The sequence below is a fragment of the Pleurodeles waltl genome, chromosome 3_1 (genome assembly GCF_031143425.1).
Source record: "Pleurodeles waltl isolate 20211129_DDA chromosome 3_1, aPleWal1.hap1.20221129, whole genome shotgun sequence".
NCBI classification, from domain to species: Eukaryota; Metazoa; Chordata; class Amphibia; order Caudata; family Salamandridae; genus Pleurodeles; species Pleurodeles waltl.
Genome location: NC_090440.1, coordinates 378,408,461 through 378,480,549, shown reverse-complemented (window position 1 = coordinate 378,480,549; position 72,089 = coordinate 378,408,461).

The window sequence follows — 72,089 nt, the reverse complement described above, 5'->3', positions numbered from 1 at the left end:
CACCTCCTCTCCGGTGGGGATGTAAATGCAGTGTTATTGTTTCTGTGTGTGTCACCTTGTGCATGGGTGTATTGCCTCTATGGTTGTTATTGCCCCGCCAGCTTTGCCTTGTGTGAGTAGTTATTGTGTGGGCTAGGTGATCCTCTCTGATGTGCATGCTTTAAGGATGGGTGTCTATGCAGATCTGGGATGGGGGTCCGTGCATTGGTGTTACATGCAAGGCTTGGTATTGGGAGGGGTGGGTTGGAATGGTGGGGTGTGTGGGAGGTGGTGAAGTGATGGGAGTGTGGGTAAGGGTGGGGATATGTGTTGGCATGCAGGTAAGGGGGTGATTGTAATAGAGATTTGACTTACCAGAGTCCAGTGCTCCTACTCCTGCCAGGCCCTCAGGATGCATGATTGCCAAGACTTGCTCCTCCCATGTTGTTAGTTGTGGGGGAGGAGGTGGGGGTCCACTGACAGTCTTCTGTACAACAAGTTGGTGTCTTGCTGCTGTGGAACACACCTTCCCCCATCGGTCATTCCACCTCTTCCTGATGTCACCCCTTTTTCTGGGGTGCTGTCCCCCGTCGTTGACCCTGTCCACGATTCTCCGCCATAGCTCCATCTTCCTTGCAATGGATGTCTGCTGGACCTGTGATCCGAATAGCTGTGGCTCTACCCGGATGATTTCCTCCACCATGACCCTTAGCTCCTACTCTGAGAACCTGGGTGTTGTTGTGGTGCCATGGGTGTAGTGTGAGTTGGGTGGGTGAGAGTGTGTGGGGTGATGTGTTGGGGTGTGTGATGTAAGGTGCATGGATGGTGTATAGGTGATGGTGGTGTGTGGCTGTGGTCGTGTCTGTGGTCTTGCTATCTCTCTTGTGGCAATTGCTTTTAAAGGGTTGTGGGTAGTGTGGGTAATGTGGTTGTGTGCTTTATAGTGGTGTGGGTGTGGTGTGTGTATGTGTGTCAGGTGTGTGTAGTTTGAATTGTCCATTGTGGTGTTGTTGTGTTAGGTTGTGTGTATTTTGAGAGAAGCGGTATGTACCACCAATGGTTCAGCACCATTAAATGTCCGCCGTGGTGATTCGTGGGTCATAATGCTGTGGGCGTTGTTCTGTTGGCGTAACGGTGTGGGTTTTGCTACCACCAGTGTATCACTGACCTTTGGGCTGGCGGGCTTGTGTGTGTGGCTGTATACTAACGGATTGCTATGTGTGGGTCATTATATGGTTGGCAGTAATCCGCTACGCCGGTGGTATGTTGGCGGCTGTCAGCACGGCGGTAAGCGGTACTTACTGCCAATGTCATAATAAGGGCCTCAGTAATGTGTTTTATATGTCCTGACAGTGAAATATGGCTAACTTCATTTTTCTCTGTTGCAAGGCCTGTCCCTCTCATAGGTTAACATGGGGGCTACCTTTAAATATGATTAAAGAATAGATTCCCTTTGGGAGGGGATAGACATGTGGAGTTTGGGGTCTCTGAGCTCACAATTTAAAAATACATCTTTTAGTAAAGTTGATTTTAAGATTGTGTGTTTGAAAATGCCACTTTTAGAAAGTGAGCATTTTCTTGCTTAAACCATTTCTGTGACTCTGCCTGTTTGTGGATTCCCTGTCTGGGTCAGTTTGACAGTTGGGCTGGTTGCACCTCTCTCTAGAAAGTGACACAAAGGGAGCTGCGGTGTAGTCTTCATTTCCTGATGAGCCATCTGTGCTAGGAGAGAGGGGAGGAGTGGTCACTCACACCTGAAAGGGCTATGCCTGCCCTCACACAATGCAGTCTCCAATCCCTTGGTGTGTGTCTGGGGCCTGGCCTGGGCAAGGCAGGATTTCACAAACAAGAGAGTCTCTGCTTTGAAGTAGCCCTACTTCAAAGGGCAAAATGGGTATAAGAAGGGCACCCAAAACCACAGACTTTAGAACACTTCTGGAAACCAAGAGGAACCTCTGCCTGGATAAGAGCTGAAGAGCTGAAGAGCTGAGGAAGAAGAGCCGCCCTGCCTGTGACTGTGCTTTGTGGAGCTATCCTACAGTTGCTGCTTCTGTCTGTGCTAGAGGACAAAGACTGGACTTTGTGTTGCCTTCCTTCTTGTGGAGATCTCCAATGGCTCAGAGACAGCAAAGACTTCCCTCTGCCAGCACCTGGAGTCTCTGGAGAGACTCCTACTCTGCCCTGTGGTGCCCATCCAGATCCTGGAACCCTGAAAGGAGAAGCTGGCAGCCCAAGAGTAGGAAATCCACACAGAAAGCCGTTCAGGGAAAAGATTGATGCAACCCCGATCTGCGGCTGAAAAATCGACGCGCCAACGGCTTCGTGGCTGAAAATCGACGCTCGCCTGCAACGCAACCCAAAGATCGATGCTCGGGGTTGGATAAACGATGCACATCATCGCTGATGGGGGCTGGTGAGTTCGCAACCCACGCTGCGTGGTATTCGGATCATTGTGCGGCTGAATTTCTGATGCAAACACCATTGGGCGTGTAAAAACAATACAAGGCCTGCCGGATCCGAGAGTGCTGACCGGATCAACGCATCGCTCTCCTGCAGAGAGAAGAAACAACGCACGCCGACCCGACTAAAGGAGAAATGACGCAAGGTCTTGCTCGTGACTGAAAACGATGCATCGCAAGCCCTTTTTGATGCACACTCACCCTTGCGGGGTTATTTTTAACGCATCCAAGGTGCATTTTCACAGCGTTAACGTTGTGTTTAAAATTACATGAAGACTCTTTTTGGATTTTAGTGATAACTTGACTTGTGTATTGAGGATTTTTGTCATTTAGGCCTTGTTTTGTTTAGATAAATATTTTCTATTTTTTTAAACCTGTGTTGTGTCAATTTGTAGTGTTTTCATTAAGTTACTTAGTGTGTTGGTACAAATACTTTATACCTAGCACTCTGAGGTTAAGCCTACTGCTCGTGCCAAGCTGCCAAGGGGGCAAGCTGAGGTTAGCTGAGGGTGATTCTCTTTTACCCTGACTAGAGTGAGGGTCCTTGCTTGGACAGGGGGTAACCTGACTGCCAAACAAAGACCCCATTTCTAACAGTGGACAGGATATCCGTCACAGTTGTGATGGAGAAACCCGTCATGGGAGTTCTAAATCAGGCCCTAAGTGTTTAGCACAGTTCTGTCACTGGGCTATACATGGGCTATATTTGGGTGATGTTTGTACTACATTTGGGCTGTTTTTCTCTAATGGCCATCCTGGGTGATTTCCTTGTTATGAAGCGCCCTAATCTCCTCAATTACTGCAGTATTCTCAATAGAAAATTATTTCAGTTTTCCACTTCGATTCCATCAAGATGACAGTCAGATGGGCCCCACTTTTGGCATAAATTCAGAATTCCCGTATTTCAGTCTACATGTCAGAATGTTTTAATGAAATAAAAGAGGAAGATATTTGAGAACTCACTCAAAATGTGTCCTAATTTTTCTTTCTACAGCACTAACCATCATTTCTATGACAACATGCAACCCCTCATTTTGTTGGTGTCTAAATTAAATGTTTTAAGTTTTACCAGTTTAATTAAATCAAAATGGCTTCAGGTACACACGTTTGTCATAAATAAGACTGTTAGCCCTCTAGTTGGTCTTTAGAACACTCTGGTGGGTTGCAGTAGAACACAAGGGAATCAACTTACAGTCTGCTGCTGTTGGAAGTACATGTTTTACAAAGAATGCCAAACTTCATTCTCATGTGGTTGAGAAAGTTAGTGTGAATTTACAGAAAATATGCTCTCATTTTAGCTTCTGGAGAACCTTCCATAACCTCAATGGGAAAATCATGAGAAAACAATTTTCTCTCAAACATGATTCAGGAAATCCCAGCAGGGTAAAATCACCATACCACAGTTCCTAAAATTAGTATGGTACCTTCAACAGATGATTTGTATTGTAACAAAAATTTGGTATCACTGTTTAAACGTTCTCCTTTTTGTGACCCTCAAAACCTGCCATTCACTACAATGCATTTCAATGGGTGCTATCATGTATTTTGGTCTCAAGATGGCTGCCAGCACTTCCTGGTTGAAGTGCTGACAGCCAAATAAATCTCACCATGAGATGTGTGCTTAGGCTCCAACCAAACCAACCAAATTTGGATTTCCTTTAATAGCTCAGAAACTACTGAATGCATTTACACCAAATAACAAAAAGCAAGCTTTCTTGATCAAGAGCTACCTTTCTGCCAAATTTGGTGTGATTCCCTCCAGCTGCTGGGGCTGTAGTCATGTTCAAAATGCCCACATTTGATGAATCACCCCAAAATTTTCCATGTACAACAAGACCCATGGACACACTTTTTTTGGAAAATTTCATAAAGATTAATCAAACAGCGCCAAAGATAGAGCCAAGTCAAAAAATGCTTTTTCTATGGAAACTAGCTCTTAACTATAACTACCTACCGGCAATCGCTAGTAGGTAATATATATATATATATATATATATATATACAGTATATACATATATATATATATATATGTATATATATATATATATATATATATTCTGAAAAAAAGAAAGGTTCCAGGGACGTTATAGTTAGGAAATAGAATTAAAAATAACTTGCACACTACGCTAACTATAACTCGCACCCCCACCATGCACAGTTGCTCCTTCGAAAATGTGACTGCTAATGTTTAATTGATATTTTTAATAATATTATAAAAGTTGTCATGAGTGCTGAAATATCTGGGATAATTAGGAGTGCATGGTGGTGATGCGAGTTAAAGTTACTTTAGGCTGCGAATCATAGTGAACTGAAATCTCTCTAACTATAACTGGTGAACTTCTATGGTTTTCTACGAGTAAATTTAGAACCTAACTATTACGTCCCTGTAACCTTTGTTTTTTTCAGTGAATTTCTATGTTTTTTAAAATTATTTTTCCTAACTATAATGTCCCTGTAACCTTTGTTTTTTTCAGTGAATTTCTAAGGTTTTTTAATGTAAAGTAATTTTCATCACTATACATTAATCCAAACAGCTCCTGCTTGCAGACAACAGAATTTTTATCTGTTTCATTGCACACAAATATGTGTAGGGAAACAGATGAAAACATTGCTCCTGCAAGCGGGGAGCTGCTATTTAAAGCAACTCCTTGCTTGAGGGAGCAATGCCGGCTCCCGCAGGACGTGTGGAGCCAGCTAGAACAGTAGGGTCCTTCAGGCTCCCACCATGGTCCTGTCACACTCTCTCTCTGTTTCATCCCATAAAGGGATAGAAGAGAGTGATTGTTACTTCAATGGTCTCGCCATGCAATGACTCCATAGAGTCAGACTAGCAAGATGTTTGGTACAAATGTTATTGTACGTTTGGATGCAGAGCAGAACAGTCACTTTTGGCCTAATGGTCAAGGTCTTGTGCTGTTATTCAGTAGGCTGAACGTTCAAATCCTAGTATCACTTGGCAGTGTGTTTGTTTATATACTAGTATTTTGACTGTTAAACCTTCCTAGTGATGGAACATGCATTTTTCTTTCCAATCACATTCATGGATTGACTGGCATAAGTATGTCTGGAAGCATCTCAGTGAGGAATAACCTATGGCCTAAAAGTTAAGGTCACAGACCCTCACCCTGAAAGTTAAAGGTTTCTACTCCAGGTGTGCCCTTGGTCATTTTAATTCTTTAATTTCTTTTAAACTTCAAGTGTTTAAGGTTCATACTGAAAGGTGATCTCACTCTTTTTACTTGACAAATACATTATTCTTTTCAGTTTGCACAGAAATATCTCATTCTAAGTATATCATTCATCAAAGCCCAAAAAACTCTCTATCTCTCTCCCTCTCACTCTATTTCTCTCAATTGTTCTCTTTCAATCTCTTTCTCCCACTCACACACTTACTCATACCCTTAAGCACCCACTCAAATACCCACTCAAACACTGACACGCTCACTCACAGACCCACTCAAACTCTGACACACCCACTTACAGACCCACTCAGACACTGATGCACCTACTCACAGACCAACTCAGACCCTCTAGCACCCACTCACAGATCCACTCAGACACTGACACAAATGCCACGCACAGACCTACTGAGACAGTCACTCATCTGCTCAGAAAGACTCAAACCCTCACACACCCATTCTCATACTACCAACAGACATCGTCACACATATTCTCACACCCAGAGAGACAGACCCTTTGGCTGTGAGCAGCACAGAGTTGGGTGGTTATAGGGGGTTGACCCTGTAGCCAACCCCACCACGCACGGCTGAAGTCCATGCGCTGCATTTTTATGGATATATGGATATATGTGAAGTAATTAAAATTACTTTACGCAAAAAAAGAAAAAGGCACTGGAAAAAAACAATGGTTACAGGGACGATATAGTTAGGAAATAGAATTAGAAAAAACGTAGGTATTCACTTAAAAAAGCCAAAGGTAACACGGACGTTATGGTTAAGCTCCGAATTTACACGTGCAAAACCTTAGAAATTCACCACTTATAGGCAAACATATTTCAAGTAACTATAACTCGTGCTACTAGATAACAAAAAATTACGCCCTCGCCATGCACTGCTAATTAACCCAGATATTACAGCACTCATGGTATCTTTTATAACATCTTTGATAAAATCAGTATTACGTGAGTTGTAAAATTATTCATTAAAAAACTGCATGGCGAGAGCAAGAGTTACAGCTACCTAATGCCTCGAGTTATAGTTTCCTGAAATAACTCTAACTATAACTGTTGAATTTCTATGGTTTTGTACGCTCATACGACACTCAAAATACAGTTTTCTTCACCCTTTATTCCATACTCTTACTACTGGTGTAGGACACATTTCAGCTGCCTTGATCCCTTGCTCAACAAACAAAGCGCCATTTTGAACACAGCATTTTATATAGAAACGTCATCAATAACATGGAAAACATACTTTGACCATTTCTTTTAAAACATTTGTAGACTTATTTTAAAGATAAAGATATTGCCTTTCTCACCATGGAGATGGCATCAACTTTCCTATTAAAACTCAATAGAACTCTTTCATTTTAGATACAACTTTTGTTTGCCTTTGTTCCTCCCAATGTAGCCCAAAAGAGCATACAACTCTTCTCATAAAAGCATTTTCTAAATTACCTCTAAATTTGTATTAATTCAATGAAATAAAAGCCCAATAAAATACTATTATTTCATTCATATTTCACTGTGTTATACCCATGGTGGGAGAGCAAATCCTTGCAGTGTTATTTAGATGCTGGATGAGTTCTAAGGTGATTGAGAATACTAATTGCTCCTACCTACGAAAACCCAGACCTGGAAATGCTTCATGAGTGGGCAGACAACAATAATGAATCTTCAAAGCAACCGTTAGCAATTTAAATAAAATATGCTAAAAAAGATAATGAAAAAACGCTAGAAGAAATTGATAAAACATATAACAATTTCAAGCAAGAGGTGAACACAGAAATGGTGACTAATTTTCTGGATGAAATGAAGGAAATATTTAAACAATTGGAAGAATAGATAAAATAACGACAAGCACAAAAATATAGATGCAACAAGATAGATTATGATAAAGGGCAAATTTACACCTTTGAAAAGAAGTTTGATAATCTAAGGAACAAGATGATGTCTGACATTAACAAAGCAAGACAAGAATCCCCATAAGTTACATACAGCGAATAGGACACTGTTCTGAAAGACGGAGCAAATAGTAATTTGATTTTTTACAGGTAGACAGGCGTATCAATCTACGTCCGAGAAACAGACAACAATTTCAAAGACCTGCAAGAGGAAGAGGTTGAGGTGAAAAAGATGGGGCGGGCGTAGAAAAGAAAGGGCAACCTGGATGCAGACAATTGAAATGGAAGAACAACTAGAGGTTGAACATAAAAATACAATCATTAATTCTACCAATATATCACTGTCTAAAGAGGAAGAAAGGATTTTAGGGTTAGGTCTCTCCTACTGTACAGAGCAAGAAACGGATTATGCACAAAGAAGGGTAGATCTGTTCAAATGTATCAGAACAATGAAACTGAATTTTTTTTATACAACCAGAAATGCCAGCGAGAATAAGGAAAAAAGAATACTAATGCATTGAAGTTTCAGCAACATTTATAAGTGACCGACCAGGAATTGATGAAAGAACTGCAGATATAGAGAACAAAACCCTTTGAATTCATACGTTGGTAACAGAGGAAGACGTAATAGTACAGGAGGGTCTTGATGTATGGGGAGAGTGTCTAACTACTTTCAAAGATAAATTGAAATTTACACCAGCTATACCAAGGGATTCACTTGATATGTTTCAAGAATTAGTAACACAGGATTTGGAGTATTTGGTCAGCAACTGCAAACAGATAAATAATGGGATGAGCCAGCAACAAAGGCAGTATTATGATTTGAGGAATATGCTGACCAAACAAAATGACTGTCATCAGAAACTCAGAAAAAGGGGGGAACTTGGTTCTGTAGCAGATGGAAAAATATCTGGCTGAAGCGTACAAACAGCCTAATAATCATCAATGCTATGTGAGAGTTACTAGCATGAAGTTGAAAGATATGAAAATGCAATATAGTGCAGAGTTGTGTGAATTGTATGACTCAGGCTTAATTAGCTATGAGGAAAGACGATTCCTGAGGATTGGGCATGCCAGAACAACAGTTTGTTACTTTATAGCAAAGATTCATAAAAATAGGTTGAATCCTCCTGGTCACCCAATAATTTCATTGTTAGGAAGTACTCCAGATAACACATCTAAGTTTATAGAGTACTTTTTGAGAGACTTTGTGAGAAACTTGTTCTCTTATATAAAAGATACGGGGGAAGCACAGACAGGCTTTGATTACATTTGGCACCCTTGGTGGAGTTCCTCTCCAGAGGGCTTCCGCATCTATCCTGTCACCCCCACTTATGGGTACTTCACCTCTTCCAGACATAAGATCCCTTGGCCTTACCCTCAATTGCTGTAGATTGTAAGATCTTGTGAGACTATCCCCACCTTGTGTTAGATCCCATTTTTGGGACCCTTCCTTTTGAAATTCACTGACTCCTCCATGCCAGTTAGATTGGTTGATGTTTAGTTTATGTGTTTGTCCTGTCATTTCTTGACAGGATTTTATGCTTAAAAAGGTATGGTATTCTGTCTATTTTAGTTTCCCACACTGAACAATAGACATTTTATTTAATTTGCTATGTTTCTACTTCATGAGGTCAGCCAATTATTTTGATATGCTGGAACTGTCAGTAGCTCTCCACCACTGTTGGCTTGTAGTACTATCGACACTGTAATGATGTTTCTTTGTACTATTTAAAATCAAATAAAGAAAGTTTGACAAAAAGATACAGGGGAGTTCCTAAAAAAAAGTATTTGATATCCCCTGGGAGGAAGATTTTGTACTGCTAACAATCGATGTAACAACACTGTAGGCTAGCATAAGACATGACGATGGATTAAGGGCAATGGAGTATTATCTGAGCTGGAGACCCTTGAATTTGAGGAATCATACCAGGATGCTGCTCACCATGACACGCAGATGTATATAACCTTTGTCTATTTGACGAAGAATTGTTTCAATAAATTAGAGGAATTGCGATGAGCACCTGGTTTGCCCCTATCTATGCCAATTTGCATATGGGCCGGTGGGAGGAGCAGGTGCTCCAAGCAGATTTCCAGATTGAGTGGACAAGTAATAGTGTATTCTGTTGTAGATTCCTTCGCTATGTGTTTGCTATATTGAAAGGTTTAGTGGAAGATGCAGAAACGTTTGTGGAAAGTATTAACCAGGACACTTTGAACCTACATATTAGGGGATCAATAAGCGAACTAGAAGTAAATTTTGTGGATTTAACAGTGTATGTAAACAAAGGAAAGCAGGAAAATAAGCTCTATAGGAATACAAAAGTGGTAATACCTTGCTGCATGCAATGAGCTTCGACCCGCCGTAATCAAGTTAAAAGCATTCAGCATGGAGAGAGCTTAAGAATTAGAAGAAATTGTTGTGAGAGACAGGAAGAGTAGAAAGCTCTTGGGGAGATGACACACAGATTTCGGGAGAGAAGATATGAGAGGCAAAACGTAGAAGAAGCAAAAAGGAAATCAAGATTGAAAACTAGAGAACAGCTCATTTTTTAAAGAAAGAAAGAGGAATATCAGAGATGGGGTCTACTCAATATTGGATTTATGGATTAAACATCCAGTGAAAGGAATGGAGGCTCCAAAAAGACCAGGCTTAACTTTTAAAAGAGCTAGGGCAATGAGAGACCAGCCTGTGAAGAGTTCAACAGAGTACAAACAATCAGGAAATCGGTTTGTTAAGATCTCAGGTTTCAGAAGCTGTTGACTATGTAAGGCATGTCAGTATGGTGTCAATGAAAAAGTAAATAAGGAGCCTTTCACCGGAAGATCAAAAAAGGTTAAAAGGTATTTCAATTGCAAAACAGAATATGCTATTTATTTTTTGAGTTGCCCATGCACATTGAAATTTGTTCATCGCACAAAGTTACCAGGGCAAAGGAGAGCATTACAGTATTTAATGGCAAGTAAAAAACAAGGACAGAGCATATCCAGTAGCTCACCACTTCAAGGAGAGGCATCACAGTGAAACTAAATGTTTGACATATGTTGTTGTTGATTCTACAGTGAAAAGCATCAGGGGTGGTGGTAAAGAGAACAACTGTTGCAGTTTGCAATTAGAATCCCACTACATAATCCAACTAAATACAAAAGTAATGGAAAGTCTAAACATGGAGGAGGATTTGCATACCTGCCTGTAGTTGAAAAAGAGTTAATGACAGTATACAGTCCCATCTTTGAACCAGAAGTCAAATGAGTACAATGGTTATTTTAAGCATTAGTTTAAGTATTAATTCAAAGAGAGAAATATGGTTTTAATGGAAGGGACACACATGCACTTTAATTAGATTGTTGACATAAGCATTAGGCACTTTAGAAACTAATGTAAAAAATGTATTGAGATGGGTGCACTTAAAATAATTATATGGAGATGGTAAAGTAAATATTATTCAGGAGAAAGAAAATTATTGAATGAAAAAGTTAAATAGCTTTGCATAAAAACTGCTCATAACATGTTTCAAAAAGAATTATAGGTTATATAAAGGAAATGAATAGGCTTGAACTATGCTCGCTTGGGCTTCATGGGTATAACATAGTGAAATATGAATGAAATAATCATATTTTATTGGACTTTAATTTTGTTGAATTAATATAAATGTAGGGGTAATTTTGAAAATATTTTTAGGAGAAGCATGAGTTGGATGCCTACTTGGGGTATATTGGGAAGAATGGAGACATACAACAGTTGTATGCAAAATGAAAGAGTACTGTTGAATTTTGATGCGAGAATAGATATCATCTACACAAAAGTGATGCAGAATATTTTGTATGAGAAAGACAGTATCTTTAAAATAAGTTTGCAACTGTTTTAACTCCATGGGTGCCCGGGACGTAACCGTTCCATCCTTGGCAGCACCGCTCCCCCCGAGGGCCTCCCACACCCCTCTCTTGGACAGGGATGGAAGGGGAATCGATTTGGTTTGTGCCAATTTCACTCAAGGGGAGCGACCCCTTAGGGAAGGCTCACTCCCCTGGGGGACAAATTTATTTTAGGTCATTTCTGCTCCCCTTTGGGGCAGATCAGCCTATTTTATTTAGGTTGATATGCCCCCAAGGGGGGCAGAAACCACTAGGCACCAGGGAGTTTTTATGTTTTTTATTTTTTTACAGATGGGGAGCGACCCCATAGGCAAGGGTCGCTCCCCTGGGGGGCAAATTGTATTTAGACCATTTCTGCTCCCTTTGGGGGCAGATCGGACGATTTTTGTAAGGGCCATGTGCCCCCAAGGGGGCAGAAAGCAGGCTAGACACCAGGGAAGAATTATTTTAAAATAAGAGGGTTGGGTTATGGCCAGATCCCCACCCCAATTAAATGGTGACAAAGTTGTTCTGCACACCGGAGGGCAGATGGGGCAATTACTCCCAATCCACTCCCCAGGAGGGCAGAAAGCCTCCTAGATGCCAGGGAATTAAAAAAAGATTAAAAAAAGAGGGGTGGTGGCTACCAACCAGTATGGGCATGGTTATGCCCCGACCCCAACGGAAGGGGGTAACAGTTTTCAGCTCTCCCCCCGCACACTAAAAGATTTTATCCCAATGGCAAGCAAGAGGACATTTGATTATTCTGGGTTTTGGTTTTATATTTGGGCCATGAGAGCTTGTCTAACTCCCCAAATCATCCCACTTGCAATGGTGAGGACTGCACTTTTTGGACTTTGGGACGCTGCCATGTAGAAAAATCTATGAGACCTAGACACATCTGAAAACCATACATCTAGGGGAGTCCAGGGTGGTGTGCTTCACATGCACCCCGCACCATTGTCTTACCCACAATGCCCTGCAAACCTCCAACTTTGCTTGAAATCACACATTTTTGTGATGGAACCTTCCAGAATCTGCAGGAATTAACAAAATTCCTACCACCCAGTTGCTTTATATTGACAAAAATTATGTCCCACTTGTCAGCTTAAAAATGTTTTTTTTTCAAACTGTCCTTTTGGACCCGCTTTGGTTTCCCGTCAATTTTGACATGTTTTTGGCTCTTCCCTGTCACGGGCACTTGGCACACCTACACAAATGAGCTATCATTTTTATAGGGAGACTGAGGGGAACCTTGGGTGGTAGAACATTTCTTCCAGTGCGGTGCTCCCACACAGAAATGTGGGGAAAATGTGACTTTTTTAGCTAACTTAGAGGTTTGCTGAGGATTCTGAGTAAGAAAACAATGGGGGATATACGCAAGTCACACCTCCCTGGACTCCCTTGGGTGTCTAGTTTTCAGAAATATCTGGGTTTAGTAGGTTTCCCTAGATGGCTGCTTAGCCCAGGACCAAAAACTCAGGTGCCCCCTCCAAAAAACAGGTAGTTTTGTATTTGTTAATTTTGATGTGTCCACGTAGTGTTTTGGGGCATTTCCTGTCGCGGGCACTAGGCCTACCCACACAAGTGAGGTACCATTTTTATCGAGAGACAGGGGGAATGGTAGGTGGAAGGAACTTTCTATCATCGAACTGTGAGGAAAAAAAAGTTTTTTTGCCAAATGTTGAGGTTTGCAAAGGATTCTGGATAACAGAACCTGGTGAAAGCCCCACAAGTTATCCCATCCTGGGTTCCCCTAGGTGTCTAGTTTTAAAAAATGCACAGGTGTGGTAGGTTTTCCTAGGTGTCGGCTGAGCTAGAGGCCAAAATCTAGAGCTAGGCACTTTCCAAAAAACAGTTGTCAATGTAAAAATGTCAGGTGTCCATATTGTGTTTTGGGGTGTTTCCTGTTGCGAGCACTAGGCCTACTCACACAAGTGAGGTACCATTTTTATTGGGAGACTGGGGATAATGCTGGGTAGAAGGACATTTGTGGCTCCTCTCAGATTCCAGAACTTTCTATTACCAAAATGTGAGGAAAAAGTACTTTTCAAAAAATGTATAGGTTTGCTAGGTTTCCCTAGGTGCCGGCTGAGCTAGATGCCAAAATCCACAGCTAGGCACTTTGCAAAAAACAGGTCAGGTTTCTTTGGGAAAACATGATGTGTCTATGTTGTGTTTTGGGGCATTTCCTGTCACGGGCTCTAGGCCTACCCACGCAAATGAGGTACCATTTTAAATTGGGAGACTTGGAGGAATGCTAGGTGGAAGGAAATTTGTGGCTCCTCTCAGATTTGAGAACTTTCTATCACCGAAATGTGAGGAAAAAGTGAGGTCTTTGGCCAAATTTTGAGGTTTGCAAAGGATTCTGGGTAACAGAACCTGGTGAGAGCCCGGCAAGTCACCCCATCCTGGATTCCCCTAGGTGTCTAGTTTTAAAAAATGCTCAGGTTTGGTAGGTTTTCCTAGGTGCCGGCTGAGCTAGAGGCCAAAATACACAGGTAGGCCCTTTACAAAAACATGTCAGATTTCAATGTAAAAATATGATGTGTCCATGTTGTGTTTCCTGTTGCGGGCATTAGGCCTACCCACACAAGTAAGGTACCATTTTTATCGGGAGACTTGGGGGAACACAGAATAGAAGAACAAGTCTTTCTCTACATTTATTCCTTTGAAATGTAAGACCGTGTGTAAAAAAGACGTCTATTTGAGAGATGTCCTCTAATTCACATGCTAGTATAGGGACCCCGGAATTCAGAGATATGCAAATAACCACTGCTTCTCAACACCTTATCTTGTGCCCATTTGGAAATACAAAGGTTTTCTTGATACCTATTTTTCTCTCTTTATATTTCACCAAATGAATTGCTGTATACCGGCTATACAATGAAACCCACTGCAAGGTGCAGCTCATTTATTGGCTCTGGGTACAAGCCCTAAATATCCCCGCAACCAGAAGAGGCCAGCAGACATAACGGTATATTGCTTTAAAAAAATCTGCCATAGCTGGAAAAAGTTATAGAAGAATATGTGGAGGGAAATGGCTCTTTTTTACACCTCAGTTTCAATGTATTTTTATTTTAGCTGTTACTTTCTGTAGGAAAACCTTGAAAGATCTACACAAATGACCCCTTGCTAAATTCAGAACTTTGTCTACTTTTCAGATATATTTAGCTGTCTAGGATCCAGCATTGGTTCCACACCCATTTCTGGCACTAACTGGATGGAGGTTGAAAGCACACACATTTGTAAAAATGGGACATGTCCCAGTAAAATGCCAAAATTGTGTTGAAAAATTTGGTTTTCTGATTCAAGTCTGCCCTGTTCCTGAAAGCTGAGAAGATGGTGATTTTAGCACCGGCAAACCCTTTGTTGATGTCATTTTCAGGGGGAAAAACCATAAGCTTTCTTCTTCAGCTCTTTTTCCCAATTTATTTATTTCTTTAGCTGTATTTTGCCTAATTTCTTGGCCTCCTCCAGGGGAACCCACAAACTCTGGGTACCTCTAGAATCCCTAGGATGCTGGAAAAAAGGACGCAAATTTGGAGTGGGTAGCTTATGCAGACAAAAAGTTATGAGGGCCTAAGCGTGAACTGCCCCCAAATAGACAAAAAAAGGCTTGCCATCTGAGGAGAAAAGGCCTGGCAGCGAAGGGGTTACAAGAAATGGTGAAAGTATGTTTTCCATGTTATCAATGGTGTTTCTATATAAAATGTTGTATTTATAATGGCACTTTTGTTTGGTGAGCAAGTCTGCATGGCAACCGAAAGAAGTCCTACACCAAAAGTACGAGCATTGAATAAAGGGTGAAGAAAACGGCATTCCGAGTGTCAGTGGTTTTGAATGAAAAGGTGTTCAGAAGTGTGATTGTACTTACAGCAGAGAAGGCTGACTCTATGTTTCACTGACATACCCCTCGGTCTGCTGCTCGGAGGTGGTCATCGGTTTCAAAAGAAGTGGGAGGTAAATATATGTATATGCATATATATATACACACACACACACATATATATATATATATACACACACATACATATAAAATTAAGATTCCTACTAATACTCATATGAACGAAAAAATGAAACACAGGTTATAAAACGTTGGGAGCTGAGCACTTGTAGAACACAAACTGAGAGTTCAAATATTGTGAGATGTCATCATGGCAGATCGACGTGCTTTATGGGAGAAAGCGGCAGCAGATGTGTTTGAGATGGACATTGGTAAACAAGATAAAAGAAAATTGACCAATGTCAGTCCTAGAACAGCGTCAACAATCATTAAAGAATTGGGGAAAGCATGCATCGCAGAGCTTACAAAATGGTGGGAAATGACTTCACTAACCAAGTATATGGAATGTGGTAGGGTGCCACAAGGTCTACGAATTTTGATATTACTAAACTTTGGGGATATGGACCCTGACCTATTTGAAGAGTAGAGATCTCACACGGTTGAATGCTCAGTAAAGCCCATGGGTACTTTAAGTACACATGTCCAACGTTGCATGGAACATCAACCCAAGATCATTAATAAAAGAAACGGAATTGCTGCCCAATCAAGAAGAAGTGAACGGAATGTTAGCTAAGATGGAAGAACATATATCTAAGCAGGAAGAGGAAACAAGAGCATGTAATGCGCACAAATGTAATAGAGACAAACATGATTATGAGTATGGCATCTATATATTTGCCAAAAATATGATACATTGAGAGCTAAAGAGAGGCTGAACACTATAGGGCAATCCAATGTAACACCTAGTGATAATGAAGTCAACTAAGATTTGGCATCCTCAGCAGATGAAGCCTCAAGAGACAAATTGGATTTTCAAGGAGAGATGAATTCATGAGAATGGCTACATCACAATCAACCAGAGGAAGAGGGTGAGGCCACAGCGGCACAAAATGAGGAGGAGAAAAAGAAAAGGGTGTCAAAGGATAGACGTATGTTCTAGATTGAAAACAGACTCTGACTTAAATACCAGGGCTGTGAATATTTCAAAAGTGACATTGACAAGCAATCAAGAGAGAATTCTCAATTATGGCCTCTGTTTTTGCACTACCACCATTGTGGATTTTGTCAAGATCCATATTGAAACATATAAATTTGCGAGAAAACTTTGACTATTTAAATATTATGCTGTGAAACCTCCTCACCATAAGAAGATGTGTGGAGCAATTGACATCAGACATTCTGTTTTTTCTGTTAGGGATACACCTGGATTATTGGCTATTAATGAATTAGATACAGTGGAGACACAAAACACGCCGTCCCAAATTAAGAAGGAAGATGTAACTATCAGGCAACCTAATTTATGGGTTTTGCCACTGATATATATAGTATCAGCCATATTAAGCCTTCTAGCAGGTTTAATTCTCAGTTGCCAAGTGGCAACGTGGTTGATATTTTCCATGAACTAGTGGTGGGAGACATCAACAAAGTTCGCACCACATATATGTCAGAGTCACCAGATCCTCGGGGTCTGTGCACGTTCCCAACACGTCCACCACTGAACAGCTCCAATTCTCTGATAGATAAATCACAGAGACTGAGAGAGTTCAAGAGGGGAAGAGGGGATTAGGAAGGGAACAGCTGGGAAGGAGACCTGTAGTAAGAAAAAGGTTAGAACACACAATATGAAAATTATATCTCCTGAAATCAATACTAGACTATGATTCTAAGCCTAATCACTCTGAAAACATGAACAATCTAAGAGTTAAGTTTAAAATGACTAAGTTTCAAGATGGCCGGATACCTGTAGGGGAATCAAGATGAATTAAATGAAAACTTTCTTATTCAAGTACTTTCCTTTACATGAGAATCAGAAAAAACATTCTGACTAAATTTTAAACCAGTCATATAAATCCTGTTTTGAGAATGTATACTAGGACCATACAATATTGCATCTAGAAACTCTGGCCTTCTGTGTACTCTTAAAATGTTTCAACACAAATTGCACATATTGCAGATATATATATATATATATATATATATATATATATATATATATATATATATTAAACACCATAAAAGGATTGTTCACCATGAATAACACAATATGGATTCAGGAAACAAATCACATAACTTGTCAACTCGAATACTACATATTAAATATCTTAGAATAGTGGCATACAATAAACAACATGAAATAAACTCGAGGAGAGAATCGTGCGTCTTGCCGATTCGAGTGTCACCATGTAAAATACCAAGAAATGGCAGCACGCAATGAATATCAAAGTCAAATCATCATTAATCGAATCGCGCGTCTTGCCGATTCGTAAAACACGATGTAAATGTCAAGAAATAACAGCTCACAATAAATAACAAGATCAAAGTACAATGAAACAAATCGCGATTCTTTTGCCGATTCTTAAGCCACCATGTAAATGTCAAGAAATGGTAGCGCGCAATGAACAACAAAGTTAAATCCTCATGAAACGAGTTGCGCGTCTTGCCAATTCATAAAACATAATGTAAATGTCAAGAAATAGTAGCGCGCAATGGACAACAAAGTTTAAACACCATAAAACGAATTGCACGTTTTGCTGATTCTTAAGCCACCATGCCAATGTCAAGAAATGGTAGCACGCAATGAATAACGAAGTCAAACCTTTATGAAACAAATTGCGCATCTTGCCTATTTGTAAACTACCATATAAATGTCAAGAAATGGTAGCGCGCAAGTAATCTGTTACTCATTTAAGAATTAAACCAAGAATATGAAAATTCTCAATAACGGTGTCGGAACAATCCAACCACCGTCTTACCGCCTGGAACAATGATCACCAATGAAGGATGAAGGGCAGAAGACTGGAAGATCCAAATAGACCACCGGGACAGGAGCTCAGGAAGAAGCTGCTGCTCTGCACCGGGACCTCTGAATAGTGAGCACTGGGAGTTGGGCTGGCTCTCTTTTATAGAGTCTTGGCCCAGCCCAGAACCACGCCCCAGCATGTTGCAGGGAAAGTCTCTGGAAGGCCCTGGAAAGGGACCACACCCTAACACACTCTGAAAACCTGCAGCAATACATTGCAAAGGAACAGTATTTGTAAGCATATTAAAAATACGTTTTCAGGATTGAACTCTGCAATGCAAAAGGTTAAACCACAACATATCAGCACAATGCATAAATTACGTTGTTTTGAGAGTGCTGGGTTTTTGCATTTTTGTCGCCAATAGAGCGCGTACTGCTCTGGTGTTGACAGTACTCCCCTCTCCCAGATGCACTCTAGGGCCTGGTTTGCTTGGATTAAGACAATGAAAGCATCTCACAAGTACTGGAGCATGAACATCAGATGCGGAAACCCATGAGTTACTTTCAGGACCATAACCTTTCCATGAGATTAAGTACCATAGATTACGCCCTCTCAGTTTAAAATCCAACACTTTCTTGACTTCGTATTCGTCTTCCCCTTGTACTAGAACAGGAGCTGGATGATGGTGGACCTTTTGGACTGCCTTTTTCAAGAGGGAAGTGTGGAACACTGGATGAATCCGTAAGGATCTGGGCAATTGTAGTTTATAGGTCACCGGATTGATTTGCTGAAGGACAGTATAAGGACCTATGAATTTGGGGTTAAACATGTGCTTCTTCTTGAAGTCTATGGTGGTCATTACAACCCTGGCGGACGTTGTTAAAGCTGCGATAATACCGCAAACAGGCCGGCGGAAAAAAAAGGGAATTATGACCGTGGCGGAAACCGCCAACAAAGACAGCCACTTTAACACTCCGACCGCCACGGTGGTACAGACAAGCAGCACGGCGGTCACCGCCAACAGACAGGCGGAAGACAAAGTACCGCCCACAGTATTACAACACGCCAATCTGCCACCTTTTCCGGGGCGGATTCACCGTGGATAAAAACACGGCAGAAACAGCTTTTGCAATGGGAAAACGCTCACCTTAACACACTCCACGAGGAAGGAGGACACCAAGGAGCCCGAACTACAAATACTCCCTGCCCTTGTCTTCCTGCTCGTCTACGAACACCAGCAACGGCGGCGGCGCCGAAGACAACAGTGAGTACTGCACCTACGACATAGGGTAGGGGGGAGGCAAAAGTCAGGGGGACAAACACGCAAAATCCCCACCCCCATCCTCGCATATTACAACACACACACCAATGCATTTCCAAACATCACAGTAACAACCCACAACCCCCCCGGAAGAATGCAAAGACAAAAGGAAATCAGTTCAAACATTGTAATGTATCAAAATACAGTTACCAAATATATACAGATATATATACACAATCAAAATATTATACATGACGAGAAGTAGTGCAGGTATGCACATATCAATGTCCGTGCACCACTGGGCCCAAAATGCATGGGCGAGGCCCACACTAGATACCTGTCCACAAACGGAGAGAACACTGCAGGGGCATCAGATAGAAATACAACAGGCACCTCAGGGGGAAGGGAAAGGGGGGCACCTCAGCCGGATGAGTGCACCACGCCAGATCCACGACGGGGCTCCATGCCCATTGATGTATCCTGGGGAGTGCAAAGCCACAGTCTCACAAGTCTCTACAGTGGGTGGTTTGCCCACTGCTGTATCCTGGGGAGTGCAAAGCCACAGTCTCTCAAATCTCTACAGTGGGTGCTTTGCCCACTGTACCATCCTGGGGAGTGCAAAGCCACAGTCTCACAAGTCTCTACAGTGGGGTGTTTGCCCACTGTACCATCCTGGGGAGTGCAAAGCCACAGTCTCTCAAGTCTCTACAGTGGGTGGTTTGCCCACTGTACCATCCTGGGGAGTGCAAAACCACAGTCTCACAAGTCTCTACAGTGGGTGGTTTGCCCACTGCTGTATCCTGGGGAGTACAAAGACACAGTGTCTCAAGTGGATAACAGTCTCCACTGGTTCTGGAGGGGGACTTGTGCCCAGAGTGCTTCATCCTGTTAAGGACAGACGGAGTGGATGCATGTCTCCACTGGTTCTGGAGGGGGAATGGTGCCCAGACTGCATCAGGCTACCCATGACGGTTCCTGTTCCGTCACTGTCCCAGCTGCACATGGGATAACGATGCTTGATGTGGCGTTTTTTTCCCTGTCCAGCGGTTCTTTGGCATGTCGGTCTTTGCCCTTTTGAGCGGTGCTTTGCCCTGTTCAGCGGTCTTCACCATGGCGGTCTTTTCCCTGTTCAGCGGTGCTTTGCCATGGCGGTCTCTGACCTGTTCAGCGGTGCTTTGCCCTGTTCAGCGGTGCTTTGCCCTGTTCAGCGGTCTTCACCATGGCGGTCTTTTCCCTGTTCAGCGGTGCTTTGCCATGGCGGTCTCTGACCTGTTCAGCGGTGCTTTGCCCTGTTCAGCGGTCTTCACCATGGCGGTCTTTTCCCTGTTCAGAGGTGCTTTGCCATGGCGGTCTCTGACCTGTTCAGAGGTGTTTTGCCATGGCGGTCTCTGACCTGTTCAGCGATGCTTTGCCCTGTTCAGCGGTGCTTTGCCCTGTTCACCGGTCTTCTCCATGGCGGTCTTTTCCCTGTTCAGCGGTGCTTTGCCATGGCGGTCTCTGACCTGTGCATTGGTGTGTGGCATGACGGTCCCTCATTGCCCAGCGGGGCTGTGGCTGCCGGGGCCCTCCTGGGCACTGACTCCGGCGGTGGTCTCCTGACCAGTGACGATACTGCTGCCCTCCTGGGCACTGACTCCGGCGGTGGTCTCCTGACCAGTGACGATACTGCTGCCCTCCTGGGCACTGACTCCGGCGGGGGTCTCCTGACCAGTGACGATACTGCTGCCCTCCTGGGCAATGACTCTGGCGGTGGTCTCAGGACCAGTGATGACAGTGCTGGCGGTGGCGTCCCGGCCGCCGGGGAGGATGGCACCCTTCTCCGCCGTGCTGCTCTTCCCAGACTGTGCAGACTTCCTCTGGCCCTTCACCACCTTTGGAGGAATCACAGCTGACTCGGCACTCCCCCTGGGACCATTGTGAGCAGGTTTTCCGTCAGGAGTCTTCACCCTGTCCCGTCGGCCACTTTCCAACTTGAGGTGCTTTACAGGGGGTGGACTGGCAGTGCTTTGGCTACGTGTCACACTGGCTGCCCTGGTGGCCGGTGCACTCCACACACCTTTGACACGCACCACTGGTACTGGACTTTTTTTGGCTGAGGTGCTACTACAGGACCTATCAATTGGAGGTGTGGGGGTGGGGGCAAAGAGGTCAACGTTGCTGAGGAAGAGTTGCTGACGAAGACTGGGATGGGTAGCTGGAGGGGGTCTGGGAGTGGAGGAAGAGGAGGTGGTTGTAGGAGGTGTAACTTTAGGTGATTTGGGTGCAGGTGCAGGTACTGGAGGCTGTCGTGAGGTGGATGGATGTTGGGTGTGTGAGTGGCCGCGTTTGTATACTTTGGGAGGGGGCGTCACAGACACACTGGGAGTGGACACAGGGGACGTGTAAATGGTAGTGGGGGTGGTGAGTGCAAGTGAGCGGGGTGTGGTTCTGGGTGTTCTGGTGCGAGTCCTAGTGCCTGTAGATGTAGTGCATGCAGGTGAGAGTGTAGACAACACTGGGAGGGAGGAGGGAGACGACGAGGAGGGGGACATAGTGGAGGCAGTGGATGTTGCTGTGTCTGTATGTGGGTGATGCTTGTGTGAGTGCCTGTGGGTTGTGTGGTGCTTATGTTTGCCTGAGCTACTTGTGTGTGTTGAGGTGTATGCATGCTTGTATGATGGTGTGCTTGAGATAGGCTGGGGTGCAGGGGATTGGGTCTGGGTGGAGGAAGTTGGAGCGGGGAGGCTAGACACAGGGACAATGGCTGCCATCAGTGCTGAGGCCAGAGATTGCAGGGTTCGATGAAGGGCAGCCTGACCAGAATGAATGCCCTCCAGGAATGCATTACCGTGTTGTAACTCCCTTTCTACACCCTGGATGGCATTCACAATGGTAGACTGCCCAACAGTGAGTGGCCTGAGGAGGTCAATGGCCTCCTCACTGAGGGCAGCAGGGGTGACTGGGGCAGGGCCTGAGGTGCCTGGGGCGAAGGTGATGCCCACCCTCCTGGGTGAGCAGGCACGGGGCGACCGCTGAGGGGCTGCTGGGAGGGCGGTGCTGGTAGGGGAGGTGGCAGCTGTACCTGTAGCAGTGGGGGCACAGATGGTGCCGCCACCACAATGGAGCTCCCATCGGCAGACGAGTCCGTGTCGCTGTTTCGTGATCCTGTGACCGACGTGAAGCTCCCCTCGCCCTCCGTCCCACTGGTGTATTCGGAGTCTGTGGTGTGGGCCTCCATGGCCATGTGGGATGCAGCTCCCTTGTGCTCCGGTGCCACTGTACCTCCGCCTGATGATGCTGATGCACAAAAAAACAGGGAGAGCAGAAAAAGGGGGGGGGGAACGACAGAAGAAAGACAGGTTGAGTGCATGGCTTACCGCTACCGTTGGTGGACAATACAGACACAGCAGCCCCCTGCACTACGCTGTGCTCTTGGCCTCTACAGATGCAATTCCTGGGATATGGCCTACATGGCTATGGTGGACATCTGCACACATAGATGCCACAGGGGCATGTATACCTATACTTGGCACTCTACTGAGGTGGGGTGGAGTGACACATGGCCTGCATTACGGAGGGGCCTACCCTACGTAACTCGCCCTGGCCTAGGGAAACCCACAGCCCTCGTCCCCCACCCAGAGCCCTCCACTGCGCGCAAAGTCCCCAGAATGAGAATGTACTCACCCTCTTGTGTCTGCTGTGATGCCCTCAAGCGCCCATCCAACTCCGGGTAGGCCACCACCAGGATCTGGAACATCAGGGGGGTCATGGTGCGACGGGCACCCCTCCCACGTTGGGAGGCCATCCCCAGCTGAGCCTCCGCCGTCTTCTTGCTCCAGCAGCGAATGTCCTCACATCTTTTCTGGCAGTGGGTGCCCCGTCTCTGGTGGACCCCCAGGGTCCGGACGTCCTTGGCGATGGCACGCCAAATGTCCTTCTTCTGGTGGGCGCTGACCTACATGATATGCACAGGGGAAGAAGAGATATCATTACCAATTGCACCGTCGATGTGAGTGGCCCCCATCCCTACCCTTGCCATGTGGCACATGCATTCACACTCCTTGATGTTCCCTGAACTCTGCCCCCTTCCAACTCACATCCAGCCCTCTCCACCCAGGCATCGCCCATACAACATGCTCCCTGTGTACTTACCTGTTGGTCTGGAGGACCGTAGAGTAGCGTGTACTGGGGGAGGACCCCTTCGACCAGGTTTTCCAACTCCTGAGCAGTGAAGGCAGGGGCCCTTTCCCCAGACGCAGCAGCCATTGTCTCTTCCAGACCGAGGTCACAGCAGCACTTGCAGTGTAGGTCCTCTCCTGTCGAAGATCAGGTATTGAGTGATTGAACAGATAGAAAATGGCGGTCATGACCGCGGCGGTGACGTCCGCGGCTGTGCGTGTCATCACCGCTGGCGCACTTCATCATTGGCTACTGGGACCCATAGGGTCCAATGTTAACCAATGCAGCATTGCGCCGCGGTCTACGACCGCCTACCGCTACGGTAGGCTACAGCCAGCGCAGATACCTCACAGTTTAGAGGTCAGGCAGCCGCCATTTCAGGGGCCCACATGGCTTCATTTACTACTGCGTCACACATACCTATGCCTACACTCAACACACATACAGGAACAGTTTTGTGTAGTGTTCTGTGTATCTGTGGGTACATACCTGGGAATTTGTTTACTCTGTGGTCTCTGTTGTCCATCCTAGGCACCGTCAACTGGGACATTTGAGAAGATGGCAGAATCCTCCGGTGTACCGACCGCTGGTGGACCTGTTGACAATGGAGGAGCGACATTTGATCATCACCTACAGGTTTGACCATGCCACTATCCAGGAACTATGTACCCAGTTGGAGCCAGACCTGATGTTACCAATCCGCCATCCCACTGGAATCCCCCGTGACATGCAGGTGCAGTCAGTGCTCCATTTCCTTGCAAGTGGGTCTTTTCAGACAACAGTGGCCATGGCATCTGGGATGTCCCAGCCTATGTTTTCCAACGTGTTGTCCAGAGTGTTGTCTGCCCTGCTGAAACACGCAAGGAGCTACATCATTTTCCCTCAGGTGGAGGATTTGGCTACAGTCAAAGGTGACTTCTATGCCCTTGGACATATCCCCAATGTCATAGGTGCTATTGATGGGACCCATGTAGCTCTGGTCCCCCCCACAGGAGTGAACAGGTGTACAGGAACCGGAAGAGTTATCATTCCATGAATGTACAGATGGTATGTTTGGCAGACCAGTACATCTCCCAGGTAAATGCTATGTTCCCTGGCTCTGTGCATGATGCCTACATCCTGCGGAATAGCAGTATCCTGTATGTGATGGGTCAACTCCAGAGGCACCGTGTGTGGCTATTAGGGAATTCTGGTTACCCTAACCTGTCCTGGCTATTGACCCCAGTGAGGAATCCCAGGACCAGGGCAGAGGAACGCTACAATGAGGCCCATGGGCGGACTAGGAGGGTGATGAAACGGCCCTTCGGCCTCCTGAAGGCCAGGTTCAGGTGCCTCCATATGACAGGTGGTTCCCTATTCTACTCACCAAGGAAGGTGTGCCAGATCATCATCGCCTGCTCGAAGCTTCACAATCTTGCTTTGCGACGCCAGGTGCCTTTTCTGCAGGAGGATGGTCCAGATGGCGGTGTTGTGGCAGCTGTGGAGCCTGTGGAGCCTGTGGACAGTGATGAGGAGGAAGTTGAGGAAGAAGACATAGACAACAGGGAGTCAGTCATACAGCAATATTTCCAGTGACACACAGGTGAGAACATTTTATTTTACTATCACATTCACTTTCACACTTCTACCTCTATCCTGTCTGTCATTTAGTAGCAGTATTTGGTAACTGAGTTGTACCTTTCCATTACGGTTTCACAGGTGTGGTTACCAACGTGTGTCGTCTGCTTCCATCCTTCATGGACTTGTGATGTGTGATATAGGTATGTTGGCTTTACAATTGAGAACGAATTTTGACACTGTCATTGATAATACAAATTTACCAAATCACAGACTGACTCCAGATTGTTTTGTGCTTCAAGGGTGTTTATTTAAGTGCTCAAAAATGGAGGGGGGTTGTAAAATGGTGATGGGGGACGGTGGAGGAATGTCCATGGCAGAGTCCAGTCTATTGGTCACACAGGTGCACTGCCCATATGGGCACAGGAAGTGGAGCTGGGGCAGTTTTAGTATGGACAGGGTAACAAAGTGGGACAGTGGGATGACAATCAGGGTGGTCTCATTTCCTGGCGGGGGTCGTGCCATCTTGCTCTGTCCTGTTCCTGGATCTCAGGGACCGCTTGCGGGGTGGTTCTCCATCTGCAGGGGGTGGGGTGCTGGTGTGGTGGTCCTGTGGCGGGGCGTCCTGTCCACTAGCGCCGGCGGAGGTGGTGGGCAGTTCATCATCCAGGCTAGTGTCAGGTGCCCCTTGGAGTGCCATGGTGTCCCTCATGGTCTTTTGTATGTCCTTCAGCACCCCTACGATGGTGCCCAGGGCGGAGTTGATGGTTCTGAGCTCCTCCCTGAAGCCCAAATACTGTTCGTCCTGCAGGCGCTGGGTCTCTTGAAACTTGGCCAGGACCGTAGCCATCGTCTCCTGGGAGTGGTGGTATGCTCCCATGATGGAGGTGAGGGCCTCGTGGAGGGTGGGTTCCCTTGGCCTGTCCGCCCCCTGTCGCACAGCAGCCCTCCCAGTTCCCCTGTGTTCCTGTGCCTCCGTCCCCTGGACCGTGTGCCCACTACCACTGCCCCCAGGTCCCTGTTGTTGTGAGGGTGGTGGGTTATCCTGGGTTCCCTCTAGTGGTGGACACACAGCTGATTGACGTGTCCTGGGTACGGAGGTATGTGCCCGCTGGGTGGGTGCTGTGCTGGTGTTACCAGAGGGTGGAAGGTCAGTGTTGGGCTGTGCCTGTGCAAGAGGAACCGACTGTCCCGAGGCCCACGATGGTCCGGGCTGGTCATCAGGATCCAGTAGGGCAGAGCTGCTGTCGTCACTGTGGGCCTCTTCTGTGGGTGGAGTGGAGATGTCTGGACCCTCCTTTGTGGTGACGTTGGGTAGTGGTCCTGCAGGGGTATAAGAGCATGATTACTGCATGTTTGTGTGTAATGGTGTGCAGTGGGTGGGTGTGCGTGTACCCCAGTGCAAGCATTCCTGTGTGTGGGTTTGTGTGATGATGGTTAGGGGGTTGTTATGGGTATGTACAGTGAGCATGCTTTAGTGATGGGTGTCCATGCTTAGTTGTGTCATGCAGGGCTTGGTGTTGGGTTGGGTGGTTTGTGTTATTAGTACATTAGTGAGGAGTTGTAGTGATAGGGGAGGGGGTGAGGGTGGGGGTGTGTGATAGTATGCAGGTAGGGTGGGGGATATGATAGTTAAGATTTGACTTACCAGTGTCCATTCCTCCACCGACTCCTCCGAGGCCCTCAGGATGCATGATGGTCAAGACCTGCTCCTCCCATGTTGTTAGTTGTGGGGGAGAAGGTGGGCGTCCGCCGCCAGTCCGCTGTACCGCGATGTTGTGCCTGGAGACCACTGAACGCACCTTCCCCTATAGGTCATTCCACCTCTTCCTGATGTCCTGCCGATTTCTTGGATGCTGTCCCACAGCGTTGACCCTGTCCACGATTCTGCTCCATAGCTCCATCTTCCTGGCTATGGAGGTGTGCTGCACCTGTGAGCCAAATCGCTGTGGCTCTACCCGTAGGATTTCCTCCACCATGACCCTGAGCTCCTCCTCGGAAAACCTGGGGTGTCTTTGGCGTGACATGGGGTGGTGTGGGTGATGTGTGGGGTGGTGTAAGTGTTGATGTGTGTGGTGATGTGTAGTGGTGTGTGGTGTTTTGTGCGTGGAATGTTGTATGGGTGATGGTGTTGTGTGCCTCTGTGTGGTGGGGTTCTCAATTGCTGTGCTCTCTGTATCTCGGCTTCCTCAAAATTTCTGGTCGTAGGGGTTTGTGGGTGATGTGGGTATGTGTTTTATATTGAATTGGGTGTGTGGGAGTGGTGTTTGTATGTGTCTCAGGTGTGTGTATTTGGAATTGTCCAATGTGGCGGTGTTTTGTAAGAGTGTGTGTATTTTGAGCGCGGCAGTGTGTACCGCCAATGGAATACCGCGGTTGAAAGACCACCACGTGGATTCGTGGGTTGTAATAGCATGGGCGTGTTTCTGTTGGTGTGACGGTGGAGGTTTTGTTTTCGCCAGTTTAACTCTGACCTTTGGTGTGGCGGACTTGTGTGGGTGTCTGAATTTCGGCGGATTCCGAGATGTGGGTCATAATAGCTGTGGCGGAATTCCGCGGCGGTGTATTGGCGGTCTTCTGCACGGCGGTAAGCGGCTTTTACCGCCAATGTTGTAATGACCCCCTATATGTTTTGTGGAAAGCCACACTTTGTCACCTGGTTGATATTGTGGTGCCTCACAATGTTTCTTGTCATAATGCCTTTTATATATTTTGTTTGGCTTTTTCTAAATGCTGTTGAATCAGTTTCTGGGTTTGATGTAAATGCTGAATGGTTTCTGACACAGCTGGAGTAAGAGAACTTTCTTGAGGAATTGTGATGGGCAAGGTGTCAGGATGATAGTCAAATAAACCAAAAAAGGGTGTAACGCCAATAGAAGTGTGGAATTAGTTATTGTAAGCTAACTCAGCTAACCAGAGCATAGATGTCCAAGAATGAAGTGCCTTTTCAACGTAGGCACGTAGGTATTGTTTCAAAGTCTCTCCGTTTGACCATCTGTTTGAGGATGGTGACTAGTAGATAGCGTAGATGTCACTTGGAGTGTTTTACTCCATGTCTTCCAGAAATTGGAGGAAAATTGTGACCTCCGATCGGAGAGGATAACCTTTGGCAGTCCATGATAACGAACCACTCTGTTCAGTAAAATAGTTGCCAATTCACTAGAAGTGGGCAATTTTTTACAGGCGATGAAATGTCCATATTTCGTGAGACTATCTACTACCACCAGAATTACTGAATGCTGTTGAACCACTGGCAGACCGGTAATAAAGTCTAAAGAAATGTGCTCCCATGGAGGAATTGGGGTTGGAAGTGGATGTAACAACCCTTTTGGTTTTGAATGACTTGTTTTAATGCGAGCACAAACTGCACAGTTGTTTACCATTGCTTTTATATCTTTTGTTAGGGTAGGCCACCAAAAATAGCGTTGGATCAATTCAAGAGTTTTAGGAGTACCTGGGTGACCTGCCGTAGGTATAACATGCAATCAATGAAACACTATCTTGCGAAGTTTGGTAGTGGGTACGAACAAACGAGCGTCATGAAAGGGTAAAGCTTGCTTGATTGACCTTTTGGGATCTGCTTGGGCCCATTTTTGACATTTTTCAACAGTGAAAGAGTTGCAAATTTCTTCAAAGAAATCTTCAGTTTTTATGATACATAGAACCTTGTCAGGAGCAATGATAGCTCTGGAGGCTTGAAATGCAGGCAACGTTGTAGACTCTTGACGGGACAAGGCGTCAGCCTTGCGATTATCTTTACCAGGCCGGAAGGTTACTACAAAATCAAATTCGGCAAAAAAAAGCATCCAGCGTAATTGCCGAGGGGTCAAAAGTCTGGCGGAACTCATGAATTGAAGATTACGATGATCAGTATATACTGTGGCAGTGTATTTGGCACGCAACAAATGATGTCTCAATTCTTTAAAGGCGTCACGAATAGCCAGAAGCTCTTTTTCAGCAATGACATAGTTCTGTTCGGCTTCGTTCAACTTCCGAGACATATAAGCTACAGGATGAAGTTGACCAGTGTCTTTATTTCGTTGTGATAAGACAGCTCCTATTGCTACATCTGAAGCATCAGCTTCCACTATGAAAGGCTGATTCGCATCAGGATGAGTCAAGACTGGGGCAGTGGAGAAAGCTTCCTTCAAAGTCGAGAAGGCTTGATCAGCTTTTGGGGACCATACAAACTTTTCTTTCTTTCTTAGTAGCGTAGTGATTGGAGCCACTGTCTGGGAGAAATGATTTATGAACCTCCGGTAAAAATTTGCAAACCCCAGGAAACATTGTACATCACAAACAGTCTTTGGGGTGGGCCAATCAGATACGGCTTTTACTTTCTTTTCTGCCATCACCATACCTTGAGGGGTAAGAATAACCCCTAAAAACTCAACTGTGGTAACATGAAACTCACACTTGGTTAGTTTGCAATATAAATGGTGTTTTCAAAGGGCTGCAAGAATTTTCTTGACATGTTGGACATGTTCGTTTTCATTGTCTGAGTAGATCAAATATCATTGATGTAGACTATGGCAAATATGTCGAGGTACTCTCTAAGAACGTCATTCAAGAAAAATTGAAATGCTGCTGGAGCATTACACAGACCAAAAGGCATGTATTCAAAAAGACCAAGGGGGTCATTACGACCCTGGCGGCCGGCGGTATGTTAGCGGTAACACCGCCAACAGGCTGGCGGTGTTCCGCCAGCAATTATGACCGTGGCGGAATTGCCACGGCCATACCGCCGGCCCCTCCACTTTCCCGCCAGGATTCCGCCTGGCGGTCATAATCCCCAGGGCAGCGGTGCCAGCACCACTGCCCTGGGGATTATGAGTCCCCGACCGCCGGCCTGTCCATGGCAGTACACACCGCCATGGAAAGGCCGGCGGTAAGGGGACTTGGGGTGCCCCTGGGGGCTCCTGCACTGCCCATGCACTTGGCATGGGCAGTGCAGGGGCCCCCAAGCATAGCCCTGTCACACATTTCACTGTCCGAATTTCGTGCAGTGAAATGCGCGATGGGTGCTACTGCACCCGCTGCACATCAGCATTGCCGCCGGCTCTATTACGAGCCGGCTGCAATGTTGATGTGACATTTCCACTGGGCCAGAGGACGGTAACACTGTTACCGTCCGCTGGCCCAGCGGAAATGTCATAATAGGGAGACAGAAATACCGCCGGCAATGGTGGTATTCTGTCTCCCACGGCCTCAGCGGTCTTTTGAAAAGACCGCCGAGGTCGTAATGACCCCTCATATCTTGTCTTGAACGCTGTTTTCCATTCGTCACCCTCTCTCATTCTGACCAAATGATAAGCACCTCGAAGGTCAAGCTTTGTGTAGATTTTTGATCTCTTTACTTGTTCCAATAAGACCGGAATTAGGGGTAAAGGATATTTATTCTTGATGGTGACTTTGTTCAAACCCCTATAGTCGATGCAAGGTCGAAGTTCTCCATTAGCTTTTGAAATAAAAAACAAAGGCGAAGCTGCAGGAGACTGAGAGGGGCGAATGAAGCCATTCTCCAAAACTTGATCTAGGTATTTTCGTAAATGTTGATTTTCATGTTCTGACAGAGCATATACACGACAGTTGGGAAGAATCGCACCTGGGGCTAGATCAATTTGATAAGATCTATGAGGAGGTAGAGTCTCTGCTCCTTTCCCATCAAATACATCTTTGTAAGATGAATACTGTTTGGGCAGCTGAATTTCTTTCTCCGCGGCAGTAGCTATGTAAGAGTTGCAAACTTTTGGTACTTGAATCTTTTGGAGACATTGTTTTTTACATAGCGCAGATGAGAACACGATTTTTCGTTCTGCCCAATTGACTCCGGATTGTGATGAGTTAACCATGGCAAACCAAGTATAATCCCTTATTGGGGAGCATGGATCACATCAAGGATAATTTTCTCTTTATGTTTCTTTCTTTGATTCTTATCTCCACAAATCATTGACAAGGGGATAGTCTGAAGAGTTACCGGACCTCCAGTCAAGAGTTTTCCATCAACTGCCTGGACGATTTCTGGGGCCTTCTTTTCAATACATGGGATCCCCACGAACCAATTGGACATCAACAAAGTTCCCAGTAGCCCCAGAATCGACTAGAGCTTTTTTTAAATAGATCTTTTTCTTGACCTGAACTCTTATTTCCAGTTTAAGATGTCTAGATTATGAAGGATCCGCGGTGACACCCAAGAGCAACCCTTGTTCTTTGGTTTGATTGGACAATCTTTGGCAAAATGACGTTTTCGCCCACAGTAAAGACATTGTCCATTTTTTCTGTGTAGGTCCTTTTCATCTTTGGTCAAAGGTCTTCTGATGGTTCCAATTTCCATCGGTTCCAGCGTTCTTTCTTTCGGAGTTCTTGAGTCTCTGTTATCATGAACGCGCCATGAATATTTTTCAATCTTTTTGCGCGTTATTTTATGTTCTGCTAAACGATGATCAACTCTCAAGACAAGATTTATTCATTCTTGACAGTCTGTAGGTTGTGGGTTGATTTGCGCTAAGATATCTTTTAGTTCCTCTTTGAGTCCCTTGTAAAACAAGACCGCTTGTTTTTCTTCAGGCCAGGATGTTAAAGTTGGCTAAATACGACACTAGGTCTTGATTCCCTTGGCGTAAATCTAATAATTCACGATCTGCTGACTATGTTACAGTTCTACGATCAAAAACTCTCTCAAATTCACAAACAAAATGTCTCCAGTTATAGAACAAGGGACTATTTTTACGCACAAGAGGAATTTCCCAAGTAGCTGCATCCCCAGACAGATATGATAACAAGAAAGCTACTTTGGACTGGGCATCGGGGAAAGTATTTGGTCTGCAGGTGAAGTGTAGTTCCACTTGAACCAGGAAAGATTGCGCTTTCAAAGGGTCACCTGAGAAACGTTCTGGGGGAGCTAAAGAAATTGCAAAAGGAACATTTAGGGAAATCGGATTACTTCCAGAAGCTTGAGAAGAAGTACCTGGCCAAGACACACCTGTGGGACTTTGTTCCTTCTTCTCTACCTTATCTTGCAACTGACTCACTCTCTCTGCTAAGCTGGTTGTCAATTCTTTGGATGATACCACCTCTGCTTGGAGCTGGGTGATAGCCTTGACTAACTCATCTAGCGTGGCCATGCTGAGAACATACACAAGCCAGGAGGATAATAATTTGTGGGCTCACTATTCTGTCAGAGTCACCAGATCCTCGGGGTCTGTGCTCGTTCCCAACACGTCCACCACTGAACAGCTCCAAGACTCTGATAGATAACTCACAGAGACTGAGAGAGTTCAAGAGGGGAAGAGGGGATTAGGAAGGGAACAGCTGGGAAGGAGACCTGTAGTAAGAAAAAGGTTAGAACACACAATATGAAAATTATATCTCCTGAAATCAATACTAGACTATGATTCTAAGCCTAATCACTCTGAAAACATGAACAATCTAAGAGTTAAGTTTAAAATGACTAAGTTTCAAGATGGCCGGATACCTGTAGGGGAATCAAGATGAATTAAATGAAAACTTTCTTATTCAAGTACTTTCCTTTACATGAGAATCAGAAAAAACATTCTGACTAAATTTTAAACCACTCATATAAATCCTGTTTTGAGAATATACTAGGACCATACAATATTGCATCTAGAAACTCTGGCCTTCTGTGTACTCTTAAAAGGATTGTGCACCATGATTAACACAATATGGATTCAGGAAACAAATCACATAACTTGTCAACTCGAATATTACATAATAAATATCTTAGAATAGTGGCATACAATAAACAACATGAAATAAACTCGTGGAGAGAATCGTGCGTCTTGCCGATTCGAGTGTCACCATGTAAAATACCAGGAAATGGTAGCACGCAATGAATATCAAAGTCAAATCATCATTAATCGAATCGCGCATCTTGCCGATTCGGAAAACATGATGTACATGTCAAGAAATAACAGCTCACAATAAATAACAAGATCAAAGTACAATGAAACGAATTGCGCTTCTTTTGCCGATTCTTAAGACACTATGTAAATGTCAAGAAATGGTAGCGCGCAATGAACAACAAAGTTAAATCCTCATGAAACGAGTTGCGCGTCTTGCCAATTCGTAAAACATCATGTAAATGTCAAGAAATAGTAGCGCGCAATGGACAACAATGTTTAAACACCATAAAACGAATAACGCGTCTTGCCGATTCTTTAGCCACCATGCAGATGTGAAGAAATGGTAGCACGCAATGAATAACAAAGTCAAACATTTATGAAACAAATCGTGCGTCTTGCCTATTTGTAAACTACCATATAAATGTCAAGAAATGGTAGCGCGCAAGTAATCTGTTACTCATTTAAGAATGAAACCAAGAATATGAAAATTCTCAATAACGGTGTCGGAACAATCCAACCACCGTCTTACCGCCTGGAACAATGATCACCAATGAAGGATGAAGGGCAGAAGACTGGAAGATCCAAATAGGCCACCGGGACAGGAGCTCAGGAAGAAGCTGCTGCTCTGCACCGGGACCTCTGTATAGTGAGCACTGGGATTTGGGCTGGCTCTCTTTTATAGAGTCTTGGCCCAGCCCAGAACCACGCCCAGGCATGTTGCAGGGAAAGTCTCTGGAAGGCCCTGGAAAGGGACCACACCCTAACACACTCTGAAAACCTGCAGCAATACATTGCAAAGGAACAGTATTTGTAAGCATATTAAAAATACGTTTTCAGGATTGAACTCTGCAATGCAAGAGGTTAAACCACAACATATCAGCACAATGCATAAATTACGTTGTTTTGAGAGTGCTGGGTTTTTGCATTTTTGTCGCCAATAGAGCGCGCACTGCTCTGGTGTTGACAATATTGAAGTAAGTGGAGGACAACTTCACCACTAAGGATTGGATAGAAATTAAGGCACTTAAAGACAATGAGTCAATCATTTTAAAGCCCTCTGACAAGTGCAGAAACATCGTCATTATGGATCGAATAAAATATATCAAAGAAGCCATCAAACAGTTGCAGAATTGAAATCACTTTGATGAGTTAAGAGGGAATTCAATCAATGTCCATCAAGAGAATTATCATGGCATGCTTAGAAAATGGCTTGATCAATAATTACTGGAAATTGAAGAGCATGCATATTTAAAGATTGATCATCCTAAAATTCCACATATTTATTTTCTACCAAAAATCTATATGGACAAACGCCATCCCCCTGGTAGACCTATAGTCAGTATGATTGATTCCCTCCTGGAAAATACATCAAGATTTCTAGACCTATTTTTGTTTCCGTATGCCATTGAGCTCCCCTCCCATCTATGAGATACTGCTGATTTCTTATCTAAAGTTAACAAAATTCCCTGGGTGAGCAGTTACCTCATGGTTACTATGAATGTTATGTCTCACTATACATCTATTAAGCATGAATTTGGTATGCAGGCCTGCAAACACTTTTTGAGAGCCATCTTTATTGAGTTTATACAACATTCATAGATGCTCATGTCCATGTTATCATTTTGTTTGACGCCAACATCTTTTTGTTCCACAATAAACATTACCTTCAAAAGCACAGAACTGCTATAGGGGCTTCATTTGCATTACCCTACACCAAACTCTACATGGGTTGATGGGAAAAGGCATGATCTGATGAGTTCAACCGATACATCAAAAACGTGGTGCTATATGGTACGCTTTATTGATGATCTGTTCCTTATATGGGTCAGAGAGGAGAGTTACCTCCATGAATACATTAAGCAGTTGAATGAAAACAACTTCAATATTCAACTCATTGTGACCTGGAGCAAAACGTGGATTGAATTGTTGGATGTCCTACCATAAGTAAGAGAAGGAAAATTGGAAACCCATGTTTTCCGCAAACCCACGGCCTGCAGCTCATTTTTACATGGCAATAGTAGGCATCCAAAAGCTCTTAAGTAGATTATCCCCTATAGACAATTTGAGAGGGCATGCAGAATTTGCTCGAAAGACATGGAATTTGAAAAGGAAGCCTCTACAATGTTGAGCAGGTTCATGGAGAGAGGATATTCCCATAAGGTGGTATATGTTGCATATGTGAGGGCTAGAACTACAAAAGGAGAGGATCTGTTACATGGCAAAATACCCCACAAAGAACAGCAATCCACTGAAGTATCCCTTATCAGATTCTATTTGGAGTTCAATCAGGAGCATAAATTGATTAAAACTTTTCTCGCCTGTAACTGGCATATTTTGCAACAGGAAAAGCATATTAAAATAAAGATTGGTCCGCACCTCCAGGTCACCTTTCTTAGAGCGAGATCACTGGGAGATATTCTCACCAGGAGCTTGTTTGTAGAAAATGATAAATCAATATGATAGACAAAAACAAGTCTAGGACTTTGGCATTGTGGGTGTTTCAAAGCATGCAAGTATGGGATTAAATAGACAATTTTATGAAATATTTGAGGGGAGATCATGTTCTATTTCAGAAACAATCACCTGCAACACTGATTTTGTGGTGTACATTCTTCAATGTGGATGCATAAAAGATATGTAGAAAGTACGATTCACAAGCTAAAGGTCAATTTTTTGCAATACTTAAGAAACATCAGAAATCAAAATAGGACCTATCCGATGGCTTAGCATTTTTAGGATGTTCATGATTGTGAATGTAAGAGCTTGACTTTTTATGGCATCAAACACATAAAGTGGATTCAAATAGAGGGTATTGTGAACGGGAAGTGAGAGTAGCTGAGTCCAGGATGATACTCTCCTTAGGAACTGAAAGACCATGGAGACATAGGGGGTCATTCCAACCTCGGCGGTAAAAGGCGCTTACCGCCATGCAGAAGACCGCCATAACACCGCCGCGGCCGCGGTAAACCGCCACGGTCATTCTGACCCACAACAGGCAAACCGCCAAAATACAGACATCCACAAAAGTCCGCCACACCAAAGGGCAGCGAGAAACTGGCGATGACCAAACCTCCACCGTCACGCCAACAGAAATACGCCCACACTATCACGACACACGAATCCACGCGGCGGTCTTTCAACCGCGGTCTTCCATTGGCGGTACACACACATATACAAAACACAGCCACATTGGATAATTCGAAATACACACACCTGATACACATACAAACAATACTCCCACACACCCAACACAATATAAAACACACACCCACATCACCCACAAACCCCTACTCCTAGAGATTCGTGAACACGCACAGAGATAAGAGACCCGAGCACCCAGACGCGCAATTCACCCAGCAATATTACCACGCACTTCAAACTACACACCAATACACATCACCACACTTAGCACCACACAATCCACCCCACACATCACCCAAATCACCCCATGGCACCGCAAAGACACCCCAGGTTTTCTGACGCTGAACTCAGGGTCATGGTGGAGGAAATTGTACGGGTAGAGCCACAGCTCTTCGGGACACAGGTGCAGCACACCACCATTGCCAGGAAGATGGAGCTATGGAGCAGAATAGTGGACAGGGTCAACGCTGTGGGACAGCACCCAAGAAATCGGGACGACATCAGGAAGCGGTGGAACGACCTACGGGGGAAGGTGCGTTCCATGGTATCCAGGCACAACATCGCGGTGCAGCGGACTGCCGGCGGACACCCACCTCCTCCCCCAGAATTTACAACATGGGAGGAGCAGGTCTTGGCGATCCTGCATCCTGAGGGCCTCGCAGGAGTAGGCGGAGGAATGGACTCTGGTATGTCAAATCTTAACTACTTCATCCCCCCAACCCCACCAGCATGCCAACTCATACCCCCACCCCCATCACACCTACTCCTTGCAAATGTCTCACCCTCACAACCCACCCATCCCAACACCAAGCCCTGCATGCGACCACAAAGCATGGACACCCATCACCTAAGCATGCCCACTGCACATACCCATTCCCCCCCCAAACCACCGTCACAAAAGCCCCCACACAGGAATGCAAGCAAAGGGGTACACGGGCACCCACCCATTGCACGCTATGGCACACACAGAAGCAATAATCATACTTTTATACCCCTGCAGGACCCGAACGCCACGTCACCGCGCAGGAGGGTCCACAAATGTCCGCTCCACCCCCAGAAGAGGCCCACAGTGATGACAGCACCTCTGTCTCCCTGGATCTAGATGACCAGCCTGGCCCATCGGGGACCTCTGGACAGTCGGTTCCCCTCAGACAGCCACAGGCCACAGCAGACCTTCCCCCCTCTGGGAACACCAGCACAGCACCCACCCAGCGGGCCCATATCTCTGTCCCCAGGACACGTCAATCAGCGGTGTGTCCACCACTACAGGGCACCCAGGCTAACCCACCACCCCAACAACAACAGGGACCTGGGGGCAGTGGTAGTGGGCACACGGTCCAGGGGACAGAGGCTCAGGGAAACAGCGGAACTGGGAGGGCTGCTGTGCGGCGGGGGGGACAGGCCCAGAGAACCCACCCTCCACGAGGCCCTCTCCTCCATCATGGGAGCATACCACCACTCCCAGGAGACGATGGCGACGGTCCTGGCCAGGTTTCAGGAGATCCAGCTTCTGCAGGAGCAACAGTGTATGGGGTTCAGGGAAGAACTAAGAAACATCAGTACCGCCATGGGCACCATCGTAGTGGCTCTGAATCAGGTAGTCACCACATTGCGGGACACTGTTGCACCACAAAGGGCCCCTGACACTAGCATGGACCAAGAACTGCCTACCACCTCCGCCGGCGCTAGTGGACAGGAGGCCCCGACACAAGACCAACAGGTCACCAGAACCCCACCCCCTGCAGAAGGAGAACCACCCCGCAAGCGGGCCCTGAGATCCAGGAAGAAGACAGAGTAAGATGCCAAGATCCCCCGCCAGCAAAGGATACCTCCCTGATTGTCATCCCACTGTCCCACATTGACACCCTGTCCAACCTTACACTGCCCCTGCTCCACTTTCCACAGGCATCTGGACAATGCACCTGTGATACTGATAGACTGGACTCTGCCATGGACAATCATCCACCATCACACCTCAACGATTTGCAACCACCCACCAATTTAGAGCACTGTAATAAACACACTTATTGATTAAAACAATCTGGAGTCTGGCTGTGATTTTGTACAAATGTATCAGACATTACCGTGCCAAATGGCATATTCACATTGTGATGCCAACATACCAATGTCACACAGCTGTAGACGGTGGGGAAATAAAGCAGATGTCACGCAGTGGGGCCCACATCTCTGAAATTGGAAGGGAAAGTCACAACTCAGTTACCATACACTGGGGGAAAAGGACAGACAGTAGAGAGGTAGTAGGGGTTAAGTATATGTAATAGGCCGGTGTGGATTCTTATCTGTGTGTCATTGAAAATACTGCTGTATTACAGTGTTCCTGTTCTCTATGTCGTCCTCTTCGCCTTCCTCCTCTTCACTCTCCACAGGCTCCACAGCTGCTACAACACCACCATCTGGACCATCCTCCTGCAGAAAAGGCACCTGGCGTCGCAAAGCCGGGTTGTGAAGCATACAGCAGGCCACGATGATCTGGCACACCTTCTTTGGTGAGTACATTAGGGATCCACCAGTCATATGGAGGCACCTAAACCTGGCCTTCAGGAGGCCGAAGGTCCGCTCGATCACCCTCCTAGTTCTCCCATGGGCATCATTGTACCGTTCCTCTGCCCTTGTCCTGGGATTCCTCACTGGGTTCAGTAGCCATGACAGGTTGGGGTAACCAGAGTCTCCTAATAGCCACACACGGTGCCTCTGGAGTTGACCCATCACGTAAGGGATGCTGCTATTCCGCATGATGTACGCGTCATGCACTGACCTAGGGAACTTGGCATTAACATGGGAGATGTACTGGTCAGCCAAACAGACCATCTGGACATTCATGGAATGATAACTCTTCCTGTTCCTGTACACCTGTTCACTCCTGCTGGGGGGGACCAAAGCAACATGTGTCCCATCAATGGCACCAATGATGTTGGGTATATGTCCAAGGGCATAGAAATCAGCCTTCACTGTAGCCAAATCCCCCACCTCAGGGAAGACGATGTAGCTCCGCATGTGTTTCAGCAGGGCAGACAACACTCTGGACAACACCTTGGAAAACATGGGCTGGGACATCCCTGATGATATGGCCACTGTTGTTTGAAATGACCCACTTGCTAGGAAATGGAGTACTGACAGCAACTGCACTAGAGGGGGGATCCCTGTGGGTTGGCGGATTGGTGACATCAGGTCTGGCTCCAACTGGGTACATAGTTCCTGTATAGTGGCTCGGTCAAGCCTGTATGTCAGTATGACATGTCTTTCCTCCATTGTCGACAGGTCCACCAGCGGTCTGTACACGGGAAGATTTCTCCATCTCCTCGCATGTCCCAGCGGACGGTGCCTATGAAGGACAACAGCGAGCACAGAGTCAATCAACCCACAGGTACGTAACCACATTTTGCACATAACACGATTCCCAATGCATTGAATGGCTTGTATGAGTGTCGATGCAAGACCTAGGTATGTGTGACGCAGTAGAAAATAAGGCATGTGGGCCCTTGAAATGGCGGCTGCCTGACCTGTGAAGTGCGACAATGGGATGTGAGGTCAATGCGCTGGCGTGGGACACCGTGGCTGTAGGCGGTCGAAGACCGCGGCGCAAAGCTGCATTGGTTAACATTGAACCCTATGGGTCTCAGGAGCCAATGACGATGTGCGCCGGCAGTCGCGGTACGCACCGCCGCGGTACACACAGCCGCGGGCGTGACCGCCATTTTCTATCTGCTTAATCACTCGATACCTGATCTTCCACAGGAGAGGACCTACACTGCAAGTGCTGCTGTGACCACTGTCTGGAAGAGACAATGGCTCATGCGACTGGGGAAAGGGCCCCTGTCTTCACTGCTCAGGAGTTGGAGAAACTCGTGGATGGGGCCCTCCCCCAGTATGCGCTACTCTACGGTCCTCCAGACCAACAGGTAAGTACACTGGGACCATGCTTTGTGGCCAATGCCTGTGTTGAGTCGGGTGGATGAAAGATGGTGGTGAGGGGAGCGATTGAGGCATGCATCAAACGACAGATGAGAGCATGTGCCACATGGCAAGGGTGGGGATGAGGGGGCCACTCACATCGAGCATGCAGAAAGTGATGATTATTCTTCTCTCCCTGTACATGTCACATAGGTCAGCGCCCACCAGAAAATCGGTATTTGGCGTGCCATCGCCAAGGACGTCCGGACCCTGGGGGTCCACTAGAGACGGGGCACCCACTGCAGGAAGAGATAGGAGGACATCCGACGCTGGAGCAGGAAGACGGCGGAGGCTCAGCTGGGGATGGCCTCCCAACATGGGAGGGGTGCCAGTCGTACTTTGACCCCCCTGATGTCCCGGATCCTGGCGGTGGCCTACCCCGAATTGGATGGGCGCGTGAGGACATCACAGCAGACACAAGGGGGTGAGTACACTCAAATCCTTTTGACTTTGCGCGCAGTGGAGGTGTCTGGGTGGGGGAGGAGGGCTGTGGGTATCCCTAGGCCAGGGAGATATCTGTAGGGTAGGCCCCTCCGTAAGGCATGGCCCTGTGCCCCCGCCCCCCACCTCTGTAGGGTGCCAAGTACAGCTATTCATTGCCCTGTGTCATGTATGTGAGCAGAGGTCGCCCATAGGCTTGTAGGCCATGTCCCACGGATTGCGTAGTCGACCCCAAGTGCGCGGCGTAGTGCAGGGGGCTTCTGTGTCTGTCCTGTCCGCCAACGGTGTCGCCAATGCATGCACTCAACATTTCTTTATTTTTCCCCACCCCCCTTTTTTGTTGTCTTCCTGTTCATTTGTGCATTAGCATCATCAGGCGGAGGAGAAGTGGCATCGGAGCACGAGGGAGCTGCATCTCACATGGCCATGGCGGGCCATGCAACTGACTCGGATTTCACCAGTGAGAAGGAGGGAGAGGGGAGCTCCACAGCGGGGACTCGTGCGGATGTCAGTGACAGCGACTCGTCCTCTGAAGGGAGCTCCCTTGTGGTGGCGGCAACATCTGTGCTCCCACAACAACAGGTACAGCCACCACCCAGCGCACCAGCACCGCCCTCCCAGCAGCACCTCAGCGTTTGCCCTGTGCCCGCTCACCCAGAAAGGTGGGCATCTCCTTCGCCCCAGGCACCTCAGGCCCTGCCCCTGTCACCCCTGCTGCCCTCAGTGAGGAGGTCATTGACCTCCTGAGGACGCTCATTGTTGGGCAGTCTACCCTTTTGAATGCCATCCAGGGTGTAGAAAGGGAGGTGCACCAGAGTAATGCATACCTGGAGCGCATTCATTCGGGTCAGGCTGCCCATCAGCGATCGTTCAACACTCTGGCCTCAGCACTGATGGCAGCAATTGTCCCTGTCTCTAGCCTCCCCCCTCCAACTTCCTCCACCCATACCCAATCCCCTGTACCTCTGCCTATCCCAGACACACCATCAGACCAGCCTGCACACACCTCAACACCCAAGGGAAGCTCACCCAGACATAAGCACCACACATCACACAAGCATTCACACAAGCAACATCCACATACAGACATACCAACACCCACTGCCTCCACTGTGTCCCCCTCCTCCTCGTCTCCCTCCTCCCTCCCTGTCACGTCTCCACTCACACCTGCATGCACAACATCTTCAGCAACTACGTCCATCACCAGCACACCCACCAGAACCCCCCGCACACGTGCAGTCACCACCCCCACTACCATTCACACGTCCCCTGTGTCCTCTCCCAGTGTGTCTGTCACCCCCTCTTCCAAGCTACACAAACGCAGGCAGCCACCCACCCAACAGCCATCCACCTCACGACAGCCTCCAGCCCAAGCACCTGCACCCAAAGACACCAGACTTCAAACTCCTACAACCACAACCTCTTCCTCCACTCCCATACCTACTACACCTACCCGTCCCTCTCTTCCTAAACTTATTTTCCTTTCCAAACTTGACCTCTTCCCAACAACTCCACCACCCCGTCCATCTAAAAAGACTCCAGTCAGCACCTCAGCCACCACAACAGTGGGCCCCGTGAAGACAGTCTGCCATGGACTGTGGAGTGCCCCACCCTCAAGGGCAGCCAGCTCAGTAGGGAGCCAAGGCACGGGCAGCCCACCGCCGCAAAAACATGCGAAGATTGTCAGTGCCCGGCGCGAGAGGCCTAAAACACCTGGGACCAAAATCCCTACCATGGCTCCGGCAGGGAGTGTGGTGCCACCTGGCACACCGCCAAAGGTGGGGAAGGGCCACAGGCGACCAGGGAAGGCTGGGAAGGGCAGCATGCCCGACAAGACCGCCAGCAGCCCAGCTGTGCAGGAGGGCCCCGCATGCCCCATCCCAGGTGGGCAGGAGGACACCAACAGGCCCGGTACTGCAGCCCAGGAGGGCCCCACCAGGCCCATCCCAGGTGGGCAGGAAGGCGCAGCCAGCCACAGGTCAGGTGGCGAATGACCTCCACGCCATGGGCTGATCCGCTGAACTGGGCACTCATCCGAAGCACCGCTGAACTGGGCCCTTCATCTCAAGCACCGCTGAACTGGGCCCTTCATCTCAAGCACCGCTCCGCTGGGCACCGCCATCTCAAGCACCGCTGAACTGGGCCCTTCATCTCAAGCACCGCTCCGCTGGGCACCGCCGTCTCAAGCACCGCTCCGCTGGACACCGCCGTCTCAAGCACTGCTGAACTGGGCCATCATCTCAAGCACTGCTCCGCTGGGCCCTTCATCTCAAGCACTGCTCCGCTGTGCACCGTCGTCTCAAGCACCGCTGCGCTGGGCACCGCCGTCTCAAGTACCGCTGAACTGGGCCCTTCATCTCAAGCACCGCTGGCCCATTGGCGGAAGGGGCAGGCCCGCATTTGTGTCGGGGAGGGCTGCACGAAGCACTCTGGGCACTAGTCCCCCTCCAGTACCAGTGGAGACTGATATTGACTCGAGAGACTGTGGCTTTGCACTCCCCAGGATGGCACAGTGGGCAAGCCACCCACTGTAGAGACTTGAGAGACTGTGGCTTTGCACTCCCCAGGATGGCACAGTGGGCAAGCCACCCACTGTAGAGACTTGAGAGACTGTGGCTTTGCACTCCCCAGGATGGCACAGTGGGCAAGCCACCCACTGTAGAGACTTAAGAGACTGTGGCTTTGCACTCCCCAGGATGGAACAGTGGCCATGGAGGCCCCTCGTGGATCTGGCGTCGTGGACTCATCTGGCTGAGGTGCCCCCCCTTCCCTTCCCCCTGAGGTGCCTGTAGTTTTCCTATCTGATGCCCCTGCAGTGTTCTTTCCGTTGGAGTCAGGTATCCTGTGTGGGCTTTGCCTATGTGATTTGGGCCCAGTGGCCCACGAACAATGCCTGATACACATATCGGACTGGACAATTTATGTATATAAAGTTTTAGATGTGTGATATATTTTATACTCAGTCATACAATATATTCCAAAGTTTATAATCATTTCCTTTTGTCTTTGCATTCTTCCGGGGAGTTTGGGGGGGTAACTGTGATGTGTTGCTATGCATTGATGTGTGTGTTGTAGTGGGTGAGGGTGAGGGTGGGTGTGTCGCATATGTGTGTCTCTGTAATTTTTTCCCTCCCCCCTCCCCTGTGTCGTACGTGCAGTACTCACCGTTGTCTTCTGCGCCGGCGTTCGTGCTCCTGGTAGAGGAGCAGGAAGACAATCGCTGGGAGGATGTGGAGTTCGGGTTCCATGCTGTCCAGATTCCTCGTGGGGTGTATGGAGGTAAGCGTTTTCCATTTGAAATGGCTGTTTCCGCCGTGTTTTTATCGGCGGGGCTACCGCCCCGGAAAAGGTGGCGGATTGGTGGGTTGTGATAGGGTGGGCGGTACATTGTCTCCCGCCTGTCTGTTGGTGGTGACCGCCGCACTGTTTGTTTGTCCCGCCGTGGCGGGCGGTGTGTTGAAGTGGCGGTCTCTGTTGGCGGTTTCCGCCAGGGTCGGAATTGCATTTTTTTTACCGCCAGCCTGTTAGCGGTTTTGCCGCCGCTTTAACACCGACCGCCAGGGTTGGAATGACCACCATAATCTAGATGCAGAGATGCATGTCCATATAGATAGAAAAGTAGAATCTCTGTGTTATAGGATTGGGCTGCGATGATCAGTGTCTGTAGTATATTCTGGTATCTGCCAATCAACGAAATGTCGCTAAATTGTTTGAGCATTTTAATTACATGAGCAGTTTCTCTTGCATATGAGACAGCACTGCAAAAGACTGCATCTGTATCATACGATGAGATATCCTATTCAACAATATGCTGCTTGGTCACTTGAGCACTTTAATTAAAAGGCATGTTTTTGTACATGGCAATGAGATTTATGGTTTGGTTATCAACTCTCAGTGGATATCTTTAGTTTTAAATTTGTTCAAATTTGATTTGTCCCCCTTTATCTACGAACCTCTCCTCTTTACTTTATTAGGGATGCCACATTGATGGATATGACGGTTTAGGACCATCAGGTCTTTGGATAGCTCAACTATTGAGCATAGGACATCTTTTTCAAACAGCAATAGTTCATGAAAAGATTTTCAGGGACAAACCTTTGCAGTTGAGTTGAGAACCGATGCTCATATGTATTATACCAATGAAATGTCCAACAGTATTCTGAAATATAGTTTGTACAGCGCTTGTGACTTTAGATTCCCTGAGGCGAAGCTGAATTAAGGCACTATTTATCAGTGTATTTTGTGAAATGTGGTTTGCACAGCATGTGTCATTTTAGGTACACTGAGATGAAGTTTAGAATGTGGATGGAGCAACACAGAAATGAAGTGCGTATAGACCTCTGATGTGTTCAAAAATTAATATAGATGGATTGCATCCAATTCTAGATGTAACTTAACATGAATATAACTGGTTCTTTTGGCACCCTGTGTGATCATATGAAGATGGGAATATGATAAGAAAATATATACTGATGGGCCTGTCGTTTAATTCAATATAGATGTAATTCAGCAGTTACAGTTATAGTTAAACTTATCTGAAGAAACTATAACTCATGCCGGAAAGTACAAGTTTCAAAGTTTATTGACAGACTGAAATAAATTATTTAATCGCCATACATTAAAACCGAATAAAAGAGGCTCATCATACAATTCAAATGTTTACAATTCCTGCCATAGGGAAAAAGAGTTGATTATGTCTAACATAGTTAAAAGTTTTATAAAAGAGAGGGTAAAATTCAGGCAGGCACATTGATTAAAACGTAAATAGTGCAAATAGCAACATCAATCAAAATTACAGAATACAATCTTTAGAGCTCCAATAATGCTTTTGATCTAATAGCTCTGGCCAGGAGAAGAAATTTAGAAACAGAAACACCTGCTGCCTGGGTTGAATCACGGTTACAGATCCTGAGAGCATTTATTCGATCTGTGATTAAAAAATTACTACATAAGAGAATTATATTATATTCCTTAATATATTTAGAGCAAAAAAAAGAAAAGAACTTCTTCGGGTTCAGCAACCATATTACAAAATTTACAGATACTAGATACATAAACAAGCTGAGACCAATGGACAGTGTGGACGGCAAAAGGGAAAATGCAATATCTAAACTGAAGAAACAAACTACGGGCATGCGTGGGTCTGATGTAATCCAAAGATTCTTCAGGCATAGGTACAGATTTATGCATTAAAAAGAGCTTGGTCAAGGAGTCACTCCCAGTACTTTGTTCAATTTGAAGACCTACAAGGTCCCAGCATTTGTGTTTAACCACTGGTTCAGCATTGGATGGAATAGTCCCAGCTGAAACCAAGCATTCTTCAGAGGCTTGAGCCAATTTATCTTCGGTAGTGCCTGCTTACACTGCATGACCTCACTAAGGCCAAGTCTATAATTGTGCAGTTCTTTGGTGGTCCACAAACTGACCCAATACAATAACGGCCTCAGCACCACAAGATCTGCATATTTCTGTAATCCAAGATCTAGGGTAAGGGGTAGCAATGGCGTCCCCCTCCTTACACCAGTAATGGCACTTAAAAAGTTATTTTCCCTAACTGCCAGGGTACTCAGGTTATAATGTCCCCAGAGTTCTGCCCAATACAGTGCTCCACCCCTTACCTGCATTTTATCAATGTCCATGGCAGGATTGACTGGAAACCACAGGGTTTTTCTCACCATTCTTATGATGGCCCCTGCTTGATGGCTTGTGACCTGGGAGCTTTTGATTAAGCCAAGATCCTGATTTCGCCAGCCTCACACCCAAGTAATCAACCTCAGCTAGCCCTTCCAGAGACACAGGCCCTTATTAAGAGTTTGGAGGGTGGTGGAGGCCCCCTGCCAAAATCTCTGGATCAGAAAACCGCCACTCTGGTTTGCTGACCGCTGGCCCTATTATGAGTTTTTCACTCGGCCAATGGGCGGAAACAGCATTTCCGCCCGCAGGCCCAGCGGGAAACTCACCACAACATTGACGCTGGCTCATAATCGAGCTGGCAGCAATGTTGCTGTGTGTCGGGTGTGACAGCACTCATCGCGCTTTTCACTGCCTGTAACTCGGCAGTGAAAAGCGCGATGGAGCTGTCTATAGGAGCCCCTGCACTGCTCATGTCAAGTGCATGGACAGTGAAGGGGCCCCCATGGGGCTCAAGGCATCCCGTCTCTACCAGGCTTTGCATGACAGTGGAACCGCCATGCAAAAGCCGGCGGAGAGGAGACTCGTAATTCCCAGGGCAGCACTGTTGCTTGGATTAAGACTGCCGGCACCACCAGGCTGTCGAATGGCGGCTAATATATAAATCAAAAAGCTATACACAGTTCCACTGAAAAAACGAGTTCCTATAGTTCAAAGGTTCCTGGAAATCCAAATCATTTGGAGCAAGAGCCCTCGCTCACCATTTGGTGACATGCTTCATCATTGGGCTATGCTCCTCGTCAGGCCGGCACTGCAATGCCTGACGGGCACCACACGGGGCTCTTTGCCGGAGATCTTTTGATAGTAACTAATAGCCGGTCAGTGTATGAACTAATGTAGGATTGGTATGTAAAGGAAAAAAGTGCTGTTAAAAATGACTAGAGGTAAAACTTGTTTTATTAAGATATCTGACCTCTGTCATTATTAAAAACAGAAATGCGGGGAGGGAATAAGGTAAGGTCTAATCTCCCCAAAACAGGAAAAGCAAAAGTATTGGTAGCTATCACTAAATCTCTCAATTTAGAGTGTAGTGAATGTAGGAACAGGATCCCCTGTACTACTATTAAATCATGGTCAACATGTTTCTCACTTTTTAGTCTATAAGATCTGGTGGGATTCTTCGGGACCAATAAACCTACCTAATCCTAAAGTTATATATAACCCAGAGTTGGGGATGTCGCATTAAGCAGGAACATAGAATATAGAACACAAAACATAAATCATAAATAGATTTAGAACATTCAAATGTGTGCAAAGTGTCAATAAATTTAATCAACACACATGTGAAATTTCCCTTCCGTGATGTGCACATAAAATAGTTGGAGAAAAATGGGAAAGGCAGATACGCCAAATGTGCTTACCCTCCTCATATTAGTGGATGGGCCCCATCGGGTAAGGCACCAAGCTTGCGTGGTCCAATACGGTCTAGGTGCATAGATATAGATATAGAGTAAAAACTGTTAAATAAAAGGCATCTATTATGTCTGTCTAAGCAAAGGATGCGTCACACTCCTGAAAGTCATGTGTTTGTATGTCATAGATGTCCCAACCCAAGTCCTCTCTCAATAAGTGTCCAAATATGTCAATGACGTTTCAATATACTGTATATAATTGCTGTTAGCAAGGTATTACAAGGGAAAACTCATTAGAGTTGATGAAATGCCCGGATTAATTCATAGCCTTTCATTGTACAGGAAAAACACTTTACATTATCATCTCAACACCTCGGTAAAAAGAATATCAGGTTACCGAGTGGTAAAAGTCCCGGTGTAGACTGGCTGTGGAATGCCGCAATATGAGGCGCGTCGGATAACACTGCTGGGACCTCATTCCACGGTCCCGAAATAACGCGGCACAATTTAGCTCAAAAGGCATTTTACATTGTCATTTCAACACCTCGGTAAAAAGAATATCGGGTTACCGAGTAGTAAAACTCCCGGTGAGGACTGGCTGTGAAGCACCGCAACATGGGGCACGCCCGATAACACTGCTGGGACCGTATTCCATGATCCTGAAATAACACGTCACGGTTTAGCTAAAGGTTGCGGCCGGATACCGGGAATGGGAGTATCCTGCAGAGTCCCGGTAAACCGGTGCGTAAGATAAATATATTTTTTTCAAGCACTTACTTGAGTAGTTTCCACGACTGGCAGCTCCACCTGCCCCAGCTCGATGCTCCCGGAAATATGGGGCTCGGCTGGTAGGTGGAACCTTATGAAGGGGAAAATGTCATGGAAAGGGAGACAGGACTCGTAAGTAGGAGGCCATCTTGCTCGCAGTCCCTGAGGTTGGATACCAGACACTAAAAAGGCGCAACGGACAGATGGAGGCCATATTCAATCAATCAATCAATCAATCAAGGATTTATAGAGCGCAATAATCACCCGTTAGAGTCTCAAGGCACTGGAGGGGGAGGTACTGGTCGTAGAGCCATGTCTTGAGGTGTTTCCTGAATGTCAAGAGGTCTTGGGTCTGGCGAAGGTGGAGCGGTATGGAGTTCCAGGTCTTGGCGGCTTGGTGAGAGAAGGATCTTCCTCCGGCGGTGGTGCGGCGGATGCGGGGGATGGAGGCGAGGCTGGCGGAGCGAAGATTGCGGGTGGGGGTGTGGAAGGTGAGTCTGTCGGTGAGGTAGGCTGGGCCTGTGTTGTGGAGGGCAGTGTGTACGTGGATGAGGAGTTTGAAGGTGATCCTCTTTGATACTGGTAGCCAGTGAAGGTCTCTGAGGTGGGGGGAAATGTGGTCGCGGCGTGGGATGTCCAGAATGTGGCGGGCGGATGCGTTCTGGCTTCTTTGCAGCTTTGTTAGGAGTTTGGTTGTTATTCCTGCATATAGGGCATTTCCGTAGTCCAATCGGCTGCTGACCAGAGTGTGGGTGACAGTTTTCCTGGTTTCAACGGGAATCCACTTGAAGATTTTGTAGAGCATGCGGAGAGTGTTGTAGTAGGAAGAGGGGATGGCATTGTGTAGGAAAGTCCTCCTTTTTGCCCTGGTCAGCCCCACACTTTTTGGACAGGTACTGGTGGTTACTGACTCTTGGCTGTGCCCTGGGTACTGCTTACCAGTCCCAGGGCCAGTGTTCTGTGTAAAATGGATATGCAAATTAGGCTAATTATAATTGGGTAAGTTAACCTACCTATAAGTCCCTAGTATATAGCAGGGCATGTAGGTGTAGGGACCACAGCATAGGTAGTGCACCCATGGGTGCACTGCTGAGGTGCCCAGTGTCATTTTCAAGGCAGGCCTGCCTTGCTGGCTGCTTTTAAATTAAAGTTATACGCAAATTCGACTTTGGAATTAAAAGTAGTTCCAAAGTCTTAAACTACCTTATTTTTACATATTAGTCACCCCTAAGGTGTGCCCTACGTGCCCCTAGGGCTGGGTGCCATGTAACTATAAGCAGGGACCTTATAAAAATAGTTTTATAAGCCTTGGTGAGGTAAAAACAGCCAAATTAGTTTTTCCCTCATTGTAGTAAATGGCCTTCATAGGCTAGAATGGGGAGACTTTATTTTTAAAGTCTCCTTAAATGATGGATACCAAGAGTTTGGTATACAATTAATTGTTGTACTAAATCCCACAACTTCCAGTTGTGGGATTTAATATAACTTGTTCAGGTAAAGAGTTTTAAACGCTACCTGAAAAGTTGCCAATTTCAGCCCTGCATTGTTTTTTGCTGCTGTGCTCTGATTGGCCAGCCTCTAGCAGCCTGGCCAGGCTGCCTTGATGAGGTGTGAAGTGGCCTGGCTTCACACAAAGGAATGTGCCTGTGGGAGGGAATATCTCCCCTCAGCAGATGGTGAGGCAGGAAGGGGGAGGGCTGCCAAACTGGTCTTCAAAGGCAGAGAAGGACATTTGGAGCAACCAGCAACACCTCCACATCCTGCATCCCCAGACAACTAGGTGCCCCCTTGATTAGATTAGGAGAGGGCAGGAGATGGGTGTGTTTATGATTTTTAGCCACACCAGTGAGTGGGCTCAGCCAGATGTAACCTCCAAAAATCAGATTCAGCCATGATGGATTTTTGGAGAATGTTGCCTCCTGGGACTGATTTTTGCCACACTTCCCAGGAAGTGGTCATCACAGGGGGAAGGACCCTGCACTTGAATGGAGAACCAGGACCCCCTGCTTTTCACCAGGAGCAAGGATAAAACTGGCAGACCTGCACCCACACCTCAGATCCCCATCAGATTCCAACAAGGAAGAACCAAAGGAGAAGAAGGACTGCCCTGCTGGACCCCTGGCAAGCACCTGGAACCTGCACTCAGAAGGACTGCACCAGCTGCACACTTTGGCTTCACCATAAGAAGGACTTTGCCTGGCTTCAACTGGTTCAAGGAGGGACTCCCTGTTTGCTACAGGTGACAAATTGCTAACCAGAGTCCCCTAAACCAACTCCTGATCAAATCAACCAGCTGGCCACTGCCCAGTGGCCAAAAAGGAGGTTGCACCAGGTGCATTCTGGGAGTTGTAGTCCGCACCCCCAAGGACCATCTCAGAACTTCTGGGCCCTTGGGGTGAGCTGTGGACCTCAAAAGAACCTTAAAAGGACATCTGGGAGAAGCCCCAGAAGTTTGGAGAAGCTTGGAGAACTTTTGAAAAAAAGCTCCATAGAGGGACCGACCCACCGCGGCAACTCTAGCCGGCTTGCCTCAACCGCGACCCGGCCTGATTTGCTGGTTCGTCCCAGTAAAGAAAATCTCAGAAAAAGAGACTAAGTCCGAAGGTAAAAAGTTGACCGGGACCTCCCAGCCTGCGTATCTGAGGGGGGCTCCAGAGACGTCGGATCAAGATCCAGGTTTACCCCGGTCGAAGGATTTTCACCTCGAAAAAACGACTACGTCCGAAGGTAAAAATCTCCACCGAGGATTCCAGCATTGCGTATCCGGAGAAGGGCTCCATGAGGTCGGATTGGACAGGCAGGTTCGTCCCGCTGAAGAAAATCTTCGAAAAAGAGACTTAGGCAGTCATTACAACCCTGGCGGTAAAAGCCGCTTACCGCCGTGCAGAAGACCGCCAACACACTGCTGCAGCTTTCCGCCACAGCTATTATGACCCACATTTCGAAATCCGCCAAAATTCAGACACCCACACAAGTCCGCCACACCAAAGGTCAGTGATAAACTGGCGAAAACAAAACCTCCACCGTCACACCAACAGAAATACGCCCACACTATCACGACACACGAATCCACGCGGCGGTCTTTCAAACGCGCTATTCCATTTCCACACACTCTTACAAAACACAGCCACATTGGACAATTTGAAATACACACACCTGATACACATACACACACCACTCCCACACACCCATTACTATATAAAACACACACCCACATCACCCACAAACCCCTACGACCAAAAATTCTGAAAGAAGGCCAGAGAGAGACAGCACCAGCAAGAACAACAGCATCCACAGGCACACAACACCATCACCCACAACACCATCACCCACAGAACTTCCACGCACCTCACACAACACACAGCTACATATCAGCACACTTATCACCACACACTCCACCCCACACATCACCTACACCACCCCATGGCACGGCAAAGACACCCCAGGTTCACGGAGGAGGAGCTCAGGGTCATGGTGGAGGCAATCGTCCGGGTAGAGCCACAGCTATTCGGGGCACAGGTGCAGCACACCTCAATTGCAAGGAAGATGGAGCTATGGCGAAGAATAGTGGACAGGGTCAACGCAGTGGGACAGCACCCAAGAAATCAGGAGGACATCAGGAAGAGGTGGAACGACCTACGGGGGAAGGTGCGTTCCGTGGTCTCAAGACACCACCAGGCGGTTCAGCGGACTGGCAGCGGACCCCCACCTCCTCACCCACAACTAACAACATGGGAGGAGCAGGTCTTGGCGATTCTGCATCCTGAGGGCCTCGCAGGAGTAGGTGGAGGAATGGACTCTGGTAAGATAAATCTTAATTATTAGATCCCCCACCCTACCTGCATGCTATCACATACCCCCACCCTCACCCCCAGCACCCCAACTCCTCACATATGTCCCAACATCACAAACAACCCATCCCAACACCAAGCCCTGCATGCAACAACAAAGCATGGACACCCATCACTAAAGCATGCCCACTGCACATACCCATACAACCCCCTAAACCATCATCACACAAGGTCCCACACAGGAATGCAAGCACTGGGGTACACGGTCACCCACCCATTGCACACCATGACACATACAGATGTAATAACCATCCTTTTATACCGCTGCAGGACCCCTACCCAATGTCACCGGACAGGAGGGTCCACACATGTCCACACCACCAACAGAAGAGGTCCACAGTGATGACAGCAGCTCTGTCCAACTGGATCTAGATGACCAGCCCGGCCCATCTGGGACCTCTGGACAGTCGGTTCCCCTCACACTGGCACAGGCCACCACAGACCTTCCCCCCCTGGAAACACCAGCACAGCACCCACCCAGCGGGCCCATACCGCCGTCCCCAGGACACGTCAATCAGCAGTGTGTCCACCACTACAGGGTACCCAGGATAACCCACCACCCCAACAACAACAGGGATCTGGGGGCAGTGGTAGTGGGCACCCGGTCCAGGGGACGGAGGCCCAGGAACACAGGGGAACTGGGAGGGCTGCTGTGCGACAGGGGGCGGACAGGCCAAGGGAACCCACTCTCCACGAGGCCCTCTCCTCCATCATGGGAGCCTACCACCACTCCCAGGTGACGATGGCAACGGTACTGGCCAAGTTTCAGGAGACCCAGCGCCTGGAGGAGGAACACTATATGGGCTTCAGGGAGGAACTCAGAACCATCAGCTCCACCCTGGGCACCATCATAGGGGTGCTGAAGGAAGTACTCAACATCAGGAGGGACACAGTGGCACTACAAGGGGCTGGCGCCAGCGCTAGTGGACAGGACGCCCCACCACAAGTCCACCACACCAGCACCCCACCCCCCGCAGAGGGAGAACCACCCCGCAAAAGGTCCCTGAGATCCAGGACAAAGACAGAGCACGATGCCAAGACCCCCGCCAAGAAATGAGACCGCCCTGATTGTCATCCTACTGTCCTACTTTGTCACCCTGTCCATCCTTAAACTGCCCCAGCTCTACTTCCTATGCCCATTTGGGCAATGCACCTGTGAGACTAATAGACTGGACTCTGCCATGGACATTCCTCCGCCATCACCCCTCACCATTTCACTACCCCCTACAATATTGAGCACATAAATAAACACACTTAAAGCACAAAACAATCTGGAGTCTGTCTGTGATTTCGAAATAGTGTATCAGCAATTACAGTGACAAAATGCTCTTTCAATTGTAATGTCAACATACCTATGTCACACAACTCTAGTCCATGAGGAATCTAAGCAGATGTCACACAGTGGGACCCACATCTGTGAAATTGTAAGGGAAAGTGACAACTCAGTGAGCATACACTGGGTGAAAACGACAGACAGTAGAGAGATAGTAGTGTTAAAGTACATGTAGTAGGCAGGTCTGTACTCTTACCTGTGTCTCAGTGGAAATATTGCTAGATCACTGAGTCCCTGTTGTTCATGTCTTCTTCCTCTGCTTCCTCGTCTTCACTGTCCACAGGCTCCACAGCTGCCACAACACCGCCATCTGGACCATCCTCCTGCAGAAAAGGCACCTGTCGTCGCAATGCCAAGTTATGAAGCATACAGCAGGCCACGATGGCCTGGCACACCTTCTTTGGTGAGTAGAATAGGGATCCACCTGTCATATGGAGGCACCGGAACCTGGCCTTCAGGAGGCCGAAGGTCCGCTCGATCACCCTCCTAGTTCACCCATGGGCCTCATTGTAGCCTTCCTCTGCCCTTGTCCTGGGATTCCTCACTGGGGTCAGTAGCCATGACAGGTTGGGGTAACCAGAGTCACCTGAAAATGGTGAGGGACAACAGTTAGACACACACTAACCTGTAGGGATAACCCCAGACCCAGACAACCATTCCCACTGACTTGCCTCCAAGTGCTCACCTAATAGCCACACACGGTGCCTCTGGAGTTGACCCATCACATAAGGGATGCTGCTACTCCGCAGGATGTAGGCGTCATGCACTGAGCCATGGAACTTGGCATTCACATGGGAGATGTACTGGTCGGCCAAACATACCATCTGTACATTCATAGAATGATAACTCTTCCGGTTTATGTACACCTGTTCACTCATGTGGGGGGGGACCAAAGCCACATGGGTCCCATCAATGGCACCTATGATGTTGAGGATATGTCCCAGGGCATAGAAATCACCCTTCACTGTAGGCAAATCCTCCACCTGAGGGAAAACGATGTAGCTCCGCATGTGTTTCAGAAGGGCAGACAACACTCTGGACAATACGTTGGAAAACATAGGCTGGGACATCCCTGATGCTATGGCCACTGTTGTTTGAAAAGTCCCACTTGCAAGGAAATAGAGCACTGACAGCACCTGCACATGAGGGGGGATTCCTGTGGTATGGCGTATTGCTGACATCAGGTCTGGCTCCAACTGGGTACACAGCTCCTGGATTGTGGCACGGTCAAGCCTGTCTGTGATAATCACATGTCGCTCCTCCATTGTCAACAGGTCCACCAACAGTTGCTACACCGGTGGATGCCGCCATCTCCTCACATGTCCCAGCGGACGGTGCCTATGAAGGACAACAGCGAGCACAGAGTCAAACAACTCAGAGGTACGTACCCACAGTTTACCCAGAACACCAATCATACACAAAAGGTGGCCTGTATGTGTGTTGAGTCTAGGCCTAGGCATGTGTGACGCAGTTGGAAATGAAGCCATGTGGGCCCCTGAAATGGCGGCTGCCTGACCTCTAAAGTGGGACAATGGGATGTGAGGTAACTGCGCTGGCGTTGTACACCGTCGCGGTAGGCGGTCGAAGACCGCGGCGCAATACTGCATTGGTTAACATTGGACCCTATGGGTCCCAGGAGCCAATGATGATGTACGCCGGCGGTGACGGTACGCACCGGCGCAGATGTTACCACCATTTTCTATCTGTTCAATCACTCGATACCTGATCTTCGACAGGAGAGGACCTACACTGCAAGTGCTGCTGTGACCTCGGTCTGGAAGAGAAAATGGCTCGAGTGTCTGGGGAAAGGGCCCCTGCCTTCACATCGGAGGAGGTGGAGAAGCTCGTGGATGTGGTCCTCCCCCAGTACACGCTACTCTACGGTCCTCCAGACAAACAGGTATGTACACAGGGAGCATGTTGTATGGGCTATGCCTGTGTGGAGAGGGCTGGATGTAAGAAGGACGGGGGGAGAGTGCTGCGTGCAGGAAAGACGGTGAATGCATGTGCCACATGGCAAGGGTAGGGATGAGGGCCAATCACTTTGACGGTGCAGTTGGTAATAACTTCTCTTTTTCCCCTGTACATTTCATGTAGGTCAGCGCCTACCAGAAAAAAGATATTTGGCGTGCCATCACCAAGGACGTCCGGACCCTGGCGGTCTACCACAGACAGAGCACCCACTGCCGTAAAAGATGGGAGGACATTCGCCGCTGGAGAAAGAAGACGCGGAGGCTCAGCTGGAGATGGCCTCCCAATGTGGGACGGGTGCCCGTTGCACCATGAACCCCCTGATGTCCAGGATCCTGGCGGTGGCCTACCCGGAGTTGGATGGGCGCTTGAGGGCATCACAGCAGCCACAAGGGGGTGAGTACACTCTCATTCTACTGACTTTGCGCACAGTGGAGTGGTCTGGGTGGGGGAGGTGGGCTGTGGGTTTCCCTAGGCCAGGGCGAGCTCCGTAGGCAAGGCCCCTCCGTAAGACAGGCCATGTGGCACCCCAGCCCACCTCTGTAGAGTGCCAAGTACACCTAGTCATGCCCCTGTGTCATCTATGTGTGCAGATGTCGTCCATAGCCTTGTAGGCCATTTCCCAGGAATTGAACAGTGGAGCCCAAGAGCGCGGCGTAGTGCAGGGGGCTTCTGTGTCTGTCGTGTCTGCCAACGGTAGCGGTAATGCATGCACTCAACATGTCTCTCTTCTGTCTTCCCCACCCTTTTTGTGGTCTCCCTGTTCTTGTGTGCATTAGCATCATCAGGCGGAGGAGCAGTGGCACCTGAGCACGAGGGAGCTGCATCCCACATGGCCCTGGATGGCGACACTAAGGAGTCTGAATTCACCAGTGGAACGGAGGGCGAGGGGAGCTCCACGGCGGGGACAGGAGCTGAGACCAGCGACACGGACTCGTCCTCTGATGGGAGCTCCCTTGTGGTGGCGGCAACATCTGTGCCCCCCGCTTCTACAGGTACAGCCGCCACCCCCCTGCCAGCACCGCCCTCCCAGCAGCCCCTCAGCCTTTGCCCTGTGCCCGCTCTCCCAGGAGGGTGGGCATCACCTTCGCCCCAGGCACCTCAGGCCCTGCCCCAATCACCCCTGCTGCCCTCAGTGAGGAGGCCATTGACCTCCTCAGGTCACTCACTATTGGGCAGTCTACCATTTTGAATGCCATCCAGGGTGTAGGGAGGCAGTTGCAACAAACAAATGCATTCCTGGAGACTCCAGCCACCAAAGCCGCTCCCAGGGGTACAGGTGGGAGTGTGGAGTCAGCTGTGACACCTTCCAAGGTGGGGAAGGGCCACAAGGAACCCTGTAAGTCTGGGAAGAGCAGCACGCGGAGCCATCATCCCCGATGTCCAGGAGGCCACCGCCAGCACCAGCCCAGCTGCCCAGGAGGCCACCGCCAGCACCAGCCCAGCTGCCCAGGAGGCCACCGCCAGCCCAGCTGGGCCATGAAGGACCGCCAGCACTAGCCCCGCTGGGCCATGAAGGACCTCCAGCAAACACCCCACTGGGCCATGAAGAACCGCCAGCACTAGCCCCGCTGGGCCATGAAAGAGCGCCAGCACTAGCCCCGCTGGGCCATGAAGGACCACCAGCAAAAGCCCCGCTGGGCCATGAAGGATCGCCAGCACTAGCCCGCTGGGCCATGAAGGACCGCCAGCACTGGCCCCGCTGGGCCATGAAGGACTGCCAGTACTAGCCCCGCTGGGCCATGAAGGACCGCCAGGAAAAGCCCCACTGGGCCATGAAGGACCGCCAGCAAAAGCCCCGCTGGGCCATGAAGGACCGCCAGCAAAAGCCCCGCTGGGCCATGAAGGACCGCCAGCACTAGCCCCGCTGGGCCATGAAGGACCGCCAGCAAAAGCCCCGCTGGGCCATGAAAGACCACCAGCACTAGCCCCGCTGGGCCATGAAGGACCGCCAGCAAAAGCCCCGCTGGGCCATGAAGGACCGCCAGCAAAAGCCCCGCTGGGCCATGAAGGACCGCCAGCAAAAGCCCCGCTGGGCCATGAACGACCGTCAGCACTAGCCCCACTGGGCCATGAAGGACCGCCAGCAAAAGCCCCCCTGGGCCATGAAGGACCGCCAGCAGCTGAGACCCTGCAATGGAGACCGCCATCTCAAGCACCGCTGCACAGGGCACAGCCATCTCAAGCACCGCTGCATAGGGCACCGCCATCTCAAGCACCGCTGCACAGGGCACCGCCATCTCAAGCACCGCTGGCCCATGAGCAGCAAGGGCACAGACGCAACTGAGTTCGTCACGGGGTGAATGATGCACTCTGGGCACCATGCCCCCTCCAGAACCAGTGGAGAAAGGCATCCACTCCCTCAGTCCTTGGTAAGATGAAGCACTCTGGGCACAAAGCCCCCTCCAGAACCAGTGGAGACTGTTATCCACTTGAGAGACTGTGGCTTTGCACTCCCCAGGATTGAACAGTGGGCAAACCACCCACTTGTGAGACTTGTGAGACTGTGGCTTTGCACTCCCCAGGATTGAACAGTGGGCAAACCACCCACTGTAGAGACTTGAGAGACTGTGGCTTTGCACTCCCCAGGATTGAACAGTGGGCAACCCACCCACTGTAGAGACTTGAGAGACTGTGGCTTTGCACTACCCAGGATGTAACAGTGGGCATGTGGCCCCCTCGTGGATTTGGCGTCGTGCACTCAAGCGGCTGAGGTGCCCCCCCTTTCCCTCCCCCTGAGGTGCCTGTTTAGTTGCTGTCTGATGCCCCTGCAGTGTTCTCTCCGTCATGGTCGGGGATCTTGTGTGGGCCTCGCCCATACCGTTTGGTCCCAGTGTTCCACGGACTTTCTTAGAACACTACCTGGACTACTATGATTGGTATATATTATGTACATGGTGTATATATATATATTTCTGCCTACTTGCTTTTAATATATTGCAATGGTCACACTCATTTTCTATTGTCTTTGCATTCTTCCGGGGGGTTTGGAGGTGTAACTGTGATGTATTGATATGCATTAGTGTGTGTGTTGTAGTGGGTGAGGGTGGGGGTGGGGGTGTTGCGTGTGTGTGTGTCACTGTTTTTCCCTCCCCCCTCCCCTGTGTCGTAGGTGCAGTACTCACCGTGGTCTTCGCCGCCGGCATTCGTGCTCCTGGTAGAGGAGCAGGAAGACTATTGCAGGGAGAATTTGGAGTTCCGGGTCCATGGCGTCCTCGTTCCTTGTGGAGTGTGTAGAGGTGAGCGTTTTTCCTTCGGGATTCCTGTTTCCGCTGTGTTTTTATCCGTGGTGAATCCGCCCCGGAAAAGGTGGCGGATTGGCCTATCATAATAGTGTGGGCGGTACATTGTCTCCCACCTGTCTGTTGGCGGTGACTGCCAAGCTGTTTGTTTCTACCGCCATGGCGGTCGGAGTGTTAAAGTGGCTGTCTTTGTTGACGGTTTCCGCAACGGTCGTAATTCCAAATTCCTAATTGTTTTACCGTCGGCCTGTTGGCGGTCTTACCGCCGCTTTAACACCGACCACCAAGGTTGTAATGACCACCTAAGTGTGAAGGTAAACTTTAAACCGAGGCCTCCCGCGGCCTGTAGCCGAGCAGGGCTCCATCGCGGTCGGTCTTAAACTTTGACTTTGCCCCGGTCGAGGTGCAACCAGATGACCCAACTGGTGCTTTTTGTTTCTAGGTGCTAAAAAACAATAATTCTTTAAAAATTCATATCTCCGGTTCCCCTTATCTGATTTTATTCGTTTTTGTGTCATTTTAATGATAAAAATATAATCTATTTTTATAAATTGGTTTTGGATTTTTAAACTGTTTCCTGTGTTTTATTTAATTACTGTTTTTTGATATTTGACTGCTTTACACTCTGTCTCCTAAGTTAAGCCTTGACGCTCGTTGCCAAGCTACCAAGGGTTGAGCTGGGTTTAATTTACTGAGACCTAACTGGACCTTAGTGGAGGTTAGTGGCCTATTGATAAGTGTAGGTACCTACCTGCCCTTACCAATAACCCATTTTCCAACACATTGACCTGCTGAGTCATGCTGAGTGTGGAGTCCAAGATGAAGCCTAGGTTGCTTGCGTGGGTGGTGGGTGAGGGTGCAGTTTCTAGGGAGGTGGGCGACCAGGAGTCATTCCAAGTTGAGGGGTTGGTGCCAAAGATGAGGATTTCTGTCTTGTCTGTGTTTAACTTGAGGTCGCTTGATTCAATCCAGCTGGCGATGGCGTGAAGTCCATTGTGGAGGTTGTTCTTTGCAGTTGTAGGGTCTTTCGTGAGGGAGAGGATGAGCTGAGTGTCATCTGCATAGGAAACTATGTTGATGTGGTGGGTTTGTGCGATGTTGGCAAGGGGGGCCATGTAAACGTTGAAGAGCGTGGGGCTGAGCGAAGATCCTTGGGGAACGCCACAGATGATTCTGGAGGCTTCTGACAGGAACGGTGGGAGGCGCACTCTCTGGGTTCTGCCTGAGAGAAATGACGAGATCCAGTCGAGTGCCTTGTCGCGGATTCCAGCGTTGTGGAGGCGTGTGCGGAGAGTGTAATGACATACCATGTCGAAAGCTGCAGAGAGGTCCAGGAGGATGAGTGCTGCTGTTTCTCCTTTGTCGAGCATGGTCCTAATGTCGTCTGTGGCAGCAATGAGTGCAGTCTCGGTGCTGTGGTTTCTGCGGAATCCGGATTTGGAGGTGTCGAGTACCTTGCTGTCTTCCAGGAACCGGGATAGTTGGCTGTTTACGATTTTTTCGATGACCTTGGCTGGGAAGGAAAGGAGGTAAATCGGCCCGTAGTTCCTGGGGTAGTCTGGGTCTGCCTTTGGTTTCTTCAGCAGGGCATTGATTTCTGATTGCTTCCATCTTTCTGGGAAGGTGGCTGACTCGAAGGAGCTGTTGATGGTTTTGCAGAGGTGGAGGGCGATGATGATGTTTGCCTTATTGAAGATATGGTGTGGGCAGGGGTCCGATGGTGATCCGGAGTGGATGGAGGTCATGGTGGTGGCGGTGTCCTCTATGTTGGCGGGGGTCCAGGTGTGGAGGAGTTGGGTGTTGCTTGGACCGTTGGGTTCTTGGGTGTTTGTAGTCAGCTGGTGGGTCTGGGGTTTGAAGCTATTGTGGATTTCTTCTATCTTCCGACAGAAGTGGGTTGCCCGTGAGTTGCAGAACTCCTGTGATGGCGGAGGTTCGTTGGAGCAGGTCCTGGGGGTGGAGAGCTCATTGATGATGCCGAAGAGCTCTTTACTGTTGTGAGCTTTGGCGTCGATGCAGCTTTTGAAGTGGGTCCTTTTAGTGGTGCGGATCAGTTGGTGATGTTTGCGTAGGGTATCCTTGAAAGCGATGTGGTTGGAGTTGGTAGGGTCAAGGAGCCAGGTGTTTTCCATTCTGCGACATAGCCGTATGGATTCCTGTAGTTCTGGGGTGAACCAGCTGGCCTTGATTCTGTGGGCGGTGTTTGAGGGTTTTTTGAGCGGTGCGAGGGTGTTGGCGCAATCTTCTATCCAGCGATGCAGGTTGGTGGTGGCTGTGTTGGGGTCAGAGGTCCCAGAGGGTTGAGCCCGGGCGAGAGTGGAGATCAGTTGATCCATTGATATTTTGCTCCAGTTGCGTCGGGGGGTTGTGAGTGATTGTTTTTTGGTAGGAGAAGTGGATGCAGCGGTGGTCTGTCCAGCTGAGTTCAGTGGTATGGCTGAAAGAGACGTGGTTGCTGGCTGAGAAGATGGGGTTGAGTGTGTGGCCTGCGGAGTGGGTGGGTTTAGTGACGAGTAGCTTGAGGCCGAAGTTGGCGAGGTTGTTGATTAGGTTGGTGGTGTTGATATCATTGTTATTTTCTAGGTGGAAGTTTAGGTCACCAAGGAGGATGTAGTCTGTAGAGGTAAGGGCTTGGGAGCTGATGGCGTCAGCGATGTCATCGCAGAACTGCGGTCTGGGTCCAGGGGGTCTGTAGACCAGTGTTCCTCTGAGTGTGTTGTTGGCGTTGTTGTGGATTTTGAAGTGGAGGTGCTCGGCGGAGTTGATGGTGTCGTGGGAGTTGGTGGAGACTCTTATGGTGTTTTTGTGGACTATGCGATTCCTCCTCCTGGTCTGTTGATTCGGTCTCTTCTGGTGATCTTGTAGTTTTCTGGTATGGCTATGGCTACGTCTGGTTCTGAGGCCGAATTCATCCAGGTTTCGGTGAGGAATGCGACGTCGGGCGAGTATGTGGTCAGGAGGTCCCAGAGTTCAATTGAATGTTTGTGGAAAGGGAATTATCCCAAATGTATTAAATTAAGCATGAATGACTTTAATAGGTGGTCTAAATTAAAACACCTATATCAGAATCGTACATGACATGTTAATTCAAGAACTAATGTCATCATGCTCATGATTTGGGCAATATTAGGAAAAAGTGGATCAAGTTAAATTATCACATTTAATGTAAATGATCAGGGGATCCTCTCTGTTGCTTTAGTTGGAAACAAGTAGGGATATCTAGACAATAAGATACAGTAAACAACACAATAGGAATAAACTTATCTATGGATAAAGTCAGTCCATGGGATATCGTCATTAAGCTCAATTTGGTGTGTCTTCAATCTATAGACCCAACGCTGTTCTGGCGGCTACCTGGCAGTGCTGGAGGTCTGACCATATAGGGCGGTCTGACCGCCACTTTGGTCGCGGTCTCAACACCACCACAGTCCTAATAAGGACCTCATTGTCCAATAAAATTGCACCATGGAACATCTTGCTTTTTGTTTACCTTTAAGCCAAAATCCCTTCAAAATATACAAAAACTGTTTACAAAGTTTTGGGCCCCCATTCTAGTTTTTGATAAAAGGAGGGCATTGTCAGCATAAAAAAGACCTGAACTTCTCTGGCCAGCTAACATAGGGGAATCAATGACTCAATTAGTAAGGTACCCTATACAGTTATTAATATAAAGCGGAAAAAAAGTGTTTTCACCAGGACAGATACTGATGAACCCCACAGTTAACCCGATCCGGAAGTTCAACCTTTGTTCTATAGCTAATCCTGGCAAAACTCCCTTTGTGCAAGTTTTTAATAATGCTTAAAAAGTCCCTCAAGACCCCCATATCCTGGAGAGTGGTCCACAGCTTTCCTCTATAAACACCACAAAAAGATTTCTTCATCCCAAGTCCACCTCCATTTTTTGGGTCCAGCTTTCCCTGCACCCTATTACAGCCCAGTGATCAAGAAATCCTAGGAGACTGGTAAGAGCACCAGACTTTCTGGGAATTCTTGTTATTTGTTAAAAAGTGTTTGTACTGCTATCTGTGCCTATTTACAGTAGGCTCCCAGTGATTCCGCCAGTTTGGTGTTTTTAAACTGATGTTTTATAGCAGTGACTGTTTGACATTTCCCTCCTAGTTTGTGACAAAAGACTGCACAAAGCCCCTCTCCCCAATTTAAAAAAAGGCTACATATACCTCAGAGGCTAACCAGAGTGGGTTTAGGAAACTGCTTAATCTGCTCTGGGATTCAAACTGTGTTTAGGCAATGTCTGCAGCACTTGTTTTTGCCTTGAAAAGGCCAAATATCTGAGTGTGTGACAAGCAGTATTTCAGTAAGTTTTCAATGTGTCCCTGTCTGGGGAATTGGAGCACAAGCAGCGATGATTGCATTTGAAACGGTGTTGATGTATGGCACCCGTACACTGGATTTATATACATCCCCAGAAATTATATCAAAACCAGGAGCTTTCCCTTGTTTTAATGAGTTAACTGCAACTAGGGTTTCATGTAGTGTAAATTCCAATGGTACTATGGGATCGCTATTATCAAATAATGACTACTCAGGGGTATATTCAGGTTCCGGGTTATAAGAATAGAGTTTCCTGAAATGGGCGGTCCACTCACATGGCAGGATAGACAATCCTGTTGGGCGTTGAGAATTTCCAATATGAGAACCAACAAACTGCCAGAAACATCTTTGGTCATTGCTCTATGCTGATTCATATAGGACAACCCACAATTGATCTTCCCAGTCCTGTTTTACCAGCTTCAGTTCACATCTATATGAAGCTTTTGAAGATCCAATCCCTTCAATAGTCCCTACCTTAATCACTGCAAGTAGAATGGACTCAGCCTTCCTGCAACTGTGATTGAACCACCCATTATTACATAGGCACCTGCCAAAAGTTTGGGACTTGCACACAAAATGGCCCTGTAGTATATTAAAACATTTCAAATGTTCTTTCATGATTTCCTCACCGTCATCCCAGTGACTGAACATAGCCTCCATGTAATCAGTTAAGGACTCATATAATTTAATAATAGCCATCGGGGATTGATTCACTGCTCCCCATTTCACATTCCTGCCGTTATTGGACAGTTTAAGCTGTTGTTTGTAGTCCTCAGAATGGGATGAAGTATCTAATGGGAAAAGGTCACTAATGGAAAGCGCTAGGGGGTCATGGTCACTTTCAACATGTTTGACTACCTCCATATTGGTCAGGTACTTCCAGAGCCTTAAGTCTAATAAACATAATCGATTTAGCTGCAGTAGGAGCAAGGTGGACGTCGGAAGGTGAACGGTCATTGCATGCTAAAAGCCCATGTGCTAGGGTGATGTCAATGAACTGTAGAACAGCTCTAGTTACATGTCTGATAACTGAGTGTTTTAAATCCGGAATACCCCAGAAGAGGTTTTCCTCTCAATATAAATCCTGAACAAAATTATTGGGCTCAAATGTAAGATTGAGGTATCCTATAATAATTACATGATGTGATCCCTTAAAGTCAGCAAGAAAACTAGTTAATAAAAGACTCATTGTTTAATGCCACACCTATGTTATACAAATTGATTAACAATAGAGAAAACCCCAAACAAAAAAAAAACACAAGGCCTTGAATGCCACCAGAATCCAAGCTTTCTTCAGTTATTCTACAACAGAGTACCACACTGATCCAAATTAATAAACCACTGAGGGGAACCCCATTTTACAGCCACTGGCAGGAATCCAAAAACGTTTGTATCCATTCCTGTTAGTAAAAAGAATTGCCCAGGTTTCTTGAAACAGGCAAATATGGAATTGATCAATAAACTCACCCCAAGACGGATTATTTTGTTTGGTCCCAATACCTGCAATATTCCACCTTAAAATACCCACTTAAGTGCCACCAGAGTCATGCAGATCACTGAACGGATTGCTTAGATTGGGCCCAAATTCAACACTTTTCCAACTCGGGTTACCCACTTTGGTGCCTTCAATATTATGTGGATCACTAAACAGAAGACCTCGGTTAAGACAGGCTGGGTGCATTGGGTGGCTTTTTTTCACATTATTTTGTGAAGAAACTAGAATTTTCCTCTCATCTTCAACTAAAAGATGATAGTGATAGGAAAAAAGTGGTAGTAACAATTTGGTCTGAAAAGCCTGATGGACTGTCAGAAGTGATGCAGGGAGGAGGGGCATATTTAATCACTGCCTGCACAGGCATCTTTGAAGCCTCCTTCAGTCAGTCAACATTCTCTATCATGGTTAACACTGAGAAAACATTCTCGCATGGTATGGTAGGAAGGAGGTTAGTTGGCTTGGAAGACAAGCCACAGAAAGAAGGGGGTGGCCTATAGAAAACCCCAGAAGGTAGGGTGACAACGTTGAACATTGCTTTTACACTTCTTTGATCCAAGTATTTTCCAGACATTAGCAGGTTTTTAAAAGTTAATAACAATACAATCACTTGGAATATTTGTCTCGGAGGTCCCCAGCCAGCCCATCCTTCTCACCATTAGGATCTCTTGTGGACCCCATGCATCAAAATGTTTATGCTTAGATAGCCAGTGACCGGCCTTGTTCCGAAGTTGCTCTCATGACTCTTGTTGGCCCACTCTTAAAGGGTGAACGTCATCCAATATTAGTACATACGGACATGCTGCTGGCAGAAGACTTAGGATATCTTGACAAAAGGCTAGTGAGGAACTAACAGCAGGCTGGTCAGGCGGATCTGGGGATGACAGGGCACAGCCAGATGGATACACTTGGCATTGAGGGTGTACAGATAGATTTGTAGGGTTTGATCCTTCTGGCAAAACATTTGGAATGGGTCCATGCATGTTCGACAGAAGTGCCTGGGTGCTAGGGAATTGTTACACATGACCTGATGGTTGGGGTTAGAGGCATCCTCCCATATTGAAAGGAGCAAAATACCAATCTCAGAAGGGCCAATGCCCAACTGCACATGGCTCCCTCTCCTCAGGCCAATATTGGCCCCAGGGACCCCATCCCCTGGGGCCCAGTGCAAACATTGAATTTTTTGGGGGAGGGGGGCTGCGTGACCCCCCTAGCCAATTTCGGCCCTGGTGATACCATCCCCTAGGGCCTGGCCTAAACATTTAATTTTGTTTGTGGGTAGGGTGGCTTTGTGGCCCCACTCCCCAGGCTGATTTCACTCTGGGGATTCCATTCCCCAGAGTCCGGCTTAAACATTTAATTTTTTGGGGGGATGGGGGGATTGGGGGGATGCATGGGCCCCCTCCCCAGGCCAGTCGGACCGAAAGGACCCCATCCCCCAAGGCCTGGCCTAATTGTTTTTTGGGGGGAGGAGGCCACGTGACCCCCCCCCCCCCAGGCTGGATCTTGTTGCCAGGGACCCCATTCTCCGGGACCCAGCCATGTGACCTGAGTGTCCCTCGGGGCACCCAGACCATGGGGGGGAAGCTGAAGGCCTTCACGGTCCCAGCTGGCTCCCCACCTCCTGCGGGAGCCACCATTGCTGTCACAGAAAGGGAGCTAATGCAGCTCCCTCTCAGTGGCAGCAGTGTGAGAGCAGTGTCCTCTGTTTGCCTGCTGGTATATATATATATATATATATATATATATATATATATATATATATATATATATATATATATATATATTAATATATATATATATATATCAAGGTGGGTAGTTATAGATGGGTCTGCGTTTCTATAGGAAATGGGTTTTTCGTTTTGCTAATAACTTTTACTCTGTTTAACGGATCTTCACAAATTTTTCAAAAAAGCGCTCTTTGTTGCCTAGCTTCTTAATAGAAAGTGTTGAAGTGATCCATCAAGCGGGGGCCAAGAAAAAGAGAGAGTCTGAAAATGCAATATCCCCATTAATTTTCCATAGACTTCTTTAAGAAGCACTACCACATAATCTGCTGAACAGAAACTAGATCTTGGTCCAAAAAGCGTGTTTTTTTAGATTTGGTGTAAATACATTCAGCAGTTTTTGAGATATTGAAGAAGAAAAATATTTGTATATCTGGACAGTTGTGCTCGAGGAACTCTTGTGAGACTCCCTCAAACCCAATTTTTAAAAACAGAGCATTCTGATTGGCCCAGGTTTTTTTTTTTGGGCCAATTTGCTCCCTTGGAGGCACACCACCATGGGAGAGAGAGCTCTGATTGACTGCCTGCAACATTTTCCTGAGATCTCTGATGGCTCCTGCATGCCGGGAGCAAAAAAGAGCAGCTGCTCCCCCAGATGGAAGCAATGCTGGATCACACAGCATCCAGGATGGCTCACCCCTGCAACCCCCAACAAACAGTTTGGTTGGTGCCCTGGGCTGGCACCGGTTCACCCACCCAGCAGCATTTGACGCCTGGGGGATTGGGTCCTAGAGCCACTACAGGCTCAGAAAGGGAGGCTGTGCGCCCCTTTATAAAAAGCAAGGGTCCAGTGGAGATGATCCCCGGGGCCCATAGTGGCACCAGGATGGGGTCCCATATGCTCCCTTCCTCTTTAGAAATGTCTTTTGGGGTCAGGGTATAGGGTCTATAGGGCCACCATTGGGTCAGGAGGTGGGTCATGCGCCCCTCCATTCTCTTAATTTAAAAAAAAAGGCCCTGGGGGTTGAGTTCCCTGGAGCCCAAAGAGGCTCAGGGAGTTGGGCTGCATGCCCCTCTCCCTTAATAAAAAAAGGCCCTGAGGGAAGGGGTCCTTGGGCCATTAGTGGCTCAGGAAGGGGAGCCATGCAGCCCCTCCCCTTAATAAAAACAAAAGACCTGGGGATGGGGTACTCAGGCTTAAAGTGGCTCAAGGAGGGGGGCTGTGTGCCCCCTCCACTTAAAAATATAACAATGAGCCAGGGGATGGGGTTCCTGGGACCTAATGTGGATTGGGAGGAGGGAGCTGCACCAATAGGTTGGATGCAGGGCTTAGTTGCAGGCCGGGCACTGCTGCCATCCCCATGGTACACACAGTCAGAGGCCATGTGCGCTGTGTGTTTGGCTGCCTGCCGGAGGATTGGCCGGAGGGACTGGCTGCTGGCTAAAGCCCTGCGGTCAACCCCCGCCCATGCACGGCCGAAAGGTATGCCTGGCAGGGGTTGGTTCTATGTATGGTTATAAAATATTACTTTTACTGAAAAAAAACAACGGTTAAAGTGGCATAATAGTTGAAAGTGTCTGTGACAATGTAGCATTCTAAACTCAGAAAATGATTAATATACTATCATTATACTTATCTCTAGTAACTACAACTTGTGACATAAGGTAGTTATAAATTGTGCCCTTGCCATGCACAGTTAATTACCTCACATATTACATCACTCATGAGATGTTCCATAACATCACTGATAACATCACTGCAACATTTGAAATAACATCATTAATGGCAAGACTGTGCACTGCTGGACCTTAAGGTATAATTACCTTAGGACACAAGTTAAAGTTACTAGAGATATATTTTTTTTAGTTTAAAATGTTGTTGCCACTAAAATCCTAGCTATGATGTCACTACAATCTATGTTTTTTTTAGTTAATATATATATATGTACAAAATATATGTATATGTATAACTTTACACAGAATTTTGTATTTCCACTCAAACTGCTCAGACATAAGCAAAAGTAGTGAAAGAGTTAGGCTTTGGAAGGTTCAGATTTATTATTACTACTCCAATTGAAGCAAAATTAGGGAGAGTGTCGGACGTTGGCAAAGTCAGATGTCTTAATCACACTCCAATCTTAGCAACAGTAGGGACAGTGTTGGACTTTGGAGGACCCATATTTACCAGTCCCCTCCAATATTAGCAAAAGTAGGAAAGTGTCAGACCTTGAAGGGTTCAGATTTACTATTCCAGCTAACCTTTAAGCAGCAGTAAGGAAAGCATTGAACATTGGAGGGATCCAGTTTACCATTCCCACTCAATGTAAGAAATGTGAGCAAAATTAGGAGAAGTGTTGAACTTTGGAGGGGCCAGATTTACTATTTTACCCAATCTTAGCAACATTAGAGAAAGTTCTGGACATTAAAGGGATAACCTTTTCTATTCCCACTCCAATCAAAGTAACAGTCAGAAATCTTAATGACTCTATTTCTGAATCTCTTTTTTTAGTCTACTCTAGGAATTTGGTCAATAGACTTCAGTTGGTCTAAACCAAAGCATTTGTTGATCAGGCTGCTAAGCTGTCCCAGGAAACAAGATGAAAAAGTGCTGTTGATACCCAAAGGTGTTAATGCCTACTATTTTGAACCCAGCTTAGTGGGGCCATGTGTTGCAAGGGAGATCACCTATTCAGGGGCATTCATGGACTGGTGAATATGCTTTATGTACAAAAAGGGACGGCACAATGAACTCTAAGGTGTAACTGTAACCTAACTCAGAAATTGCATGTTGTCAGAGTAGCCTGCCCTGACAGGCCATAGTCGTCTAGGATGAAAAGCGGAAAACCTAAAGATCCTCCCAGGTTCAAGAAGGGTCAATACAGGGTACCACAAAGTTAAAAAGTATGGCCTGCGATCTTCTTGATGCCACCATCTACAACACTTGCTCCGAAGTTCAGGAGCAAACTATCAGGATTGTTGAGGACATATGCAGGGTGCTCGTTAAAGGGAAAGGCCTGCTCACACCAGGTGCAGTCCAACAATGCCTCCACTTCTGTTGTGTCCCCAGGCGGCTTTACAAAGCCAAACAAATAAATAAATGGCATAAACTTTTTTGTAACTAGGTACAGATCCGGCTCCTCAAGCTCTATCCATGCCAGAGAGCTGCAGTTGCGGAGCCTTGTGGCTCATTACACAGATACTCTCCACAAGTCATCTTCCACAAATGTCTCGGTCAGTTCTTCTCTGCAGCAAACACAGTGAAAATGAAGTTCAGAGTGCCAATAGCAGACTGTCTTAGCAACGTTTCAGGGATTGATAGCTGTCCCAACAATCAACGGTCAACAAAGACAACTGGAATGCAGGGGTCAGAGGTTAAATATCCACAATCTTGTAAGCAGCTTTCATTCAAACTAGTGTCTTTGTTCGCATAATTTTAACTCAAGGAGAATGTAACTTTCTGCATTCCTGTTTCCAACCCAAAATTACCACTTTTTAACTTTCCCTTCGTTTCTCCCACTGTCTCGTTTGGCATAGAATATCAATGTTTTATCTGTGGCATTTGCTTTGCTTTCTTTGACCAAGTTTTATATTTTTCAAATCAGTTACTTTTAATTACACTAAGCAGTCCTGGCCTTTTAGATTTTCATCATATCAACATTTCTTTTATACATCCATATCCCCTCATTTTAAACTGCTGCTTTGATTACTGAGCCTTTCCATGTTTCCTCTCGTTTCTATCTACTTTCAGTTCCTTTAACCATCTTCTTTTTAAAAAGCCTTTTCACCTCATACCTCTTCCCCCCTCGCTTTATTTACCTAGTTTGGATCACTTTTTACTCTTTTTTTCAATTATTTTCTTTGAATTGTCTGCATGAACTTGTCCCAAACAATTGTATTATTCGTTAACTCTTTATGCTCCTTATGGCGCATTTTGCGCTGCTGAACACTTTTTTACTTGTCTCCTAAATGATGTGAACATTCTTTCCCCAATGTCCTCATGTGATTTACATAGCTCACACTTATAATGCCAGTTTATTGTGGTGCTCCAGCTCTGCTAAACTCTAAATGAGGCCCTAAATCTCTAACCATTTCTGGGATAGGAAAGGGTCAGGGACGGTCGAGAATGACCATATAATCTCGAGGAGTCTGTCGGTGCTTCCAAGCTCTCCATCGAAGCCTCTCCTGAAATTCCCACACCTGATACCTTGAACGGGATTTACACTCACATATTATTTCACATCATTATGTAATAGTACATAGGAAAAAAGCACTTGTGAGTGTATGTCACCAATTGTGATCGCCGGCCATTTGTATTTGTGAATAACTTTAGCTCTCCCAAATGGCTTTTTGAATCAGAGGTAGATTTACTATCGAGGCAAAGAATTGCTTTCAAGAAGTGGTAACATTGAAGTATGCTGGAGGTTCTTAAGTGACTGGATTTTATTATGGGTGGAGAAAAGCAAAAGTAGGTGGGTCATGTGCTGTTTAGATAATTCGATGAATCAGAGAACTTGGAACAAAGCTGATCAGCATTCTACCAAATGACATCCCTCATCTGCAAGTGACTCCCTATCAGATAATCCAGTCACCGACGAGCAGCGGGAGATCTCCACATGCCCACTGTGCCTGATTTAAGATAATGGAACCTAGGTGAATCTCTTGCTGTGTTCATGAAGTCAATATAATGATTCCATATTGTATAATATGCGACTCATAGATTTTACCTTTTCTACTTCTTACTTGAACACTGCTCGTAAGGTTGTATAAATAAGTTATCTTCTGTTTCGTCAGACATCATAACGATATATGAAGTATAGCTGACGGTAATCAGCGTACTTTTGGATTAATTGCATGAATCGTAGGATTCGCTATGATGTGTGGCTTTTCTGATGTGCTGCGTTACCTCCCCCCCCCCCCCCCCCCCCACCCCTACTCTGGAATAAAAAAGTATTGTGGGAGAGATAACTATTCAATATCAGTTCAGGTTGATTTGATCTCTAAAACATCATGACCAGTAAGTAAGAAGATCAATCATATTTTATAGCTGACTGTATGGCTCATTTGAAAGATAAACCGTGCATTAGGTTGAAAACTTTTCACACAGACAGGGATACTGCCCCTAATCCTAAAATTAATTTAAGTAACTATTGTTCAAATAGTCGCAAATGGGTACAAATAAATGCAAAGATGCCGGAATTGACACAACACGAATTTTTGTGGGCCATATTTACATAATCTCATGAGCCAAGTTAGTTTACGTTTAGACTAAACAAGAATCTGAAAAGTGGCCAACTAGGACATATTCAGGCCATATTACAGTCATTTTGCAGTGGTATTAAAATGAATACATTAACTTGCACTATTTTTCCTCAAGGGAACAACCAGGGAAAAATACAGAATCATATGATTTCACACAATTTTATACTTTTAGAGAATGAGTACTGGAGAAATTACTGTTTGGCATCGGTGTATGAAAACCAAGGCATGTTCAGGAGCAGTGCTTTATTTGTAAATTAAGAAGTGCCGGTGCCCACAGCGCTGCTCAGACACCCGCGGCTGGTGGTATAAAATGTCAGAGAGTAAATAGCAAGGGTGCGCTTTCCTGAATCCCGAATCCACTTCAGGCCTCTTAAATTCACTACCAGGGACTCCTTGCCCTATTATCTCACTCTTATAAGTTTCTATTTTCTCCTTCGATACAGGTTTTTTTTGTTTTTTTTTGTCTTTTCGTTTTGTGTTTTTTTCCCTCTGTTGGCCTCCTGAAATGTCAAATGTGGAAAATTAAGTGACGGTCGCCAAAAATGACTACCGGTACC